The sequence below is a fragment of the Amblyomma mixtum genome, chromosome 7 (assembly GCF_055824585.1).
Source record: "Amblyomma mixtum isolate Tamu chromosome 7, ASM5582458v1, whole genome shotgun sequence".
NCBI lineage: Eukaryota > Metazoa > Arthropoda > Arachnida > Ixodida > Ixodidae > Amblyomma > Amblyomma mixtum.
The window spans coordinates 94,173,336-94,245,424 of NC_143018.1; the positions used below are offsets into that span (position 1 = coordinate 94,173,336).

Below are 72,089 nucleotides of genomic sequence, written 5' to 3' on the forward strand. Positions count from 1 at the left end.
TTCTCAGGAGATATATAATGTTTCATGCGAATTTTTTTTTACAAAAGTTCTGTAATAACTGCAAAGAGCCCCTTTTAGGTCCTGTCCTTGTGCAACACAAACTGCTCATTGAAGCATATTGGCTAATATCACTTACTGACTCGTGTCTTCTGAGTCCACTTCCCACTTAATCGATTCTAATTCTTCTGTATTCATTACAATAACATGCCTTTCGTAGTAGTAGCCCAGATGAGTCAGCCAAAACGCTACCATTTATCTGGTACAGAAGATGAAAAAGTTGCCTGTTAATAGTGTTTCAGTCCAAGTACTTCAGCAATAACACATGATAAATCCTATGCTACATATTCTAACTCTCATTAGGTTCATGGAATAGCACCTGCATATTCACTGCTTTTTTCATAAGCGGAGATAAGCCCTGGTGGAAGTGATAAAGTAGAAAACGTGGACTGACTTCCTCCGCACAGAGGATGCGAGACGCGGAAAATGAACCGAAGTTCAAGGCGCTGTATGGAAAGAGGACTTCAGCGTTTCAGGCGGAAGGAGAACATAAAAGGGCGAGGACTGGTTAGATCAAATCGCTAAAGTTTTTTTCATGTTGCACGTGCTTAATTCGACCACCTCGTGTCACTTGGCTCTCCGCCGGCGGCAAGACAGCTCCTAGCCGTTACGGCAGGTTCTAGTGACTCGCAGAGTGCAGCGTTCTACGGCTGTTTCGTTCATTTTCCCTTCGATTGTTCCTGCGTAGTCAGCGCGAGAGCACGTCTCAAAAGTGCAGCACCAGCGAACACCTGCATACCGCCTAAGAACACCTTGCTTGATCTAAGAGTAACGTCACGCTATTCATGAGGAAGTAGACAAGAGTTTTTTTTTTCTGAGCTGGTTTTTGTTTCTTCTTTTTTTTTTACTCGTTCCAAGCCTCTGACCACAATGTGTTCATTTCTCCAGACGATAATACATTGCCTCCGCTTCCCTTTAGCCTCAATGTCCGTGCTTGTGGTCTTGTACCTGATTGTCCCAGTCGTCTCCGCTCAACGGCCCACGGCAGAGAATGCAACAGCGGCCAGCTTCAAAGGCGAGGATTCGGCCGGACCCGTCTCAACAGCAGCGGAAGCAGCTCCAGCGCAGGAAGGTGACACCGTGGACTTCGCTCAATCCCTGCGGGACGTAATAGCGTGTGGCGTGGCCAGCATACCAGCGTCGATACGGAACAAGCTACTGAGCGCCGAGATCCGCCCCGAGTGCAGCATCGCCCTGCTTCGTACCATGCGCGCAATCCAGAATCTGGAGCCATGGGCGCTAAGGCGTGAGTGAAGGATTCATTCTTATTTTCAGTGTTGTCCTATTCGCGGATGCCAGCGTGGGCTTAAGGAAAAGGTGGACGAGTTTATGTAAAGGTTGTTGTTGCGACTGAGAGAAGAATGAAAAGGTTCATGCACATTTTTTTTATATCCTGCCAGTATATGTATATGGCACTGATTGTGACCTGGTATATTATTGTGATGTAACCCCCCTCCCCCCTTATGTAACGCCCCATCACCCAGGGGTCTTGCAGGGTCAGTAAATGATGATTATGATGATGATTATGATGATGGTGATGAAATTGCACGGGCCTGCAAACTGGCTCAAGCCGAGCCACCACCGCTGCCACGTGCAGATGACCATCTTCACGAAGGGCTAAATTGAAATATTACTGTCGCAGGTTTAGCTCTAGGTCTAATCTGGCCAGTCAGCGGGTTATTAAGTTGTACTGTGTCACATGAAAACATGACGTGTTGCGTGTTTGTATGAAGGAAAAATAACTGTACTTGGCGAGGAAAACAATCATGTTTTAAGCTCTGTTTCGATGCGGAGTCTCACATTTGAACCTTCGGTGGGGTATTGGCGCACCTGGCTAAGATAATACTATTTTTCTACTTTCACTCTGGTTTTTTTTTTGTTTCACCAGACGCATAATCACACGCAGCCGATCAGACGCGGAGCTGGCATAAGAAGGGTACCCACGAGTATTATGCAGGCTGCTGGATCCCAGCCAGAACTATGGTGGTCACTGAGTTTTCCATTCGATGTTTTATTCATTATGGTGTCTACATTTTGCAAACCATCCGAATGGGTTCCTTACAGCCCGAAAGCGTCATGATGAAGTAAATATTTTTTTTTGTTGCGTGTACGTGTAAAAAGGTTCTTCCTGTGCAATTGTTGTATACATCATCATACGTTAAACAGGGATATGAGGTCTTATAATCATCAGCATCATTTTCCTTTAAGTACCTCTGATGAGTTTAGTGTAGGCGAAACTTTGATATGAGATTTTTCCAAACCCGTGTTATAAAAAAGAGAGTGGTGGCCTAATGAAGCCAACTGATTTACATACGTTTGCGGAAAGTTACGTGAGGCGTTCTCACCAGTTCTGAAAATTCTTGGTTTCGATGCCAAGGTATTTATGTGATCGACATGAGATAGTGCAAGTGCGTTTAACGAGTACGGATAGTGCGTGGCATACCGTTTAGACGACACGTGCACGAATTTGCGTTTTGATGCAATATCTTCATGAGCCAAGTAGAGCGCCAATTTTAAATGAAGTCTGTGCCGAGCTGAACCTATTCTAAATAGTGAACAATTTTTAAATGCCCAACAATTTTCAATTTTTATGTCGTGCTGATCTTTATTTGGAGTATATGCTACAAACGATGCAATCGTATGCGAAAAAAACGAATGTACTACGAAATGGCAGCAGGAAATTCATTACAGATCAGAAAAAGAAACGGGACTCTTGAGGTAACCTTAGCAGCAACCGAAAGGATACTGTGGATGACGGTGTACTAGGAACGAGCAGTTAAAAGCAGTGAATCCGTGACCATAACTGCGGGTCCGGGGAAAGGCAAGAGAGCTTGGTGAAAAAGTGCTGATCAGGAACGCAATCAAAACTGTTTGAGAAATAGAGGGAGATAAGGTCCGTTTAACGGAAGAGAGTTTAGGCTCAGGTGGAGGTAAGTCCTGAATTCAAAATGTATTATTCGCTGTAATAGCCAATACGAAAGCAATGTAGGTGAGTGGCGAAAAGTAGAATTAATACTGCTATATAGGAGTACAGCACATGTTTAGAAGTTTGCATGCTATAAACGATCACGAAAATTAGTTGAATGGACCATTGCGGTTGCATGCCTTAAATGCGGGTACAATCCTGCTGTTTTTGTACTCAGACGGTATTGAGCTGCTTGAAATGCACTGCTTGAGAGTTATTTGCAGGCTAGAGCTGGACATTTCTTTAGTACTTAAAAGAATTCTAGCGCCTATATTGTCAGACCCACGAGCATTGAGAGCTACAGGTTGACAAAGATTTTACAAATTTCTCTGACGGACGCAACAAGTGCTATTTGAGAGAAGTGTAAGGTCTGCAATACGGAAAGACTTGCGACGCGTTCCTGAGTGAACAGACTCTCCAATGCACAGTCATTGCGTAAAGAACATGAAAGAAAAATTATCTAAGCTGTTCAGAATGGAAGTTAACTAATTCTTAACTATTTTAGGTTTATTACGAAGGATGTCAGTTAGGTTATCGTCAGAATTTGTTTGTACTCATAAGCAAATTATTTGGTTAACACAAAGTTCTTTTCCAATTTACCAGCTCCTCTTAGCTTCCACGAGTAAACTTTTTTCTTGAATTATTTCGAGAAGCAGTTATAAACCACGACTCTCCTACGCCACCACAAATATAAACTTGGAGTATACAAGATTCGATAATAGAGATAATTTTCTCCTTACACTAAGACCTGTTCTTACTGGTGAATCTTTTGAAGGCGGTCTGTTTAAAGTAGTGGGAAAAATTTAGCCCGCTCAATACGCTGTAAACGTTTCACTACGTGCAAAGATTCTTTGATATCCTTTTCAACATTCCTCTGAAAAGCAAAGTGGGAAGATGAAATATTCAAAGGAAAATAAAATATAAGGACTTGGCACAAGGATCATTCCTCCAAATTTTTAACCATCACCAGAATGAGCAAATATTATTCTTCAGCGCGTGGCGAGACGCGAGCGCCGAGAGAGAAGCCAATGTGCTAATTTTGGACTGCGTATTATGCGAGGTTTAGTGCTCCGGGGTACGTGAGCGGCAAGCAGATCTGCTTGTACTAATGTCTCTAGCTCGCTACCGCTAGTGTGGAAGTATTGGCCGGATAAGCTTGCTTCCTTGCGATATCTGAAACCCAGCAAACCTGTACACCCTGGGGCCGCAAATGGGTTGCTCATTTATTTATTTATTTATTTATTTATTTATTTATTTATTTATTTAGTACATACTGCTAGCCTCCTGCCGAGGCTGTAGCAGGATTGGGGCATGTTATACAAGGGGAGAAAACGACAGTAAGAAAAATACTCTTAGATTATTGTTATACAGTTCTAGTTGGCACAGTGTAACAAAGGACACAAAACTACAGTTAGAGATCATAAGCCACAAAAAAAATTGCAGGAGGGCAAAAGTAACAAATCAAGAGCATCCTGCAGTCAGGGTACAGTTGATAGCTGGGAAAGAAAGCTTTCCAGGAACGGGCACTTGACCACGTCATCAGGTAAGGCATTCCATTCACGGACTGCTTGGGGGGGGAAATGAATAGTTAAATGTGTTGCTGTGTGCCCGGTATTCGATTAAATGCTTAGTGTGTTGTGGTCTAGTGTTGCGGTGAGTTGAGCGGAAGATGTAACTCTCACTGTTGATTTTAAGGGTTCCAGACAAGAGAAGATAAATATATTTGAGGCGTGTATGCTTGGCGCGACTAATAATAGTGCTAAGACCAGCCTGGGTAAGAAGTTCGGATAGTGACTCTTGGCGGCAATACTTGTTATAGTTGAACATAATTACCTTGCGTTGTAGGCCTCTTGACGTTGTAGAGCTGCAAAAATGATTACATTCCAACGCAAGGGAGTAGTCGCATAGCTAACAAATCATACTCGCTTAAGGAACACAAAAAAGAACCACTGAAGCTCTCGCCTTTCTTAAAGGCAAAGAACGACCCACATAGGTAGAACGAAGCTGCAATACATTTCCTACTGCCGAACCATCACTGATTCGTAGATTTCGGGAGGCTAGATAATATAAAAGGCAGCGGAAACTTTTACTTTTAATGCCCAGACATTTACAAGGTGGGTTAAGTGTTCACAATTCATTCAGTAATAGCGACTTTATTCCAGAAATGCAAAAAATTGGGAGATTTGCTAGGAGAAATATTATTCAAGCCCAAAGAAGTTTAAGCAATTATGATGATGTCCGAATAGGTAAGCTTGATAGAAATGCCCGAGAATACGAAGTCGGATACAGTAAACGAAGAAAAATTTTTAAATCACCTTTATGACTTGCCATTTTGTGTTGTGTGAAAATTCCTGGTTATTTTTCTGTGCATTCATTAACAATTCAGTACGTCTCTTCCAAATCTGGCAGCGGGTGCTTTGACCTTGTTTTCGTAAACATAATGGAAAATTACTGTTTTGCAAAAAAGCTTGCCATGCATGAAGTTCTGCGAGCGGGAATTAAAATATCGATTATCTCAAATATTTTCCCATAGGTGATACTCCAGGAATCGCAATATTAGTTTCAGATCGGTATGCGCTAAATATTGACAATATCAGGAATACCCGCATAGAGAACAGTACAGGTCACTCAAACATGCATGAAAATTCAGTGTAGGAAGGTAAAAACAAGCGCTTGAAATAGCCACATGGAGAAACGGAGCAACAGCAGTAAAATAATTTAGAGTAAAGAAACATTTATGGTTATGGTGTTCGGCTGCTGCCCCGAAAAACACCACATCAATCCTGGCTGTGGCAGTCGCAATTCAATGGAAGTGGAATTCTAGAGGCCCGTGCACTGTCGGACATCAGTGCACGTTAAATAACCCCAGGTGGTCGAAATTATCCCGAGCCGTCCACTGCGGCGTCTCTGATAGCCTGAGTTTCCTTGGGACGTTAAACCTCATAAACCAACTAAACCAAGTTGTTAGGTTTGGTTTGGTTTATGAGGTTTAACGTCCCAAAGCGACTAAGGCTATGAGAGACGCCGTAGTGGAGGGCTCCGGAAATTTCGAACACCTGGGGTTCTTAACGTGCACTGGCATCGCACAGTACACGGGCCTCTAGAATTTCTCCTCCAAAGAAATTCTAGCCACCGCGGCCAGGATCGAACCCGCGTCTTTTGGGTCAGCAGCCGAGCACCATACCCACTGAGCCACCACGGCGGCCAAGTTGTTAGGGTGGAAGGGGTATGCGGTACCAAATCTCACACAGGTGAAGTCAACCAGAAAGGCACTCCTAGAAATGACACTTCCGGTTATAGAGACACTGCAGTTTTAGCGGCAGAAAAGATAGAAATACCGAGAAAATAACGAAAAGCGTAAAATGACAGATAAGAATCCAGTGTGTGCATCCTGTGAATGGAAGCGAAGGCACACTGGTCGAAAAGCCTGCACCCTTGACTATGAAGTGTCATGTCTTGTGTCTCTAACGGCTTCGTTTTTGCTGCGCTTGCAGTGCTGGATGCGACGGGAAAGACCCCGACGGGGCTGCTTCAAGGAACACGTGCGGATGTGGGTGCCTTCGACGAGTGCATCGAGACCATCGTTAAGGATAGCTACGGAAACGAGGTGTCACGTGGCCAGTACTGTAGCCTCGTAGTCTCCATTAAGAACGCTACAGCCATTGAGAAGATGATCGAGTCCTCCATGGACATCATGCATCCGACGGTGAGACTGCATGTTGCCAGCAGATGATGCGTAACGACAGACTTGGATTAATGCGGCCAGCTTAGAGCTATAAACGTTGGCAGAACTGTTAAACGAAGCATTCAGTGAGATTATAAGGAAACCAGTCCAGGCTGCATTTTGAGGGCGCTTGGCAACTGTGCGACTTGTTCGTATCGTCATATCAGGCCAGAGTCGAGCAGAAAGACCTCACCTGGAGGGCGGTGAGATGTGGGTTCTGTCACGGAAAAGCTGTAGTAGCCCAGGGACTCGAGAGAAGTGCGGATTAGAGACAAATTTTAATCCCTCGCCGTATAGAATTGGGGCCTTGATAAAGAAGATGCGCCATGGCCTCAAAAACTTCGCACCGCTTTTTCTTAACTCTTTATTTATCTGTTAACGGCAAGAAACAAACGTTTCGCAGCTACGGAAGCCCACATATGTGCTGAGCACGTTGGACACCATGAGCTGGGAATTCTAGCCAAACACCCATGCTGCGGAAAGCAGTGACAAAAGCAGAAGTGGTTGCAGTGAACAAACTGACTTTTGTAGGGGCTGGCTCAGACGCTGAACACATCAGTATCCCCATCGCCGCTGACAGTCACAATGCGCCCACTGAGAACATAGGCCACTCCCATATGTCTTCAATTATTTATATCCTGTGCCAGCCGCGGCCACCTTAACCTAGCAAACTTCTTTACCTCATCCGCCCGTCTAACTTTCTGCCGCCATCGGCCGTTGCTTGCACTCCATTAGAATTCAGAACGTTACCCTTAAGGAGCAGCGGTTATCTTGCCTTCGCATTACATGCCCTGCCCAAGCCCACTTCTTCGTCTTGATTTCGACTAGGATGTCATTAACCCACATTTCTTCCCTGGTCCACTTTGCTTCCTTCCTGTCTCTTAGATAGGCAAGCCTATTAGGCACCTATCATTTTTTTTCCATACCTCCATCCGTTGTCTTTAACGTAAGCTTATCCCTCTTTGTTAGTTTCCACGTTTCTGCCCCATAAGTGAGTACCGGTAAGATGCAGCTGTTGTAGACTTTTCTCTTCAGTGATATTGTCAAACTGCCTGTCATGATCTGAGAAAACTGGCCATTTGCGCTCCACCCTATTCTTATTCATATTGTAATTTCCCTCTCATGATCCGGATCAGCGGCCACCACCTGCCCTAAGTAGACGGATTTCCTTACCACGTCTAACGCCCTGGTACCAATCATAAACCGCAATTACTTTCCGAAACTGTTGAACATTATTTAGTTTTCAGGATTTTAATTTTTTAAACCCACTGTTCTGTTTGCCTATCAAAAAAATTCATCATGCTTTACGATTCAGCCCCTGGGTGACTTAGCAAGGCAAAGTCATCAGTGAATTGCAGATTACTTAGGTATTCTCCATTAAGACACTTTCCGGTAACTTTGATCCTGAACTGCTATAAATCCACGTCTCTGAATACCCCCTGTAAAGAGGCGGTGAACTGCTTTGTACAGATCTGTATCCCGGCCTGACGCCCTCCTTATCGGAATTTCATTGCTCTCTTTATGGAGCACCTTGGTGGCTGTGCATCCGTAGGTATCTTGTAGTATTTTTTCATATGGCACTTCTATACCCTCACGCCGTAACGTCTGTATGACTGATGAGTGAAATGCTTTCTCGTAATTTGTGAACGGTATATATAGTGGTTCTTTTATTTTACGCATTTCTTCATTACCTGATTGATAGTTTGAATATGGTACATGGTCGAGTAGTCTTACGAAACCTGCGTGGTCATTACTTTGATCGAAGTTTAAGTTCCCCTGTTCCTAGCCGTGTGAATGAAGGGGCTTAGATTCCTTGCACTTATGAGCCTTTTAAGTAACAGACTACAAAATGAGGGCAGCGCTGTGCCGCCTTCTGTTCCAATCACCGTTAAGCAACGGCTCTCGGTTACTACTGGAGGCGGCCATAGCTGGAAATAGGACTCTGTCAGCGATATGGTTATGAAGTTTTCCGACGGAGTCGTTGCATTACCACTGTCTGCAAATTTGAGCCATAGAAAAAACACTTCACTACGGCGGTCGCAAGCTGCGCGTCCACTAGCGGCGATTGGATTGGTAGAATAAACATAAAGACTCAAAATAAGTGCTGTTCCAGCAAAAGTGAACCGTAATTTTTAGAAGTAGGTTTTTTTTTTGTTATGCCGGTGTTTGTAATCACCCGTGTCGAAGTGGCATATCAATATTCGACATCTCCACCGCTTGAGGAGCGGATCGTACTGTCGTGCGCGTTTTATATGGTATTTTCTTTTTGTCTTTCTTATCCTTTACTTCCTTGCTCAAGCCGAAAGACCTTAATATCACGTGAAATGAACTTTTACGCTAATCGACCTAAAGACGTTAACCTTAGAGCTTAAGCTTCATCTTTTATGCTAATCATACTTGCTGGCCTACCAGCTGCGAAGTAACAAGCTGTGCTGCCCCTTAACACTCCGCCAATTTGAAGCTATAGAAAAGAGCTATTGCTGGCATGTGGTTTTGCTAAGCTCTCCAGAAATCGTATTTACACTTGATGAGCTCTAATTCTGATCAGCAGATGATGAGGCTGTTTATTGCTGAGTACCCAGCTGGTATTCTGGTCTCTCTAGCCGAGAAGATGATGATGAAGAAGAAATCGAAAAAATTGGAGTAGACACTTTAGCTCCGCCTTAAGGGTATGACCAGATGGGTTAGTGGGTTTATGCACATATAAGCGGAATTGGCTATTCTCGGCTTTACTTTCATAGATCGCAGGGACCCCTCATACCACGCTTGGCGCCGTGGTGCCGCGATTAAGCGATGCTCCACTGACCTGCGATGGTAGGTTTAGCCACCGGTTGGGTTTGTGAGACCAAAGCTGTTCTTCCCGAGCAGCCTCTCGTGACCAATCGTTAACTGCCCCTGCCACGGTGGCCAGTTTGCTCACAATCTGGTGGGCAGGTTGTGACTACGTCACAAGGTCACGTCATCTAGGTGGCCAACCTGGGTTGATAGAGCACCCGGTTGCTATGGTCTCTCCGGCTACGAGGCTTCAAACGGTTAGTACAAAGGAGTACTAACACTCTCTCGTTAAAATTAAAATAATCCGTATGAGTTACCCGGTGAACCGAACCTTTGAATTGTACATTAAGATACATCCACAAGGTTTCCCACAATCTCACAAAAATTCTGGAGCGGTCGCATGCAACCATCGTGCTTGCCGGCGCAGAAGGAACTTGCTCCGTTGTGAAAGTAGGAAAAACTTATAATAAAATAGCACCTGGATGGCCTTTAAAATGGTAGAAACTGTATGTCGCTTGCGATGAGGTGTCGTCATGCCTAAACTAGTATGTCGGCCAGACTAGAAGATGTTAAAATGATCGAATTAATGGCGCAAGCGCGCAACGTTAGGAACAGGCAAGGAGGATCGGTTATTAATAACATCATTTCATGTGAGTTCCGGTATCGTAAGCCTTTCCTTGATAAATGTGCTGTAATAGGAAGAAGAAAAAGAAGAACATCAAGATCAGTGCTTGAATTTGAAAAGAGGAATAGATCAAGACGCACATGTGTTGGGACTCCGTCCATATTTCGACGTGATAAAGTGCTCGCGTTTCTCAGATATTGATCCTGTTCGAACATAAGATAACATACGGCATGATCAGGTGTACAAATTTGCCGCTCGTTCCTTTCGCCTCCGTTACGCTGTCTTTCCTCCTCTGCGCTACCATTTTTTTTTTTCATGAACTATGGACCGACATTCCACGCTTGCCTGATTTTGTCAGTTTTTTTGTTTTGTTGCTCTCTAGATCCAAGACTACAAAGCGCACTTCTCGTTCACGGAAGTTCGAATGCTTCGGTTGGGAATCTGCTTTTTAGATGACTGTAGTCAGCAAGACCTACAAAACATCGTTGCTTCAGGTATGTTCTGTGCATCATTGGAGCCCTAGCATATGGCAACAACAATTCTGTGCAGTATACATAAAAAACCCACCGTTTTTTTTAGAGCGAAAGCTGTACTACTCGGGGTAAACCTTCCGATTTCGATGTGGATAAGACAATGACCTTCCATGCCTCACAGGGTCAAACCGAACTTAGTTGCGCTGTGGTACGGCCCAAGCTATTGTAGTACGACCACGTGATCATACGACTGTGATCACTGGGCACCTAACCTTGACCCAGTGATCACAGTTTGGTCTATTCGCTATAAAGGAGCAGATTCCGAATAATGTACACCGCTAGCGCCGGGTAAGTGTGGGGTGGAATGCTTGGAAAATGAGCCTCTGACTGCACCTTGTCTACACGAAAACCACTTTACGCTGTGTCGCTTTTTGTCCAAGCTTCCCTCGCACCATCAAAATTCATGGCCACCGTAAAAACGGTAGTGGCGCGCTATTTGTGTCACGTAGTTGTTTTCTTAGATCAGCTATCTTTGCACAGTACTCATTCCGTCTAAACGAAGCCGGAAGTTTGGGACTATTCATCGCGAGCTAGTTGTCCCCTTTCAACTGAGCACGCTGTATGTGTGCACTACGCGTGACTTAAATGCGGCTGAAGTTGCATGTGACTGGGAGAATTAAAGCGCATGCCAAGATGCATAGCTGCTGCGCTTGATGGCATGTCCTGGGTGGTAGAGACTGAGGCTGAATACATACCCGTTGATCTCGTGCATTAAAGTTATGCGCACGTGTCTCTTGTGCACAGCGTCTATCTGAATCTAAACATAAGCTGCAGATGAAGCTGCTTGCGCCAGAATTGCACACGTGAACGGGCTAATCAAAAAGTGACCGAAATTTGCCAGAATGGGTCTAATTCGAAAGTCACGTAAATCACACTGCTGGCAACATTAGTTACTTGAGTGCTAAGTAAATTTGAGGAGGGGTCACAACCCATCCAGAGATCTGAAAAGATGTTAGCTTTAGACGGTCATGATCAAAATCGCGAAGTATGCAAGCCATATATTTAATGCCTAAGCATTGGTATTTCACATATTTCCTGGTGTTCGTGCTTAACATAAAGGTGAGGTCTAAGGGAGCATTTGTTAGGCGCAAGAAAAATACTTAAAATAAAGGGAAAATGTCTTTGGTACAGCGGCTCGCCACAGTACCTTCTCTCATATAGGGGAGCTGTAACATGTTTAAGATTATGTACTACCAGCTGCTTGCGGATATCTAGCAGCTACCGGAAACACAATGTGGCATCAGAGATAGCGTGTCTCAGATATGATTATCTAGCTTATTTTACTATGATCTTCTGGGAGTGCGGAAATATTAATGCTGTCACGTGATAAAATCTCTTCTTATGATTCATTTTAGGCTCGCGAAAAATAAGGCTGTAAAGGATACTTGCTGCTAACACTGTTGTCTGCTATTTCTGAGGATGATCGAGCACATCCCACACGATATTTCGTTCCCAAGACCAAACTTTCTATAGTTAGCTAATTTTCCTTAAAGGGATACTGAAGCAAAATCTCAAAATTGAACAAAAACGCTGAAAATAGGTTCTCGGAATGTGATTACACCGAAATCTTGTCGTCATTGCGCGTATTTTTCAGCGGATGGTTTTATTTTTGATGTTTCATGAGCGCGCGCCAAGCCCTCCCATCGGCGCGAGGTGAGGGGCGTGACGTCATGGCACCCTCCCGTGGCGACAAATATGGCGGCGCCCTTCGATGCATGAAGCCTCGCTTCGGACTGGTTTCGTCGTTGTTACTGCCTTCTTCAACGCGTTCGTTTTATGGCTATAAATAGGCCACCGGTCTTTCGCTTCGTCTCCTGTCTCACATAAGAAAGCGTACGAGTAATATATTTGCTTTATTTTTTGTTTAGAGTGACGATTGTGCCCCCTTTAGGCTAAGAGGGGCGTCGGTTTGTTGACAACAATGGTTCCCCTCCTAACCACCAGATGGCGCCACAAGTCTAAATATCGTCGTGCCTCTGTTTTAAAAGTAAGAATGTTAGAAATGGCGTAAAGTCCGTGAAAATAGCTGCATTTAGCGTACGTAAGCGTGCATACGGTTATGGTGTGTAGACAGCATCGATTAACAAATTGACATATCTGTGTGCGCCGTGAGCAGACGACAACCGCGAGTAGCGATGGCAATCGTGCTCCTGCGGGAACGGTTGGGACCACTGATCTCTACTAGGGGAGCTGGATGCCGCATCAGGCACTCGAAAGTGAAGCCACCGGAAGTAAGCGGCCTTGTCCCGGAAGTCAGCCTTTGGCAGAGCATGAAATCGGACCTCAGCATGGTTTTTCATCTCCAGTTTTGTTTTCCTACTTAGCATTTCGTCTTTTCGTCGTTCTCGTCTTTTTACATGACAATGCCTACCTGTTGCGCCGTCAACTGAGCGAGGAGACCCGCGAAGTCTTCGGGAAAGACGTTTCAAAAATAAGGGTCCATTGCATCGCAATGGGACGACACTAGCAGACGACTGCAGGACGTCGCTACACGCAGCAAGTATGGAGCCTCGTCTACTCGGCTCCGTGTCGTCTCGTTTGCCTAGCTTCGCCAACTCTGCTCTTTACTGTGATGCTTGTTCCCACGATCAAGCCCAAGTTATGCTATCAATGGGGGATAAATATAAGAAAGACTAGGTTGAAACATTCACCAGGCAGCTTACTTTGCAGCGATCATTTTACCGATTTATGTTTAGACCGAACCGGAGCGAGGGCTAGACTACATCTTGTGAGGTGTCGACGGTATTCGGTTGGTTCGCACTAGCGCCTCCAAAAGGTATGGTACTGCTTTTTCGACGGAGCGTGTCATTTGCTGTTTCGTATTGGAGCAAGTTAAGCCTGAATGGGATTTAATTCGTGGTGCTTGGTGCAGTTGACTTCTAACAGCGCTTCTCACACGCACTGCAGCATTCGTCTTTCTTGTCAATAGTTCCTCTCGCGCTGTGCCTTTTCTTTTCTGCATGAAAATTCTGTTTTAAGGTGACCTAGCCTCATCGTCATTCCACTACTTCTCCTTCACGCTCGGAAGACAAGAACCAAACAAGAACATAGTGTTTAATGCACGTACTCCTTTGCCGCGGCAGGGTGAGTCCTGCATGCCTGTTTTCTTCAGTTTCTCTGAAATTACTGGGTTCTGCACACAATGCTCTCATTTCTCGCGTTCAGCTTGCTTGTTCCTTTCATATAACACCAAACATTATACGAGACCAACGCAAAAAACTGGGAACGAAAGGGCGAAATAGGCGACTTTTTGCATTGAAATACACAGCAGACACCCGACTTCCGGGACAAGCCGTCCAACTTCCGGTGGCTTCACTCGCGCTCGTCTCGGAACGCGGGAATGCGGCATCCAGCCACCTAGTGGAGATCAGTGGTTGGCGCGCGGGTGTAATGACGTCTAGTCGTAGCTTCCACACGCAGCCGCCAGGTGCAATGATACGGCAATAAATCGCGAAAAAAAAAACGTGTTATCCGCCTATTTCGCTAAAATGTTTGTCGCATTTATCAATTTTAGCAGTCAAGCTCTTGTTCACATGTAAAAGAGCAGCTCCAAAAGTTTGGTTCAATATCCCCTTAACTCATAAGTTAGTTAGCTGCGCAGCGTAAAAACACAGTAAATCTACGCCACGTGACTGCAAACAGGAGTTAGGTGGTTTCACTTGGTCGCACACTCGGTGTTTTTTAACCACCAAGAATTCACTGCGCATTGCGTAGAGGTAACCAAACTTGGAACAGGTATAGGGTACGCAAAAGACGTGGTATTCCGCTTGAACACGAATATTGAGGCTATTTAAAAGAACGGCGTTTAGGACTTCTGCCACAATCAGCCCTTTAAAATCCAAGGGCTCAAAATGTCGCTTCCGTTTACAAAAATATTTTCCCGAAATATGCCACTGCGAACGCTCTTATTATTCTTTCCAGTGACACCTTCGATAGTAAAAACTGAAGTGACAAACTGCGTCACGGCGGAACCAGAACCATGGAGCAACACTCAGCTAGGGATTGTGTAAGTTATTTTTTCAGTTATATAAACTCAAAGGGTCGACATGTAGCCTTAGTCGACATGTAGCCTATGGTACTTGTCGTTTACCTCTTGCACCTTTGTTGGTCAATCTAATCGTCCCTTTTAGCATATTATTACTTCAAATTTAAATGACTCCATTTGCTAATTACGTAGTTGTGATGAAATTAAACAATAAAATCCGCGTCGTTTTTTCTTTTGCAGCTCATAAAAAAATAGATTTCTTAACTCGGTCATGAACGCAATGAAGCATTCTATATAGAGTACCAGCTGCATCTTGATATTAAGCTCTCTCAAGCTGCCGTAAAAGGTTTCAGTGCAGCCTACAACCACTATTTCCAACCATCATTTATTTCCCATGTACGCTGCATCTCAGATTATTATGGCAAAAGAATCTATGCCCGCAACAATTCGGAAAACTCATTTTGACAGCTAATATAGAATGCCATTCAGAAAGCGATGTGGTGAATGATGTCACCCATTTTAAAAAAAAAAACTAATGAGAGTGCATTCATGACGACTGTTACACTTTTTTTTCGCATCGTTTATAGCTTAAAGAAAGTGGCGCTGCTCGGTTTGTGCGTATAAAATATATTTATAGCACACCCAACCCTTCAAACCTGTATACATTCTCTTCTTAATTTGAAATATTTGGTGAGCACTAGGCCAGCTTAATTTTTCAGTTGTCAGCAGCGAGTGATTCCACTGTTTCTGTTGAAACTCAATTAAGTGAAACTCTGTAGTCTCGAATACGTCGAAATGCCTTCACTTTAGGTTGTGCAGAGAAAACTGCATACCAGATACATTTGTCTTCCTTTTTGACTGACAACGGCATAAATGTTTTAGGCCTTTCAGGAAGTGGTTCTTTTCCAGCAACCGCTTAAGAGGCCATTGAAGGTCTAATGAAATACACTTACATTTTCTCAAAATAAAGGTAAACAACTTGTTTTTCAAATGCGTGTCTTTTCTCTTGCAGGATATTTTTAGGCCTTCTAGCGGTAGCCATCGGAGCTGCTACCGCGATCGACGTCTTCCTTCGATTCCAACCAAAAGTTGGAAAGGAAAAGAGTAAGTGCATGAACATTTAACTTTATTCCTGGATGAAATTGTTGAGTTCGTGCCACTGAATGATCGTTTCCTTGCGAGCCTGCTGCGTGTAGTCGAAAGCCTCGACATGTCTTTTGTGCGATAATGAGCGTGATGGGCATTAAGTCGCCAGAAATCAGCACAAAGCCTGGCCAGTTCATCATATTGGCTCATAGCGAAACACGCAGCGCGTTCAATTTCACATGGCATAATCCCACAAACATCGCAACCTACAAACATCGCAAGATATTGCACAGGGCTTCCCCATCTGACTAGTGCTTTGTCGTTAAGTTATGGCGTGATTCCTCAAAAGCTAGTCCACGGGTGCAAGATGTGCAAGGTGGCTCATTATTAAAGGGAACAGGCGAGCGCGTGACCGCCGAGCTTCGTGAGGCGCTGCCGTCGAAAGCCGGCAAGAACGTGCGGCACGAGGCACCATGTCCAACTTTTTTGGTCAAAAATTTTTAACGTTGGAAAACTGCACGTACTGATGTAGAAATACTGAAGCTAATGATCCGTTCTTCACAAATGTAGCAAAATATTTATTTTGTAGTGTTTCCATCTCTCGCATCCAGCTCTTAACACTGTCATAGAAAACCATTGGGGAAGGCTTTTGACGATAGCAGAAACGTTAATAGCAATACAGTTCTAGCCTGCCGAGGAAAGAACTGCGGATATGTAATAAGGGAGTAATTACTCATTGGCATCCACCAAAGCGCAGCCATACGGCTACAAAGGAAAGCTATACAGCTTTCTCAGAAACTTCGTAGTTAAAGAAAAATTCGTCCTGGTCCGGCGTTCGAACCCGGGACCACCGCTTCACCGGAGCAGTCGCTCTACCAATTGAGCTAACCTGGACTGCAAGCTTATGGTAGGGCGAGAGCGAATTGATCAGTAACTCGCAGTGGGAACTCTGTTGGTCAAATGTATAGGGGAATCCCCCAATGTGGAGTAGATTTGTAATAAGGGAGTAATTACTCATTGGCATCCACCCAAGCGCAGCCATACGGCTACAAAGGAAAGCTATACAGCTTTCTCAGAAACTTCATAGTTAAAGAAAAATTCGTCCTGGTCCGGGGTTCGAACCCGGGACCACCGCTTCACCGGAGCAGTCGCTCTACCAATTGAGCTAACCTGGACGGCAAACTTATGGTAGGGCGAGAGCGAATTGATCAATAACTCGAAGTGGGAACTGTGTTGGTCAAATGTTTAGGGGAATCCCCCAAGGTGGAGTAGATTTGTAATAAGGGAGTAATTACTCATTGGCATCCACCCAAGCGCAGCAATACGGCTACAAAGGAAAGCTATACACCTTTCTCAGAAACTTCGTAATTAAAGAAAAATTCGTCCTGGTCCGGGGTTCGAACCCGGGACCACCGCTTCACCGGAGCAGTCGCTCTACCAGTTGAGCTAACCGGGACGGCAAGCTTATGGTAGGGCGAGAGCGAATTGATCAATAACTCGAAGTGATCAATAACTCGAGGGTGGATGCCAATGTGTAATTACTCCCTTATTACAAATCTACTCCACCTTGGGGGATTCCCCTAAAGATTTGACCAACTGCGGATATATTGATCGGTGTAGTGAAATCTTACATTATAGGAAAAAATTGCGCTCATAAATTCTTTCCCGTTGAAAAATGCTTTTGTTCAGAATTGTTAGTCATGTTTACTGCTCGTGCGCTTTTTCTCCCGATTCTCGACAGCTTTAGGCGACAGCGCTTTGCAAAGCATGTACTTGCGTGTTCCCCCCCTTCCGTATTGAGCCACCCTGTACAGTATATCGAGATATGATCGCCAGCCAGACTTCAGTCTCTGCAGTACTCGCTAGCACTTTTCATTGAGTGCCTAGTATATGGTCTACCTCCTCTCGAAAATAACCTCAGTAAAGCACTGCGAAAAATGAGAGTTGATAGTCCATTCTTTGCCACTCAGCGTCATTTCTATGCTGATTTGTGCCTGTGCTACCGGCCCCAGAGAGGCGCATTGCGTAACTTAATTATATCAACGGTTTCTTCAGCTAAAACCCTGCAATCACCTTCAAGGATAAGACAGTGACTAACTCTTTGTTAGTCCGCGCAGTTTCGGAATATCAATGCTAATGTGGAGAGAAGGCTAGATTTAAAATATAACTGAACACGAAATCTCTGGAAGCGTCCAAAGTTCCCTCTTAAGATGCAGAGTCAAAGCTGTCATTTCTCGCTTCGAATGATAGCTACTAATCTGCAAACAAATTTCTACACCACTCTCTTTTCCTGACCAAAAATTCCTAGCCTTTCTTTCCCACGAATTATAGTTTACTCGTTTGCTTGGAGAAAGCCGCAGGAAGCACAAAGAACGCAGCCAAAACAGGAAATCAGTTTTTATATTCATAGATATACGTCTATGGCGTGCAAAGCCCATCAGCTTTATTACTTGCCCAACTCGCCATGATAAACAAGTGGCGATGTGATTAATGGACAGTAATATTTTGCCTCCCTCGATCGGAAATAGCATCGCGTCTAATCGTGCTAACACACCTTTGTATTTCGTTTCCAGGTGAGCGGTTTCAGAATGTAAGGGGGTTTTCTGTCGTGTCAAACACGTGCCACCTCGTCAGGGCTGCCGACAGAGCCGACGCTGACCGCTATGCTTTCCAGTTTCTTCACGGCGTGCGATTCTTCAGCTTAGGCCATATCGTTTTCGCCCATTGCCATATGACCTTCTCGGACACCATGTGTAAGCCCATCAAGCATGTTTTCTTTCTTTTGCATCAGTGCATTTTATTTTGATGGCAGTGCTAAGTGTTATGTTTCCCGAGGAAATTTCACATTTCAGTGTTGCGCGCGAAGCTAAATAACGAGGAAGTCCCACTGTTTTCCCCATAGTGTCAAGAGAATCATTAATACTGACTACTGCACCGCGAAAGCGATTTCGACGACGAAAATTCTTCTTCTGGAGAAGCACATTAGAACAATTTTTTTTCGTATTAAGTGAAATATACTGTTGAGAAAAAAGCTGATGCTATTGTTTACACTATCCTTCTCTGCCGCATCGCGAAAATCTAAGAGTTCTCGAGCCTCTCCGAACCAATCAGTGCCTTCCGAGAGAGAGAGAAAGACTTTATTCATTAAAGTCTCTCTCTCTCCATATCTCGGGGAGCAAGGTGAAATTCATAGCGTACATAATAACTTCAAGCGCTTTAGAGAGAAATCACTTAGAGAAAAGCGACAGGACGGTTACGATTCTGTAACGTGAGACACATCGACAGCTGTTAAGGTATTCGCACTTTACGATACTTTGGGGCAGACAGTATAAGAGCGAGTTCTGAGTTATATTCTAAATTCTCTTCACATGCCCATTTTCTGGACAGCTCTCCTCTCCAGTTTGGCGCGCTAGTTCCGCGGCATCACTGCGGTTCCTCTCGTCGGGCGGTCTACCATGGATGTACCGTCTCTACCGTAGAGTTTCTTACTATTACCTAGAGGGAAAGCTGGCAACCCGTCTATGGGAGTTTGCATGGGGGCCCCTCGAGACCATTTCAGCCACCATGGGCGCTCAAAGCATCATGGGGCGGTGAGCTACTTGTTGCGGAACTACAACTTTGGGCCAAAAAATAATAGAAAAATAAAGCTGTTCGATAACTACAAATGTCTTAACATTCAATATCTTGTTTAAAAATTGCAACAAACGAGCAGAAAAGCATTTAAGTGCAAAGTTTGCCCAAAATATTGGCCAGAGATGGACAGCTTTCCTATTGGCCAAGTAATGAACACTACAAAAACTAATATTTCGTAATTAACAGGCGCATTTTTAAAAGTAAATATGTTTTAAAAAAAAATTGTGGCTTCGATACTTCAAGAGGTTTTTTAATGGTATTTCGGAAAAGTGAAATCTTTTATTGGCGTCGTGTGTCGTTGCGGTTTCACTACTATGGCTTTTGCACACTGCGTTCGCGCGAAAGTCGTCTGCGGACACACGAACAGCGTTTTCGGAATGAAACATCTCAGTAGGGCCACTCCGTGTTCCCAAAAAATTACAACTGTCTCGCAACAAGTAGCTCACCGCCCCATGATGCTTTGGGCGTCCATGGTGGCTGAAGTGCAGCGCCGTCAGCTTTCCCTCTAGGTAATAGTAAGAAAATCTATGATATTTACCAAAAGTAACCGAGAAGCCACGCCGGCGGCCGGCGCTGGCTTGCAGGCGAGTGATGGCGCTGCTTTCTTTGGCGCTAGCCACTGCTCCTAGGCTGCGGGTGTAAACTGGGTGAGGTAGGCCTGCATCCTCGCTCAGTATGGCAGCACTCCGAAGGCTTTAAGTTGTTCGTCAAACATGCCTGCTTACTTGTTATCATCCAAGGAAGCAGGTCTAGAGCGCGGGCTAACGTCCGCCAGTTTACTACACCCGCAGGGAGGGGGCAGGGGCCAGCGCCGGAGACCACAGCGCCGCCGCTCGGCTGAGAGCCAGCTCCTGCAACCGCCGCGACTGCTCGGCTACTTATGGCAAAGACGGTACTTTCCTACATTCCTCCGGCCTTGCCATCTTCTTCCTTCAAATTCTACGTTAACCACCCCTCTGAATAGTACCCTTGACAGCCACCCTTTGGGTGCGTATTCCTACCCTCTCGTCATACCCTAGTCCTTCCACGACAACCTCTCTCCTTTCATGGTAACTGCCCTCTTGATGGTTACCGTGGAAACCAATACCCATGAGCGCCTTACGCTTTCGCTGTACCCTCCTCCCTCCACGGCAACTACCCTCCAGGGGAAAGAGGGAGGGGATTCAACCGCTTTCGCCCCACCTTGTCCCTTCCATGACAACCGCCCTTTCGATAATTCTGGTGGTAACCACCCACCAGTTGCGAGGGTTGTACCCCTCTCCTTCTGCGGCAGCCACCTGCCGTGGAAGGAGAAAGGTACACAACGGAAGGAGAGCGGTACCTGCCTAACCACCCGCCTAACACAACTACCACCTACCGAGATTGTTTTGGGTGGTCAGCAGGGCAAAATACAAAAGGTCAAAAGTTGACAACACACCTACCTATTTATATGCCTACCTACCGACCTAACTACTTACCTGCCTACCTGCCTGTTTATAAACCTACTTTTCATCTACCAATTTATTTATTTACCTATACACCTACCTACCTACCTAATAGCTACCTGCCTCCCTGCACGTACTCAAGTGCTGTCATGAACAATTCAAAACTTTTTTCGTGCCAAAATATCTGAATAAAAATGCAGCAATGTCTTCCGACGAGTTTGCTGAACCTGCGAAACAGCGGCGCTGCCTGCCTAGTTTCTTGGCAAAAAGTTGTTCGTCATTCGTTGCAAGTTTTCTTTCGTCTCTACATCTATTTTAGTGCAACCTTGTGTGTTAAATGTGAGCTTCGCAAATGGCTCGGTGGAAAGGTAATGTAATCTCTAAGGTTTGGATAAACCTATGCAGCTTTTTTCGAATGCTAGGTGAACTCCTATATTTGCTGAATGACGTTGGTGCCTAGAAAGCCATTAAGCTCTTTTTTTTTCGCTCCCGACGCTACTCAGGCATCAATTGATTCTCACACGCAGCAATTTTTAAAAAATCGCTTCTTTGCTTCCAGCACGCTTCCTGAACTTCCTCATCTACTCCAAAGAGTGGCCAAGCATGATTGTACCAGCAGCCTTAAACACCGTTGACACATTCTTTTTTCTAAGGCAAGTAAGGTGACTAAGTATGTATATATTAAAATAGAGCATCGAAGCCCTTTTAAAGTGTTGTAGAAGATCTAGAGTGGCGTCAAACCCCTCAGAAGACTTTTAGCTTCGACAAATAATAATGGAACCCTAACAACCGTATAGTTGAAGCTAAACTAGCTTACTGGGATAATAGCCTCTAAAATTTGGTTTTCTTGTTTCATTCTATTATATCCAAAGCTAGTTTGTTGATATGACATGCGTGAGTAAGCGAGCTAACGGGGTAGTGGTTGCCACAAAAGGTTAAGTGAGATCTTGTATTTTTTCAGGCTCCAGTAAGCATTGCGAGTAGTTAGGACTGTCTGTTAAAGAGAGAGGTACTTATGACAAAGTGCGGCGAAAAGCAACTACCTTGCTTGTGGATACTATTTTCAAGTGTGGACAAATACATTGTCTGATTTCTTGATGAATTTACACTGGTCCTCTGGCCATCTTACAGCGGATTCTTGCTTTGCCTAATTGTCACGAACCAGAACAAGAATGGCTACCTCGTTTTCGTCATTGGTCTAGTTCGGAGGCTGATTAGGTAAGAAAAATTATTACGCATTACAAGCTTTTACTGAGCATTAACTAGTACTACAGGGTGGCTCTTGATAAGACTATCCAAAGGGTCGATGGTAGACCTCTTAAGTTTTCTTGATATTTTTATTTGTTATTGTCTGATGACTACATTGAAGAGTTCTTCATTTGGCTTTTGGCCTCAAATTACTTTAAAAGCAGAGAAATGTTATGATCCCCCAAAAAGTTGGAATGCCACGCTTACGCGCTCGCCTGTTTTGCCCAAATTTCAATATGTATGTATATTCTTTCATGAGTGAATATTTCGTTATGTTCTTTTTTTCTGCCTGAAGGGCTTAGTCTTTTTTCTGAAATATGTCAGACTCCCCCAAATAACTTTTCTAATTATTTTGAAGTCTTCCTCTTACAAAACGAGACTACCAGAGCTGCCATAATGATACATTTTGTTCTACAAAGACATGTGTATTAAACTGAAGAAGTTCATAACTATAACATTTATGGACAGCGACGTATTTTCGCTCAAACTTAAAAAAAATGCACAGAACAACGCAAACATCTGACGGCGAAAAATAACCCATCTTAGCAATGCTCCGCAGTCTGAGAGCGAAACCAGAAGGCTCAGTGTGGGCACATGGTAGCTTTGATCGGATAAATTCAAAGGTGCCACTATATTATCTCGAATAAATGTTGTTGACTTCCACAAGTTTAAAAAGGAAGAATGAATGACAGTACGCGCCTTCCATGGCATTCAATCTTGGAATACATTACAGCTCTCCGCGTCGTCAACAGAATCCCTTTCAGAATTGTGCGTAGCGCGCACAGCCGGGCATTGTTGATTCTAAAATTAGTTAAAGAAACTTTATGGGCGTAAAAATAAATTATTTTCACTCTTTCCGTATCTCGCCCATTGTCCACAGTGCCCTCTAGCGATGTATGCGAACGACTATTCTTAATACTTCCGAAACGTTTTGAACATGATGAGCGATTTATCTTGAAGCTAGGAGACTAGATTGAGTTAAAACTTTTGTAGGATCGAAATGCATCAACTCGCTCAAAAAGAAGTTTTAAAGAAGAAAGCTGCAGTTTAGTTTGCATGGTTTATTGGTTTATTGGGGTTTAACTTCCCAAAAGCGATTCAGGCTATTGGGACGCCGTAGTGAAGGGCTCCGGAAATTTCGACCACCCGGGGCTCTTTAACGTGCACTGACATCGCACGATACACAGGCATCTTGAACTTCGCCTCCAAAGAAACTCGACCACTGTGGCCGAGTTTAGTTCGCATTTAGGTTTGTCTGCTTTCCGCGTGGTGCCGGTTTTTGAACCGCTGGTTAAAACAACTTAATTAGAACCTAAAAAGACCACATACGCCAGCGTGGCAAGTGCCTTGAAAAGCGAAAAATGTAGTGATTCAACTGTGTTGATGGTTGATTTTGTCGACGATCTAGATAGCAATGACTCTGAGATCATCCTGCCTCATCATACAACTTTATTTCCTACGTCGAAGAAGGCCTGTGGAACCAGCCGAGAAAACTGGCGGTAGCTAATTGGTTATATTCTAATTTGGGCCGGATTTCCCGCTCCACCTACCATTTTTAAATACATATTTACGCTACCTACATTATTTTCTAATCTGTAGGATTTCCACATCATTTCTTGCGGAATTTGAGGCCGCCTGGGCTGCTACAGATTCGCCCGACTGTATCGCCCGATTTCGTGGACGGCTATAGGGCTTCACGTTATCTTTTTCTAGGTGCAAAACTGTAAGAGACCCGCCGCGGTGGCTTAGTAGTAAGGCGCTCGTCTACCGAGCTGGAGTACCCGGGTTCGAACCCGACTGCGGCGGCCGCGTTTCGGTGGGGGCGAAACGCAAGAGGCGCCCGTGGGCTGTGCGATGCCAGTGCACGTTGAAGATTCCCAGGTGGCCGAAATTATTCCGGAGACCTCCACTGCGGCACCTCTTTCTTCTTCCACTCTTACCTCCCTCCCTTCCCTTACGGCGCGGTTCAGGTGTCCACCGATATATGTGAGACAGATACTGCCCCATTTCCTTTCCTCAAAAACCAATTTACCAAGAACTTCGATTTTTTTCAGAAGTATTTGCTATTACATAGAGAGACATGTTGTATACTTGAAGTTTTATTCAACGTTTTTACTTTTTATTTCGAGCGCATCTTTGAAACTTGTCATATTTTTTCTAAAAAGATTTAGCAAAATTTGATGAATTTCCCACTTCAGCAAAACTTTGATTACTTAAAGAGTGTTAAATTTGTTTTCTGTTGATGCATTTCATTCAAGTCTAAAACGTGATACTTCTTCGACCAAAGTTATTTAATGAGAACCCACAAAATACGGGTGTTTTTCCAAAGCTTTGGCAATAGTTAATGAAGACTTTTCCACGGGTTTTTTGAATAATTCTATTTCGTCCGAAATTGATTGCAATTTTCTGTTTCTTTATTTAAATTTAACCTCACATTCTGCAATAAAAGTCAGGGGATTGAAGCCTGGTCTCATTTCGCTAGAGTCGAAATGTGAAAGACCCCCATGTGTTGTGAAATCTCAGTTCACGAAAATGAACCCTAGGTGGTTTAAATTGTCGATAAAATTGTCGAGTTGCGTGCACTGGAAAGTTTGCTTTGCCGGCATAATTTTTTAAAATTCATATATTTATGCACGATGTAGGCAAACTTTGTCCAGCCGCAGGGCCGAGTGTAATCGCGTTTTGAAATTCAAAGAACTGATATGGCTATTGCTAACTACCGGCTTGAAATCTCTAAATGCCACTAGGGGCCTAGCTGTAATAGTTGAAAAATTAATTATTAAAATAAGTTAGCCAGCTTATTACTTGAACCGATTCACCGGTCTTGAGGTGTACGCCAACACTGGTAATACTACACCCCAAAAGCCTATTTTTTAAAATTACTTAAAGTCTTCCCTGAAACACCAGGTAGATATAATTGGACCGGAAATGCAGATATCAGCGGTGAGATGTTTGATTCATTTCGATCACGATTAATTTTCTGGTTCACTGTATATAATCGAGGTTCTTGTAAAAGCTGTTTTCGCCAGTGCAAAACTATCAGGAATGCCTGTGTCACAGGCATAAATTTCAGCAAAAAGCAGCGTCTCCTACCATGTGAAAACCATTGCTAGCGGGAAAAGAACTGGTACAAAGCATCACTGTGCACTGTAAATCGAGACGAGAGCTGTTCATTTACTGTATTTACCCTCATTGCACTGCCGCAGGACGTGTGTTCCCCTGTTCTTCATCCTCATGTGCTTCTACATCGTCCCCCTGTTCATCAACGGGCCAGAAACGAAGACGTTCTTCCTGAGATTTCACCAGGAGTTCCTCGATCACTGGTCACACTTGCTCCTTCAGACAAAAAATTTCTACGACATTGAGCCACAGGTAACCTTAACACGCAGCGTTTACTTACACGAACTTATCGCACCAGTATTAAAAGGGAGCTATTTATTACCTCCGCATGACGAAAATAACCCGACGTGTGTGAAAGACAAGCGCACTCCCTGCTAATTTTTCTAACTTGTTTTTCTCTGGAGATATGGACACGGCTATAAAAGCCCCTATACCTCCCGTTGACCACGCACTACCGATGCTAGCGCCAATTCCTCCTTTAGTTACGGTCACAGTGGGCGGTGGACGTCACAGCGGCGTTCTAATCTCCATGAGAACAAACGAAGGAAACGCGCGGCCCTTACAAAAATGGTCTATAGACAGTCTATAGACTTCTTATCGACTCTGTTGACTTCTTATAGATATTGCTTTTTGTCGAGTCATAGTGTATAGACTGTCTATGGACAAAAGTCTGCTATAAGTGTATGGTCATATATCTATAGATTGTCTATAACCTGTATATGGCATTTGTATTGCCTGTAGACTGTTGTCTAAGTGTTGTCTGTAGACAATCTATAGACTTTATAGACAGAAGTCTATAGAGACTCTATAGACTGTCTAAAACTTTTTTTGTAAGGGGGCGCGAGGAATGTCCGCGTGGCGTCCACTTTGCGCGTGGTCTCGCCCAAAAGCGTATCCGGTAGGGCAGGTGCGCGGATAGACCCATCCGCTATGTGCGTAACCGCGCTCCGCTTTGCTTGTTTTTTCGTAATCTCCTTCTTTGCTGCTGTGGCAAGTTAAAATTGGTCGCGCCGCTGGTCAAGAACGGTAACTACATCATTAGGCCAATGTATGGAGGATAGAAGGCACGTTCTGCATGGTTTAATGCCGAATTTTTGTTTCCTTCTGCCGAAAAGAGATATTATTTCTCAGAATAAACTACACTTATATGTTAGATCATTCGTTACAATACAAATATAAACGTGTGTCTCGACAGCGAAGGTGTTTTATCTCAAATGGCGCAGCTGAAATTTCCGGAATAACATTTCGTGCATTGTGAGTGCACGCAGTTTAATGCACGCACGATCAATCATGAAATCGTAGTTGACTGCAAAAATTGTTTAGTCTTTATCTAAAGACGAGAAAATAGGCCACTAATACACAAGGCCCTCACTGTCCATGCTAATATATACGACACCAATAGAATTCAGCTAACGTACAGCTGCGTAATCGGTTCCCGCGGTTTGCTCATTCTTCTGGGCAGCAAACAGGATGACTGCTTCGTCAGCAGTAGTGGCTAAATCATAGTTCGTTATCTACTGCGCCGAAATGGGCGATGGCTCCCGAAAGAGCACACGGAAGTAGTGGTGCTCACTCCATTCATTCGGGTCTCGCTGCATCCTCCACCATTCCTAAGGTCAGGAGCGTAAAGGCAAACACTACCATAGCTGTCGCTGCACCAAAATCACTACCACATGAAGAACATGCTGCCAAACTAAGCGGCTCCGCTAAGTTCACGATCGCGCCCGAATTAACGCGAATGACGGAGCTCACGAATCACGCTAAGGATGCGCGCCGGTTTTAAAGAACGCGCGGATCGAAAATTCAGAACGGATCAAGCGAGAGAGTGACCTCTCATTCTTTCAGAGCATTTAATAGTGGGATACTACTCAAGAACGAATGGGCTTCTCCTTGGTAAATGTTCCCCTTCCAGCCAGTTTCGTCGGCCGATCCTCATGAACCTGCTAGCCTGACAATGCACGGAAGGGACATTCCTCGTCCATGGAGGGATGCCACAATCCCCTTGCATCTGCCGCTCCCTGCATCGTCTAGTTAGCAGGCTCACGAAAATCGCTCGACGCCATTCGCTGGAAGGGAAAAATCCCGCTTCTTTCTTCAGTTGTATCCGACTATATATAGTTCGTTACCCATCCACTGAGCTTGAGGAGGCGGTAGTGGCTCCCGCTTACCTTCCCTGGTGTGGTGCTTTTCAAGAGGAACTTTGGTCCTTGAGGACGACCTAAGTGTTCTATTTCTGATTTCTTGAGCCTTGAATTGCAGGGAAGGTAGTTGAATCTATAACAGCGGTTATGGAACCAGAGTAGTAGGTAACAGATGTAGCATAGCGCGATCCGCGATTGCTACCGCATTCTTCTTCCGCGGCGATCCAGTACGCATGCGCAGATCACCCTGAGAGCAGCAGATGGCGCCAGGTGCCGGCCAGTGGTAGGATTAATGAAATGGAAAAGATGCAGACTGTGGTACTATATTAAAATTGGAAAAGGCAGATCAGAAAGAAATTGTTCTATGATAACCCAGTCTGCATCAAGTCTCAAAACATTAAACTGCAAAATAAATTTTACCAAGAAGATGAAACTTACGCAGTGTGTGGTAAATCTGCAGAAATAATCGGACATCTTATACTCGCATATGGTGGTAGCCATCGTGATGTCGATGCAAGCATCATTACACTCCCTGGGGCCCTAGGGTGTAGAGATAATGTTATGTAAATAAATCGGTGGTGGAAGTAGGCAAAAAAAAATTGGAAGATCAGTGGTTCAAAATGAGAAAGGTGACATGAGGCTAGAATTGTGGGAAGAAAGATTGCATTTAAAAAAAGTGGCCAATTTCATCGATCGTTAAAGAACAATACCACCATTCAAGAGGTAAAAGTAAAAAAAAAACGAGCATAGTGTAAAATGCCACCACCCCGTCTCAAAGGGGACGCTCATATATTCCATCCATACTGCAATCGGCTTGCACGCCTGCCGCATCGAGACTAATCAACGTATGCGCACTGGCGTTGCGCGGAAGCGGATCTCGAGAACGTGAGCGGATCGCCCTATACGGTGTCTTACTGGTCATTCAAGAGAACTTGCGCTTGTAGTCAGGGTGATACCGCCCTGACCACACTCTTGCAATCGCTTTTTGATGACTTCCACCACCGATTCCTTCACATAACATTATCCCTAAACCCCATTGCTGACACCACTGTTTGCGCCTGATATCGCGATATTGCTGGGCAAGCTAACGCGAGTGATGCCTGATAACTACGCGTCTTTGAATGAGCACTGCGCATTGTGAGTTGCCTTTTCGGGGTGCTTTATGCTATATGTTCAGCAGTGTCAGACGGTGTATTTCATGCCCACATGGATTCCTTCAAGAGCGCGCACATGAAACACAAGGGGCCTACTGTGCCGACGCGATTATAGCATTAAAAAAGTACTTGCGTGACCCTTCCACTAGTGTCGCTCAACATGCAAAAATTACGAGGAACTTTAGCGGCTAAAGTGGTGAAAGGCGAAAGCCTGAGTGCTGCATTCTGCTACGCGATTGTTCACTGCACATTTTGTTGGTGCATTAATTAACTGCCAATTAAAGACGCTTAAGCTTCGCCTTTAGAAGCGGAACGTGACAGCGTGTTGTAGCGCTGCCACGGAGTCCAAGGAACGCCACCACCCGTTCGGCGCGATGCGTTGCCCTTTGAACGCAACGCTTTTTGAGGAAAGGAAATGGGGCTGTAATTCTGTCATCTCGGTGGACCCCTGAGCCGCACGGTAGAGGAAGGGAGGAAGAGAGGAAGTATGAGTGAAAGAAGAAAGAGGGGCCGTAATGAAGAAAATGAAAATTGTATTTGAGGAAAGGAAATTACGCAGTAACTGTCTCACATATTTCGGTGGAAACCCGTCAAAATTCGCGTGCGGTGACGTCACGACAATTTGGACCAATCTGAAACGCGGACAAATACGCCTTGCTCGTCGGTAAATTGGGTTTTTGAGGAAAGGAAATGTCTTTCATATCTCGGTGGACACCTAAACCTCGCGGTGACGGGAAGGGAGGAAGATGGGAGTGAACGAAGACACCGTATTCACTAGACGCACCTATGTTCATTCGAAACTATCGAGCTGGCATGGCGCAGTGGTAGCGTGCTCGACTCGCACTCCAGAGACCGGGGTTCGATTCCCAAGCTCGGTCAATTTTCTACTCGGTTTTATTTATTTGTCTGGTCTTACTAGAAAGGTTAATTAAACTAATTGGTTAAGTAAGCAATTAACTAAACTCAAACTTACTTGGAGCATCACTATACGATTCCTATAATTGGTTGCATGGTTAGTGGCAAAAGTACAATTGGCCCCGTTTGAAATTCGCGCACTGTGACGTCACGGCGTTTCGACCAATTGAAAAGCGTGACATTTCTGTCGACAGCTCCTGCTTACAACGATGAAGCCAAATCAGAGCTTCTACACGTCAGGACAAACCACAAGGACAACACGTCTCTACACATATCTCTGTCAGGCGGTCCCATCAGAGAAGTGGCGGAGCTCCGGATCCTGTGTCTGTTCATCAATAACAAACTTAGGCCGGACTCTACTATAGCAAAACTCAAGAGCATAGGTGAACAGGTAGGGCGCATGATCCGCCGTGTTTCCAACAAGCGGGGTGGTCTGCGGGGCAGGGACGCGCTACGGCTCGCCTATGCCTTCGTGACCAGCCGGATCCTCTACGCCGTGCCGTACCTACGCACCACCAAACAACAAGACGAGCGCATTGACGCCATCATCAGGAAGGCAACAAAGCGAGCACTGGACCTTCCGGTGGCTACTTCCAACGCCAAACTGAAGGCGTTGGGTGTGGTAAACTCCTATCAGGAGTTGCGGGAGGCCCACCTCGTGAACCAATATACGCGGCTATCGCAGACGGTGCCTGGGCGCCGCCTGCTAAACCGCTTACACATCCAACACACATGCATACCAGAGGGGACGGAGAACATCCCGGTGCTGTGGCGCCACATGCTCTTGGTCGCTCCGCTCCCGCGTAACATGGACATGGCTTCACATGAAAGCAGACGACAAGCGCGGGTTCGCACGCTTGAGAGGCAATATGGGTATAAAGAGGGCGTCTATTACGTGGGCATCACAGGGCCGTCGCCCGCGGCATTCTTCACGGCTGCCGTAGTCCACCGGGGAATGAATGTCGATGGGCTATCTTTTCGGGCCCCAAATTCAACACGAGCGGAGGAAGTCGCTATAGCTCTCGCTGCCGCCGATCCAAAATCGAAAACGGTTATCACAGACTCTCGCCGGGCCTGTGAACATTATCTTGCAGGCGAAATATCACCTCTGGCCTCTCAAATTCTAAGACGCGCTCTCGCCGATCCAACTCGCACAAAAGTGATCTGGGCTCCTGGCCACCAGGGTCTACGAGGCAATGAGGCCGCTGATGCGGCCGCCCGAGCGCTCACACACCGGGCTCCTCATCCTAGCTCTCATGGCTCAGAAGCTCATAAACCGCTTCTGCGATTCCGCGAAATCCTAATTTATTATTGCGACAGCCACCGTCTCTACCCGGCACCTGCCAAGGGGCTGAGTAAGGCGGAGGAGCGAACTCTGCGGCGCCTGCAGACAGGAACCCTTCTCTGTCCTGCAATAGCAAAACACTTCGATCCGAACACAGATGGGCGCTGCCCGCACTGTGGAGAGATCTGCGATATCTTTCACATGGTGTGGGCATGTACTCAGAATCCTCACCTTCCCCCCTCCCCCACCCCCACCCGAGAGGCATGGGAGACTGCCCTCCTCAACTGCTCCACACTGGAGTCCCAAAGGGCTCTGGTCAAGCGGGCGCGAGACGGGGCCTCGTCATGCGGTGTCCCGGACTAAGGATACCGACCATGCAGCAGGGTTATTTTTTTTTTTTAACCCTCAAGCTCTCTTTGATTAAAGTTTTTCACCACCACCACCACCACCACCACATGCCCTAGCTGTCGAGGCCAACTTGTGCCGTTTTCGAAATTGCAGAAACCTTTACCAGCGAATAAGGTGGGCAAGTTGGTGGGTTCCATATCTGAGAACAACAAATTACCGCCCATACAAATACGGGACAGCGGCGAGCAACGAAGGACCACCGTAAGCTTTAAACAGACGGTTTCTTGTCACATCAAAGCCATGTACTCACACATCTGGGGCCGTATACTATAAGCCGTCCACTTTCGGTTGCCCATTTCGCGTCCAGTCGGTCTCCTGTCAGTGGTCGGCCAGATCCACCCGTGGCTTTCAAGCTCTCTGGCAAGCGTCCCAGCCAATGGCTAGTTGGTGATCGGAACTTCCCATTGGCTGAAACTGGATGCAATATGCAGCCAATTGTGCCATGTATCGCACGATACCATGCAACGTTTACGTGAGGTTCTTAATTCAGACCATCGATTAAGTGGGCGAATGGTCGCAGATGAAATTGGCGTTAATAAGATGACAGTGCACAGCCGTATCACTAAAATTTTGGCGATACGAAAAATCTGCGCTGAACTCGTCCCATAGGTTTTGACGGATGAGCGAAAGCAGAGGCGACTGTCTGCTTGCGACGTATTTCTGGAACTCTTTAAAGGAGACCCTGGCCTTTTGGAGGGCGTAATCACGGGAGGCGAAACTTGGATATTTTAATACGATCCTGAAACAAAGCGGCAATTTTCGTCCAATAAAACCTAGAATGAGCAAATCCGGAGTGAAAGCCCTGCTAACCGTTTTCTTCGACGCAAAGGGGGTGGTCCACTACGAGTTTGTATCTGAGGGATAGACAGTAAATGGGGCTTTTTACCTAGAAGTCCTAAGAAGACCGAAGATATGGGTCAACCGGGTAAAGTCAACCATCGCCAGACATGTAAATTAAAAATTTCATCACGACACTGCCACCAGCCACACCTGTACCAACGTCAGCGACTACCTGACGATAAACGGCATCGCGATGATTCCCCAACCCCCTTACAGTCCCGACGTGGCGCCAGCAGGCTATTTCCTATTTCCCCAAAGTGATATCGTCCCTCAAAGGACACCACAATGGGACCCTAAGTACCTTCAAAGAAGTTTGCACGACTACCCTTAAGGATGTTCCGGAATCCGCCTACCGGAGAGCCTTTCAGTCGTGGAAAAGCCGTTGGCAAAAGTTTGTCGATATTCAAGGCATGTACTTAGAAAGGCTTTTGAGGCATTGCACCAATATGTCTAATAAATCAATTTTTCCGAAGCTGTTCCCGGTGCTTTTTATACAAACCGTGTATATTAACACAGGCGAATGTGCAATTTATCCGCTCTCTCCCTTTATATCTTTTTTGTTACCTTATCCAAATTGTAGCCACAAGAGGAAACTACAAGCGCAAGAATTATTTTCCCTGTAACATGTTTAATAGAGTGCGATATTACAATGTTACAATGTCCATGGTAGAGAGAGGGTGTGGTAGATGGTCCTTGGCGATCACAAAATGAACAAGGGAGGGGAAAACCTCAGGTTGCTTGAGCCAACGTTTCGACAAGAGGACTGTCTTCGTCTGGGCAAAGCGTTCATCATTGGCAGGGATTAAATAGGGCCTTCGCTCCGAGGAGGAAGGCCCCAGGGGTGGGGAAGGAAAGTGTTGTGAGAGGGGATGCGTGTCAGGAAGGGGAGGGAGGTGAATCTTGATTCGTTAAGCTGCAATAGTGGAAAAAACTTATGTCCGGGGGGTGTGTAATGAACAAAGGCTTTGAAGGGGCTGCGACGGGGGGGAGGGGGGGGGGGGGAGGCGCTGGGTGGACCTGGAAAACTCCGATAAGAGGATTAGTCAGCGTGTTCTTGCGCCCAGAGGTAGGTCGGTGTCAGAGACTCAAGGTTTGGCCAATATTCAGGCTAGTGTATCTGCAAGAAATGTGGTTTTCAAAAACACTTTCAGTAGGGGATAGTTCAGAAGCACTCCCTCACGAGCAATATGTGCGTCAGCATCCAGCGAGGGTTTTGTTGTATTATGTTTTGTGCCAAGGAAAGGCTTGTTGTTTAAGGTACACGTAGTTGCGCTGGAAATTTCTGCTATTTGTATCGTGTTCAGGCAGCACATATGAGTAGAAGAAGAATGGTGGGCTGTCAAGTAAGCATCTTTTTCCTTTTTTTTTCAACCACAGACCCTTCTCGCCCACACGTGGTTCCTCTCTGCGGATTTCCAGCTCTTCATTGTCGCACTTCCAACTCTTCTGCTACTGAAAAGGTGAAGTACTGATAAAAAGAATCCTGTCGGTTGTGCATTGCTATCCACGAAATATTGTGCTGAAGCAGATACTGTGCGATGTCAGTGCACGTTAAAGAACCTCAGGTGGTCGTAAATTTCCGGAGGCCTTCACTACGGCGTCCCTCATAGCCTGAGATGCTTTGGGACGTTAAACCTCATAAACCATAAACCAGCAGATTTTTGCTGGTGGACAGAAAAGACAAGTACCTGAAAGCGCGATTGAAAGCGCGTTTTCTTTCCTTCAATTACTTGCTCACAGATGTAAGCTGATGAAGACGACGACGTTGTATGCGCAGCGCAAGAATGTGTTGCAGTTTAACACAAGGCATGTTCAGCTGCGATTGTATCGGCAGCCTTATCTGGGGTATTTGGACATCACTGTTCTAAAGCGTGTTAGGCGGACGTGCATTCAGGCAGCCGCTAAAACGTTCTTTTTCGAACTACACACAGCGACGCGGCCTGTCAAGACATTTCTTAATGACAAGGAGGTGTTTGTACCCTGGAATGTGAATTTGCCGTCTGTGTAACGTGCCTGAGACAATTGATCATTGCTTCATCCTGTGCCTTGATGCCATGTTCTTTTGGCACATACTACAATGAACTCTTAAGAAGGACATTGAAATTACACTATACACTATTAGATTTCTGCCTGTTGGCAAAAACTCTGTTGTGCCTTATGATCTGTTTGTGTTGATGGGACTATTCAGTCTTTGGAAAAGCCCTATGATGGACAGACATGCCGAGCCACCAAGATCGTCCAAATCTGTGTTTCGTGAACAGTGTGCTTTGGTGAGGAGTGTATATGCTGCACGCGAAGAACCGCCAAGCTGGCTGCCGTGCCTAGATGCATGTGTGTGCCTCTCTGAATTTTGATGTTTTGATGGGGATGCAGTGTCGAGTTAGGGCTATGGCGGACTCGTATTAAGCAGCCCGGTAACCTGAGACGCGAACCAGTTTGATTGAAGTTTTCCCCCTTTTTACGGAAGTTCTTGCATGCAATAAAGAAAAAAAACTGCGGCGATAGCGTAGTGCTCTCGTGCAGTGGCCAGTGAAGCCGATCTGTTTGTGCCGGCGCGGGTTTGAAACACAGTCGCGGCAATGTTTACTTTTATTTCTCCAGGTTGGCGACGGTCACCCTCATTCAAAGTGTTGTGTACTTCTGGCCATATCCCGCAACACGTGACTAACATCAGGAGCTTCGCAATACACTGGCATTTTGCAGGTTATGATGCCAATAGTGGTTTCGCACAAAAAATGCAGTAATTAAGCAGAAAGACTGATACGGCTTGGAGATTTTCATTTAGCGCTTTTTTGTTGCCTCGGAGTAGTGATAAATATTCAGTACGTAAACTCAAACGTTCACTACGTATTCGATTAGCGAAATTCGTAAATACGAGCCTTTAGTTTCGTATATTTAAGTGACTGCATGTCACCTACAACAAGCAGTAATGGCGTTCGATTAAAAATAAATGCCGATGCACCTTCGTTCTGGAATTCCTCGCCTGCAGCATCAGGGAACTGCCTGATATTCAGAGAATTTTATTTAGACCTGAGTGCTTTTGTGCATGCCCTGTGCGTGTTTTATGCTTTGTATTCAAAGCATAGTTAAGTGCAATTCGAAGTAATGCGAGAGAAGACGATTTCTGAATGGAAATGGAATATTCGCTGTACTAAGCCAACCTCTTTGTAGATCAAGCAAAGCATTGACCTAGCCCGTCCTCGTGTATTAAAACACTGCTTATTTCTTTCTGCTCAGCCGGAAAACGCTGGCTTTGGTAGCATTCATCGTGCTTGCGCTGGTGAGCTATGCCCTCTCGGCGTGGATTATGGCCAGTGATGATGACATTCTACCGTTCGTGATTCTTCCTGCGCCTACACCACAGTGAGTGCCTGCTTGCACACCTGCCTGCCTGCCTCTCAGGCAGGCAGGTGAAGCGATAGCTTCACCTGCCTGTAAAGCGAGGTCGCCAAGCTTTCAGTTTTGACCTTGAAGCGAGCGATATATGACCTTATCGCATGCATGATATAATGTGATTCGCGTTACTGATGACGTCATAACTTGTGAATATAAAGAGCGCGTAGCGCTCGCAGGCCATATGCAGCGGGACACCCCGCCGTAGCAGCTCGTCGAGCTGCGAAGATACAACGACAGTATGAAGTATGCTGAATAAAAAGATTTACCATGCTTAACATGTGAAGCTATCGTATCTTACTAGGTTTAACCGGAGCGAAACCACCCGCAATTTTGTGAGACGCATCTGACAGCATGAGCTTCAGGAAAGACACATCAAACAGTTGACGTGTCCGTCACCGATCTCTGCAAGTCACGTGGGCCGCTTTGGCTTCCATGTGCACACATTTATGTGGCAAAAACTACTGCCACTGTTATGTCCTTCTCGCTGCCAACGGCACTCTTGCACTGAATTAGAGGGAAGCTTTGTGATCACTAAAAGTAGGAAAGATCAATGGTGCAGAAACACCCACCCAATGGTAAACTGTAAGCAGGGTGGCCTTCCTGCGTGCCTGCCCTTCTGCGTGCTTGCGTGTCTACCGGCTTGCCTCTGCGTGTATGCGTGTGTGGGCCGTCCCTACCAGTGGCCTTTGCTTGCTTTTTATTTATCTCAAATCTACGTCGTAATGCTATGGCAGAACTTCGTGCGCTTCTACAGATGTCCGCAAAGTAGCACTAGCTTTTACCACGGAAAGCCGCATAGACGGTGGAGAATATAGCCAACATTTGCAGAGGTCTGGCGCTAAGGCATCACAATGAATTTATCGAAAGTTCCTACGGCCTATTCTCCATGATGCGTCTACAATAGTCTTTGAAACCGCGGCCACGCATGCCGAAGATTTGATGAAGGTCCTCGGTTTATTTCCCCGCACTTTTGGAAGAAATTTTCTTTGCTGATTACTTCATAGGGGGTTTTGTATACCATTTTTGGTGGACGCTGACAACGACGCCGTGTTTCGTTCTTTATGGGCCATATAAGGCTATCGCTTTAATAATGTGATGTAGCATCGTCGCCTGCCTTTTACACTCATAACAATGCGACGGCCTCAGGCCACGGCATTCTACTGCTTTGTTGCGGCAGATAAAGCCATTAGTCTCGAGTTAAAATCAGTAGATAGTATACTGGAGAAGATAACAGTTCAGATGGCTGTTAATGAGCGGAAATCGCCCTTAGAAAAATGGGCTATAGACAGTCTCTAGACATCTTATAGACTCTTTTGCCTTCCTATAGATATTCGTAGTCTATAGACTGTCTGTAGCCAAAAGCGTACTAAAAGTGTATGGCCATAAAACTATAGAATGTCTATAGACTGTCTGTAGCATTAGTATTGCCTTTAGTCTCTTCTCTAGGATAGCTCTATAGAGAGTCTATAGACTTTATAGACAGGAATTCATGGACAGTCTACAGACCATATAAAAAAATTTTCTCACGGCTGCTTTTGTTTTCTTTAGAAATTTGCACCCATTGCACTCTACCTCGGCGGTTTCTCACGCGACATTCGTTTTATCTTTACTCGTAGGAATGCAAAGGCTGCATTCTCTATCGTACTTCAATGAATTCAGACTTCAGCCATTCCTTTTTGTCAGCCCCTGCTTTAGTGTCTAATCCGATGTATGGCATTGGTAGCCAGCTATAAGCTAAAACGTCAATGGCATCCGCCGTCAGTGGTAAAGAGAGAAAACAGCGGACGGGGTAGGAAATTTTTGCAGAAAAAAGCCCCAGTTTTCTTCAAAAACCAAATAGGTGGTATTTTAATTTTTCATTGATTGATATTTTCCAAAATTTCTGCGAGAGCGCCATTCATAGCACATTATTTTCGGGTTTCTCTAGTGCCCTAACCTTCATGTGTATGGTATTTGGCTTTTGGCTCGTTGAGTAGTAATGATTTGACACTAGAGCCTGAGCATCGCTCAAGCAAGGCGCTTCCTTATGGTTTATGGTTTATGGGGTTTAACGTCCCAAAGCGACTAAGGCTATGAGAGACGCCGTAGTGAAGGGCTCCGGAAATTTCGACCACCTGGGGTTCTTTAACGTGCACTGACATCGCACAGTACACGGGCCTCTAGAATTTCTCCTCCAAAGAAATTCTAGCCGCCGCGGCCGGGAAAGGCGCTTCCTTATGTAACGGAAACTGAGTTATTGTGGCCGCTGAAGCTAAAATACTCAGGCGCGCCTGCTGCCAAAAAGGGCTAGCACAGTGAAAATCGAGAAATTTCTCGCAGCATTAACAAAACTACCAGTTCTAATCAGTGTTTTCAGCGTGTTTTATTTCCTGCATAAGCACCAAAATATTTACAGCCGAGCGTTTAGACCCATAGCCCGGAGCTTACTGTGGGTCCGACAAGTAGATGTTCCTTGTTACACTCAGTCGACATAAGAGTTATGACGCTAGAAAATACAGTATTAACAGATAAAAAGTAGTATTTACAACCTCCGCGGTGGCACAGTGATTATGGTGGTCGGTTGATAACCCTACAAACGCGGCTTCGATCCCAGCCGCGGCAGTCACATTTCGATGGAGGGGAAGTACTACAGGCCCCTCTCCTGTGCGATGTCAGTGCACGTTAAAGAACCCCCGGTGGTCGAAATTATCGGGAGCCCTCAACTACGACGTCGATCAGAGCCTGAGCCACTTTGAAACGTTAAACACCATAAACCGGAACCGCATTTACCCAGAGGGAAATGGCGTACAAGCTTAGAAAAATGGAGTGAAATATTGCGGTTTTCATAAATTAACACACACGTTGTTAAGTCGGAAATCAAAAATATAAGCACTTTTAATACGGAGCTAATTCTTGGATATTAAAAAGCAGGTAGTGCTTTCTGAGCTTTTCACTTATATCTGCGCATTAATTTGCTGTTTTTCAGAGGGACACTAACGACCTTAAATAAATATTATCAACGGCCTTACATTCATGGCCTGTGCTATTTCGGTGGCTGCATCACGTGCCTCGTTATGGAGAACTTCAAGGAGCGCAAATTGACCAAGGTGAGCTTCGATTAAGAAAAAGGCAATACACATCGCACGCAATAAACAAGCGGTAAGGTTTTAACGTAGTTAAATCGAATAATCGCGCGAATGCATCCGCTTAGCATTGTTTCATTTCATTTTATTACCTTAAAGGCCCCTTAAAAGGGGTGTTACATTAGGGGTGGCAAGAGTAAAAGCACAAATTCACAATGACAGGAAAGTTTCTACATTATCAGTGAAAAGACTTGGGCAAGTGATGATGGCAACGTTGTTTGGAAGGCCGTTCCAGTCTGCGGCTGCACGAGGAAAGAAGGAATTATAAAAAGTGACGGTGCGTGATCGTGGACGGGCAACTTGTAGGCGATGGCTGGTGCGGTGAGATATGCGTGCGGGTGGAAGAATATAAGGTGCAATGTGCATAGGGCTGTGGAAGAATTTGTGAAATAAAGACATGCTGGCAATGCGACGGCGGAGCGATAAGAGTGATAATCCGGATGCTGTTTTTAAGGACGAAACACTGATGTCATAAGAGTAGGAAGAATGAATGAAACGAGCAGCGCGATTCTGAACAGATTCGAGGGCATTGATGAGATATGATTGATGAGGATTCCAGATGGGCGACGCAAATTCTAGTTTGGACCTGACTAATGACTTGTAAGCTAATAACTTGACATGATGGGGAGCATGATGAAGATGGCGCTTTAGGAAACCTAATGTCTTGTTTGCTGACGATATTATATTAGTAACATGCAGGCTCCAAGAAAGATCGCTAGAAATAGTTACGCCTAGATACTTGTATGATTGAACGGGATAATTGGGTGATAATTTTGCTTTGATGGGTCGTAGGCGTGTCTGGCGACAATATTATACTCAGGCTAAGCTCTGATCGAGGTTAAAGGGGCCCAGAAACACAATCTTAGTTAACTGTTTTGCCTGTTGATTGCATACAGTGAGTTATAATGGTGCTATTAGCGTCGGTAATACCGCGTACATTCCGTTTTTTAATATTTTAATGTCCTCCCAAAAACAACTTCATGGCTCTGATGGTGTCGCCACACAGTGGCGGGTTTTTAGCAGCGGATATGACATCACCTGGCGCGAGCTTGATGACCGGACAAACAGTAAATATACTCCAAATGGTGTGAATAAATAGAGACACATTTTGTCACCTGTCTGCGTTTTATATTAGATCAACAAAAACAATTAGTTTGTCTTAGATAAAAGCCCTGCAAAGCAAGTAAAATAAAAATACACCACCAGGGGCGCTCTGGCATGGAAACAACGCTGCCAGTCTCACAGAGAGCAGGCAAACATGGAGTACAAACTTCCGCGACGTGCTCTGGCTGGCTGTTTTGATTGGTTGCGCCAGGTGCCGTCATTGGGAGAGCGAAATTGGAGTGGGAAGCCCCGCCAAAATCGAGTTGAGGGCAGCGTTTTGTTTGCTTGTATTTTGACATTTCTCCACTGAATAACTCCCGTTCCTGTGCATCGATTCCTGTAATTCTTTTTAAGTCAGCATCTGTGTGACATAAAGAACCCACCTGAAGTATAGCCGGTATTACCCCAGGCAGTGTTTCGCAGCCCCTTTAAGCTTATCTGATCTGTTCGCGCCGCAGATGGAAGTTGATGAAGACGACGATGTGCAATGCACAGCGTGAGAGTGTTTAACAGTTTAATACCAGGCGTGATGGGCTGCGGCGATAGCACAGTGCTCTCGCGCAGTGCCCAGCGAAGCAGATCTCTCCGCACAGCCGCGGGTTCGAAACCCAGTCGCCGCGTTATTTGTTTCTGCATGGATTGTCGCTATTGTAGGTTTGGCCAAGGTCTGCCTGGAGGTCACCCTCCCATTGACTACAGCTGGCGCAACACTCCTCTGAACAACACTCCTGAGGCCCTTGGGTTTAGAGATAACAATGGTCATGTAAATAGATCTGCAGTGGAAGTTAGCAAAAAGCGATTGGAGGGTTGGTGGCTGAAAAGCAGAGATGTGGCATAAGGTTAGAATTGCAGTAAACCGTAGGTAAAGATGATGGCCAATCTTAATGAGAATTGCCAACACAGTAAACAAAAAAAATAGTAAAGAAAGAAAAGCTGAGCATGGTGGCCATTGCCACCACCCCGTTTCAAAGGAGGCGCTCCTATCCATCCATCCATCCATACATACCCGAGCTTCCTCCCATTGGCTGCAGCTGGTGGGACGCTCCTCCGAACTTCCCCGAGCTTACCCGAGTTACTCCGAGGCTTCACACTAGGTTCATGGTTGGGACCATGTTAAGTAGTGTTTGTGCACTACAAAAAATACAAACGAATACGATCCTTGGTAGCTTGAATCGATAGAGCACCCTGTAATAACGATATTGCTCGTCGACTGGTGCGGTTCGTAGCATTATACGCCCGCCGACAGCTAGTACTAATACACAGGCACCACTTTAAGGTGGAGCACCACTTTCAGCGCTTCTCAGTGGTCGTATGAGTTTATTCACTGTCCTTGTCTAAGTGTTGCGCCCACTTCATTTATATCATGCAAACCCAACTTTACGGACAGCACGCTCTTCTGGACTTTCAGGTGCGGTGCGTGAAGTTCAAAATAAGCCACATCTCCTCGCGCCTCATTAATCCTCCTCTCCCCACCTCTGCTCCCTCTCTCGTTTCCTCCTCTTCCCCTTTGAGGCTTCAACGTTGGCCGCCACTCAGTCCGTGAAAAGGGCCATAAACATTTGCTAAGAAATGCACACGGCAGTCAGGTTCGAGCGGAGCTAACGGCCGGCCTCTTCAGATTCGTCTGAATATCCTTCTCCAGTGCCGGTCTTCTGCTTTCGGCGCTGCACTTTTTACAAATCTTAAGACCTGTGTAACTACCGTGCAGAAATATAACTGCCGTGCATCATTGTCCAGCAAGATCTGATAGTCCTGATTTTTGTTTTAGTTAGGCCTTGGTAACATCGTAGGTGCGTACAAACTAATGACAATGTAAGCAGGTCCCAACGGCGTCTACGCTTCCAGCCTGCCACGCGGGCCACTTCAGGGTGACAGGCTCATCTAGCGAGTGAGCGGAAAGGGAAGGTGGTGGTGAAAAACTTTTTTTTAATACTCAGAGAGAGTTTGGGGCTCAGAAAACCCCGCTACATGGTCGGTATCCTTAGTCCGGGACACCGCACGACGAGGCCCCGTCTTGCGACCGCTTTACTAGAGCCCTTTGGGACTCCAGTGTGGAGCAATTGAGGAGGGCAGTCTCCCATGCCTCTCGGGTGGGGGAAAGGGGAAGGTGAGGATTCTGAGTACATGCCCACACCATGTGAAATATATCGCAGATCTCTCCACAGTGCGTCCAGCGCCCATCTGTGTTCGGGTTGAAGTGTTTGGCGATGGCAGGACAGAGAAGAGTTCCTGTCTGCAGGCGCCGCAGAGTTCGCTCCTCCGCCTTACTCAGCCCCTTGGCAGGTGCCGGGTAGAAGCGGTGGCTATCGCAGTAATGCATTAAGATTTCGCGGAACCGCAGAGGCGGTTTATGAGCTTCTGAGCCAGGAGACCAGGAGCCGTCTGCGAGAGCCGCGTGTATTGGTTCACGAGGTGAGCGGCTCCCAACTTTACCCGCCGCATTCATTCCGCTGTCCACCTCACGCTGTTGCGATTTTGACATCGTCACCAACGCCCAGCCCAGGAACGGGATATATAGAGATACGAGACTTAGAGATACTCTGTAAATCTACACGTGGAGGTACAGGCAGTAAATGGGAGGAAGGCTCTCATTCCCGTGTTCTATGGAAGCTTTTGATTTTAGAGCGCCAATTAAACTAGCTATCTTAAATTGGAACCACTTTCTAGACAATCTTTTAAAACTAGCTTAGCTGAACTTCGCTTCTCAGCAAAAACCCTGGCTTTTTTACAAAACCATGTTTTTTGATTAGCTTCTTAACAAAAGCATGAAGAGCCTCTACAAGTTTTCAAGGCATACAAATCATAAGTCTTCATGTGTTATTATTGGCAGCATCAACTGAATTTCCATTAGGCTTAAGATAACCATGCTATACGGCTCGCCGACTGCCCTATATCTGTGCTCAGGACCGCTTCCCCTTTGCATGTCAGGTGGAGGCGCTTGGGGTTTGTAAGGATTATTGTAGCATTATGGAAAACTTTGGAATTTGGATAATATCGGGATGCTACGCAGACGCATTTATAATGCCATAGTTGAGGGGGGCCGCCGCGGTGGCTCAGCGGTTATGGTGCTCGGCTGCTGACCCGAAAGACGCGGGTTCGATCCCGGCCGCGGCGGCTAGAATTTCTTTGGAGGAGAAATTCTAGAGGTCCGTGTACTGTGCGATGGCAGTGCACGTTAAAGAACCCCAGGTGGTCGAAATTTCCGGAGCCCTCCACTACGGCGTCTCTCATAGCCTTAGTCGCTTTGGGACGTTAAACCCCATAAACCAAACCAGTTGAGGGAATAAAATGGTCGAGTTTAATAACAGTTGTCGTAGCTGTTTATTATATCTGGCTGCACGTTGTTAACCCACTTCCAACAGTTTACAGCGTGCAACCGTCACCATATATCACAAAACACGAATATGAAAAAGAACTCTTGATGAATGGACGTTTGGCACTTGAATCAATTGCAAGATAACATTCAAGAAAACTTTGCGCAGAATAACACAAGACAGAGGGAGAAACACGTACACACACACATTGCGCTCGTGTGTGTGTACGCGTTTCTCCCTATATTTGTGTACGTATTCTCCCTATTCACACACGTACGTATACGTACGCATTCACACACGTATTACGTGTGCGTACGTATTCTCCCTATACACGTATCCCTATACGCGTTTCTCTATAGCGACATATTCAAGAAAACTTTGCGCATAATAACACAAGACGGATCTTGTGTTATTCTGCGCAAAGTTTTCTTGAATATGTCGCTACATGAACTGGTCCAACGTCCTGCTCTAGCAAGATAACAACCCGCCGTTGATCAAACTAATCAAAGTAACCTGGTTGAACGCAAGAATAAGAGCAAACAAATTCAGTGTTCATCAGGGCATGTCCTTCGCGTTCGGATATTGTACAGTTCCTGTGTTACTCTCAGCTCGTGCGGTTATTATGCGCCGTTTTCAATTCTAATTTTCAGGTCATAAAGATTGCGGGCTGGACCGTGGCTGCCAGTGGTATGGTGTGCTCCATCTTCATGAAGTACGCCTGGTACAGGAACCCGGCCCTCTCCTCGTTGACCGGCAATCTGCTGGCGGCGTTTATCAACCGCTTTCTCTGGTCCCTTTCCCTAGCCTGGATCACGCTGGTCTGTGCAACGGGCCAAGGCGGTGAGCCTGCTCGGTTCTCGACTTAAGTAGGAACGGGCGAAAAAGGATTCGGAAAGCTTCCGGAAGTACAATTTTAACGCGACAGTGTTAAAGGCCCCTTCCCCAGAAAATTCGGTGTCTGCGTTGTCGGCGTCGACAATGCGAGCGAATAACCACGGGCACGGCTCTGGCAGGTGGTCCCCATAGAGCAACCCGGGAGGCAGGCGGGCTTCTTAGGTCACGTGACCTTGTGGCGTCATCGCAGCCTAACAAGCGGATAGAGAGCAAACTGCCCTTTTTGGCAAACGGCAGTTAAATCACTGGCACGAGAAGAGCAGCCTGGGCCACTATGTCCTCGCTGGGAGCACCTGCCATCGTACGGCTGTGGCGTATCACTTAAATAGAAACTGCATACCTTTTAGAAATCAACAAGCTTAAGTGGGTCGAATGTGTGAAACTTGCCGGTAAAGCATGTGATTAAAATGGTCTAGCGCAGGAAATAGTGAAATAATCACCGATTAAAATCCGGATGCCCTTCAAGCTTCTCCGCACCGCACAACGCCCAGTGGGGGGGGGGGGGGCGCATGATGACGTCATCGAAGGTATCGGTACATTTCCAACGCACAAACGCCTGCTGTGAAGGAAAAAAAACCAACGCCACCGAAGGCGAAGCCTGCCGAGAGTTGTTTGGCAGCGTCTAACGAGTCAGGGCAGGGTGTGGCCGACGACAGCGGCAATTTGAAATCATACCTTCCGTGACGTCACGCTGAGTTTCTCCGCACTCCTCTGGTGCATTGAGAAGAAGAGCAAAATTCAATCGTCGATTACGTCACTATTTTGAATGCTAGTGCAAAAACACTTGGCATGCTTTACCTACAGTTTATACAGATTTGAATCCTTGAATATCGCGAAATTCTCGAAAAAGTGGTGGAGTTGCCCTTTAACCACTGCACCACTGCGTAAGGAAGGGTATGAGGTACTACTCCCAGGTATCTATGAATGTAATACAGGGAATGACTTTTTGCTGCCACGTCATAGCCTTAGGAGGAGTTCAAATGTCTCTTCAAATTTTTATCGGCCAATTTGAAAGAAGGGCTCGCACTTTACAATAGTTAGCTGCTGGGCTAGATGAAGCCCAGCAGCTCTTAACCAAAACCAATGTTTTTCTACAAAGGTTTCTTCTAATAAAGGCCTTATTCTGTTTCTTTTTCTTTTTTGCAGGCCTTTGTAGCAGATTTCTCTCCTGCCAATGTTTTGTACCGTTGAGCAAGCTTTCGTTTGGCGTCTACATCATTCATATGCCATTCATTGAGCTCATAATGTTCGCATCTAGAGAGCGATTCTACTGGTCACTCTTCAATCAGGTAAGTTCTAAGGGTTTTCTCTGCTTCTACTCGATCACGACAACTTGTGAAACGCCAGATGAATGCTACATTGTGCGAATTTACGCTGGCTGCCTGGATTTAACGACAACTCTCACTAGACAGCACAGCCATATTATAAGTTCTGCTCTACACATATTGCACATCTGATAACTTAGAAATAACCAAAGCGCTCTCAAGTCGGAACACTTATATTACTCCTCGCATACGCAGGAGTATTATATAGAGTGATCTGTAAGTAAAGACCGGACTGAAGCATCCCCTAGTCCTCCACGTCGACCACCCTGTGAAAGTGCATGAGTGACTCATGCCGCTACTTTCGTTCTTGTAGCGACAGAAGTTTTCTTAATCTTTTCTTCCTCACCGCTCAATTTCCCGCATTAAATGTCCATGTGCAACTTTACTGGCCAAAAATTTTTAAAATTGAGAAAAAGTGAGATACTCGTAGAGTTCTTTTTTGCGCACACAAAGACGACACAATAAGACAAGGGAGACAGTACGGAGCGCAAAGCCAATCCTTCAACAGACGAATCTGTCTCCCATAACTCGACCTCAAGATCCGGCACATTCTCTTCACGTGGCCCCACAACGCATATTACTTATATACTGGTAGTGAAATGTTGAAAACAACAGTCCATTCTTCCAATATTTAGCAAAATCTTCCTATTATGGTGCTTCTATTCCTTGCGTCGAGCAGCTGAATGCCTTAGAGAAACCAATGGGAAACGCTTTTGACGATAGCAAGAGCGTTAATAGCAAAAAAATGCAAGCCAGCCGACAGGAGATCTGCAGATATATTGATTGTTGTGTTGATATTGTCACCGGACGCCAGTGGAGCGTTCTCCCTGGCAGAACAGTACTTGGCAAGAGTACTGGGGCCGAATCCACGAAAGAGTTCGCTTTGGAACGCGTTCGCTTTGCCGTGACGTCATTTTGACGTTCACATCGGCGGGAGAAAGGTGGGAGGAACACTGTGGGAGGACAAGGGGGCAGGCAACAGCCAATCGGCTTTGTTGGGCGGTCCCATCTCGGTTGCTTGTATTTTTAAGGTGCCATATGCTAACTTCTTTGCGTTTTTAACCTCTAAGTGAATGCGTTTGGCTACAATACTGCAAATTTATTACTCAGAGCCTATAAAATAAGCATAGATTTTATTTTGAGACGGTTTAAATGCTTCTTCATTGGTTTGTTTTCTTTTGCGTTCCCGAGAGGGCGCTCTCAACTGTGTTGTTTTATTTTGTGTTCACGAGAGGGACGATAGGCATTCTGAACTTGCGCGGGAGACTTTTCACGTGTCAGCACTTGTCAGCTTGACATTTTCACTAGTCGTCATGTCAACGCACAAAGGTTGTCGCCTGGGCCCGCACGTCTCGATGCGCCAGCGTGAAGTGCTCGTTGAGTTCATGGAGGAACATACCTACATGGTGAAGCCTTCGTGTGAGCTCGACGCACCCGACGACGCCGGGGAAGAGACCACGCTCCAAAAACTCTGCCTTGGCGCGGGACTTCTCCTCGGGAGTCGAAGGAAACAACACCAGTTTTTCTCCGTGCCGACACGCACGATCACCTGAGCGACGGCCAAAATCGTACGGCTCACAGACGACTGCGGGAGCCGTATAGTTGCCTCGCTGCCGACTGCCGCCTGGAAGCCCCCGGTAGCGAAGAACCGTAGGGCGCAGAGTACTTTGCGCTCTGTTGTGAGCGCACTTTTCCTCGTTGGTCCAAGGTGGGGTTTGAGCTCTTCGCATAGCTGGCGTACAAGTAGCTTCGGCAGCCTGAAGTGCCTTCGGAAAGCATCGTCAGGCATGTCGAAAGGATTGTCATGCACGCGCGACCGCCGGGGCCGCCGATCACATTCGCTGAGCACCGCGAACAACAGCGGGGCGGCGGGAGGTACCGGCATGTCTCTCCTCGCGCTGAAGCGAACGCCACTTTCAGAGTTCCGCACACAGCGACCGAACGCGTTCCCTTTCACTTGATTGACATGTCTCGTGACGTCAACAAAATCCGTGTTCCCGCCTCCCTGAAGTGACGTCACCGCCAGCGGTGACGTCACGAAGACAGACCGCATGGGGGTGCCAGCAGAGTGTCTAAATTAAGTGCGGCAATATTTTACAGCCTATGAAAAATATCACTCATAAACATTTTTCCCGGTAAAAATTGTTTTTCTCTGGAATTGTTGGGTATGGCGACCTAATGTCTTATTTTATGTCCGGAGCTCACACCTAACGCTATCACAAAGTATTTTGCATGTGCGTTCCCGAGGCTCCTTGTCGTTCAGCGATTTCGTCAGGTCTACTAACCCTCACTCGGTAGTGGCCGCCGGGCTTTCCCAGTTTTCTGGGCTTACCGGTCTCCAGAGTGGGCTACTAACTCTGTCACTTTTCCTGTTTTCGGGCCTAAGGGCGAATTCCCCAAACCCCAGGCTTGGTTCGCCCAGCCGCATCCCCCCGCGGGCACCGAGCTCTTCGAAATCGGAAAGCAATGCATCCGCGGCTAGATGTTACACCCCTCGTACCAAGAGGGCTTAATTGTTTCGTATTCAATTTCAGGCTGCCGTTCTGCTTTTGAGTACGATTCCGCGTGCCCAGTCCGTAATCGTCCGGACCTTCCCCTGCACAGGGGCAATGGATATCTTGGGCTGCGACAGGCTGACAATGTCACGTAGACGCCGCTGTGCCCTCTCCTAGGGCTTTGCAACCCCACAGATTAAGGTCCGGCGATACACCTCTGATCGCTGGGATTGCACGAACAAAAATCCTAGTAACCGAAACTACAGCGGCCCGAATCCCGTGGCGGGGGGGGGGGGCACGGCAGGAGTCAGATTTGCCCCAGACAGACAGACAAACGAGCGGGCGGGCGGACAGGCGCGCGGGCGCGCGGGTGATTAGGTAGAAGAGCAAGTTGCTGGGCTAGTTGGTACGGTTGCATAGTGATGGAGCAGCGCAAAGGACGGCACACAAGAAACAAGAAAGGACGAACACTGCGCCTGTGTTCGTCCTTCCTTGTTTCTTGTGTTCCGTCCTTTGATGATTAGGTAGGTCGATAGTTAAAAATCAGAAGAGGATAATAATAACTAAAATTAACATTCCACGGCCCTTATCGCCAGAGGCTCAGCGGACTAGATTTATCGACGAGCTGGAAAAGATAGCTCAGAAAAACTGGGCATGTTAGGTCAGGACACGTGATGGGCTGCAAATAATATAGAGGAAGAGGACGAGAAGGAAAGGCAGCGAAGGTAACCGCAAGAAGAAATCGGCTTGCTACCCTGCACGGGGGCAAAAGGATGGGGGATATATAATAAGGAAGATAGTAAAATGGCCAATAAGGCAACATTGATGTTTTCAGATTTTTTTCTAAAAAGAAGCTCGAAAGCGTACAAGCATGAATCTGGGACGACGACACAAGCGGTTTTAGCAGCTGAGTAATTCGTTTGGAAAGCACGCACTTTTACTAGCCCTTAGAAAAAATAAACAAGGCAATGAAAAAGGAACAAGAGCACTACACACAAAACCGATAAGTACAGCAATCTGGTCGAACCAAAACAGTGTTTCGATCGATTGGAGGGGGCTTTCCTGATTCTTTCATTCCTTCTAAAGATAAATCGTAGTCGCAACCCATGCCTCTCCAGAAGCAGTGTTTCCAGCGGTCCTGGGACAGCTTGTCTGCTGAGCTGGGCCGGCCACCATAGCGGCCACTTTACATGAAAATAATCAAAAAATTTTCTAGGCTCTCATTCATGTTTGTTTCATAGCCCATGGTTGTCGACTTTTATGTACTAGGCGGCCCGCACCAAGTAACACAGCTCTAAATATATTGCGCTTTAAACAATGAGAGTTCCAAGTGAATTGTTACGTAGTACAGTTGGGAGCAACACTTTCCTTTTCGTGTTTTTCTTCTGGGGCCTAAATTAGTCTGTCTTGATGTTCTCTTATACTTTCGAGATACACTTCGTGCTCACGTTAACTAAACTAACGTAACTTTAAATGTGGTGTAATTAGTTCTCAATAAATAACCAGACATGAACTGCACACACATTCAGCTGACAAACATTCTCAAATGCTCTTCTCATTGAGTATCAGCTTGAACTTTCTTGGCGGGCGTTATCAGCTGACTTGCTAGTACACAATATGTTCAATGTGGAACGCCATCGAGAAGTTGTCTTCGACTGGTCGCGTGCTTTTGTGGGTCCTTTGTACGGTACAATCTTACTGTCGGCGTCCCAGATGCGGAACTATCGATTTTCAACAGTAGTTTTGCTACAACCTTATTTGTTTCCCGCTTTGTGCATTTCTTTTCAGGTCTCCCTGTTCTTCTCGGTGCTTGTTTGGAGCTTGATACTGTCGTACTTCGCGTATGTGGCGTGCGAGGCGCCGACCGGCTGGCTCGACAGGCTCGCCTTCAGCAGGCTCCGAGGCACCGAAAGCAAGAAGAAGCCAGACCAGCATATCTTGCAGAACGGCGTGGAGACTGCGGTTAATAAGAAGGCAGAAGAAACTACGTTTTCCCGCCTATAACGACAAGTAGGACACAGGCGATACCTAATATGTTAAGTGAGCTTAAACGTAGGAAATGCTCTGCAAGCATCTGTGAGAGCGAGAATAAACTTTGTTGAACTTTTGGCCACCTGTGCAAGGCATTCCAGCAGTGTGGCCGTCTACCGGGTCTCGTCTAGCCCGTACCGGACTCGCTAGTTGGCGGAGTGAAGAATGGTGATGCAGGGTCGGGATTGGGCAAGGAGCCAGTATTGAGACAGATAAGATGATGGGTTGGATGTATTGAGCTGATCGTTTTTGGGCGGAATTCTTAGGCTGTGGGGCGTTCCCACAGCCTTTGTGTGCATGATGATGATGATAGCGAATTTTATGGCGAAATGGCACAAGGTATTTTTGTTTGCTCAAGGGGGGGGGGGGGGGGGGGGAGGGTCAAAGACCTATTTCCCAAGCATTTTACCCTGATTAAGCAGAGCAGCAAACCAGCGGAAAGCTTGTGCCTGTTGCATCACCGGTGGGAATTCGGCGGAACTGGCGAAGGCTGTGAATGAATGGAAGGAAGTCCCCACTGTGGGGACAGGAATAGTGATCTGAGGTCCCGGTGAAGTGGTAGATTGCAAGTGGGGCTAGAAGGTACTGGGTCTTTGCTCTCATAACTATACAGGTTTCTTCGCGGGTTATATCCCGTGATGATGCGACCTCAGCTGAGGGCATGCAACTTTTGCGCTTCAAACGAGTGATGGTTGTTGCCTGCCTTAGCAGCGACTCTAGCGAACATTCCAGCTTTTTAATCCTAGTTTGCGAAAGAGCTGCGTACGAAGATTGCAGCTTGTCCAGATGCAATAATTGGCTGTGGTCCTAGTCGGTTGCGAATTTATTGCTTCTTATTGCGAAAGCAATACTACTTGCACTTTCACTCCTTTGCCGTGCCGCGACGGTGACCACCATCCTTTGCCGGGCCGCGGCGGTGACCACCATTGACCTTCATTTGACCTTGATTGGATTATATTAGATTGGATTGAACAGGATTGGACTGGATTGGATTGGATTGGATTAGATTAGATTGGATTGGATTGGATAACCGATGCATCACCACAAGTCTAACCACAAGCACCACCACCATGCCAGCGGAACCATGGCGTAGGTACGGATATTGCTTTCGCAATTACCGGGCTTGACCAAGCTAAGCCACAGCGAATTTTTTTACGGGTCATTACATCTACAGAGAAGATTTTCCAAGGCGGAAAGGCAGTGTTTTCTCGATATGACATGGAAAGATTGAAATGACTACTAGCATCTGAATGGCGCAACATGTATGCAACTCAATACGTTCGCTAATCAAGTAACTTTAATTTCAGGCGCTGCTTATCTTGGATTCATATATTACACAGTGGTCTCCAAAGCGTCTTTTATTAGGGGCGCAGTATTTTACCAAGCTCAGCTCAGCCTAGCTCAGCTAGGCCAGTATATACGCAGCGAAAGTAGTTTCGTTTACTTACATTTCGGTAGCGAAGCGCCATCGTTGTCGTTCAGAAGCTTGGTGGCGTCTCGTCGCGAGAGGTTCCCTCGTTCTTCGGGCGTCGCGGCCCCCCGCTTAGCTTTTCTCGCCTCGTTTTCACGCTGTCGGCCGGCATTGTACCATGCCACGACTTCTGGATCGGAAGATTCAATTTCACCCATGGCCTGTACCGCTGTAGTGACGAGCACGACCGCTCTCCTTCTTCCATGGTGCGCGTCTAAGGTGCGAGTGAATCGCTTCCGGTTTGTATCCCAGCTGCGCGGCGCTACTCTGGCAGGCGCAGTGCGGGGCAGCGACTGCGGCGCCATGGTTGCCATGGTACTGGCTGCCTTGGTAACGGCGCATGCGCAGTAGTGGCCTTTGGCAGGCACTGCGCAATGTGCTGCTGCTATCCTAGTGTAGCTTTCGCTACAAAATGTCGGCAGAGACACTTAATATTGCTTTTGTGAGAGAGCATATGCCAGCCCGCTCACTTTGTGAACGCAGTCACCTGATGCTGCGGCTTGATGTAATCCGGTGCCACGCAGCTGGCAATTCTATCTCTGCATAGCTTTACGTATCCACCGCGACGCTCGGTTGCTGACCCGAAAGACGCGGGGTTCGATCCCAGCCGCGGCGGTTGAATTTCTTTTAAGGAGAAATTCTAGAGGCCCGGAGGCCCGTGTACTGTGCGATGTCAGTGCACGTTAAAGAACCCCAGGTGGTCGAAATTTCCGGAGCCCTTCACTACGGCGTCTCTCATAGCCTTGGTCGCTTCGGGACGTTAAACCCCATAAAACAAACCAAATCAAACCTTCTGGTCTGCGCGTTAACTTCGTAGAGGCAGTCGCCGCCTTAAGAGTATGACGCGACATCGAATGGGTTAATGTCCATATGTGTAGAATTTGTCTTCTCTCCATAGCATTCATAGATCTCTGGGAGTCCTCACATCACTCCTGGCGCCGTGATATAGGTGTTAAGCGCTGCGCCACCGCCTTGGGATGACAGGGGCTGCCATTGGTGGGACATGTGCCAACCAGGTTGCTCTTCGCGAGGAACCTAATGTGATCAATCATCAATTTAATCGCCACCTGCCAAGTGCGTGCGTGCCAAGTGCGCACGCACGCACGCACGCACGCACACACACACACACACACACACACACACACACACACACACACACACACACACACACACACACACACACACGCACGCACGCACGCACACGCACACAGAAGGGTTTTCGCTCAATGGGCAACCACTGCTTATGCCTTAAAACATCAAATAAAACAACAAAGTCGGGAGAATAAGTTGTATGTTAGCGTACTGCGCTTGAAAATAACGCTTTCCTTTTCACACCAACATTGCCTGCGTTCGGAAGGGCAATACACAGAACTGTGCGTATTGATTTTCTGAAGGAATTAGTTAATCACCTCATTAGTTCAGGGCCCGTATTACGGAACTTCGTCAAAAATGTGTCAAAAGTTATTGACAGTGACGTCAAAATGACGAAACGATGTGACGTCGACGCCTGACGCAAAATTGACGCAACGAGGAATCAGCCAATTACAGCAGAGCGGCGCCCCGAAGCATTTGCCTGCACGACGAGGGACCGTCTGCTAAATTTTTGCTAAAAGAGTAAAGAAATGCACAGCGATAAAAATAATTATTATTTTATTTTGCCAAAAAATGATGTTTAAAACTAAACAATATTAAGAAAAACAAGAAGCGCAAGAAGTTAGGCTATTAAATTTGCTAGTGGGTAACTTTTGCTGCCGCGGGGGTGCACAGACGGCGGTAAAACGTCAACAAGCCGCTTTGCACGGAAACAGCTGTTCCACGCCTTGATACTGTTTTCCTACGTGGCGTCGAAAATCAAGGTACTGTGCGGTTGATCTAAGTGCGGAAAAATCGACGAAGCCAACTTGTTAAGGTCTGTGTTGTTCGGCTTTTACGATCGATGACAACAGTGTCAAAGCGTGAAGCGTTGTATGTGATGTGTGGTCGTCTGTTTCTTTTTCCTCGACCGGTAAACAGAAGACGACCACGAAGTGCGATTTGCAGGGGAAAATAAAGTTCTTTGCCAGCATAAGCATGTTTTATTTGTATGTAGCTGTGGCACAGAGGTGTCGTCGGCTGACGAAGCTTGCATGAAAGCCGCCGGTCGCAAATAACCGCTGTGCACACAGCACCCGCCGCTGCACCGAGAGCGCACTCGCACGCAAACCTCCAAATTCATCGGCGAGTTCGTCGCACAGCCACACCGCAGTCTGCCTCTCCAGTCGAAAAAGGCGTCGGAACAGCTCGTCCGGCAAGTCAAACGCGTCTTCGTGCGCCCTCCTTCACCGTTGCTCGCGTCGCCACAGCCGCCTCAGCCACATACGACGCCGCTGCCGTCGCCGCCATTTTCTGTCAAAAACGGAACGGTGCAATTTTGACCGCCTCGAAGCCGTCAAAAAAAAAAAACGTCAAAATGCGCCTGCATAATTAGGTGTGCAACGTCACCACTTCTGTCATGTCCATGACGTAAACGCCAGTCACCCATGACTCAAGAAAGCAACATGGCCGCCGGCCACGGCCGACCAATAGGAGCGCGGCTACGGCGGGGATTTTTGACGAGTTTTTGACGCGTTTTTGACAAGTTTTTGATTTGACAGTTCCGTAATACGGCCCCAGTTGGTTTTTCGCGGCATAGAAGGCGCTTGGGGTTAAAAGAGATGGCTTCGGCGAATTCAAGAACCGATTTTGTCAGGTTTGCTTGCCAGTCTATATCTTGAAAAGTGTTTTATCATTTCATGTTTTTTTTTTGCAAGTAAGCCAGTAACCTATTCAACAAAGGTGCTGCGGTGCACCAACACGGTCGATACAAGACATTGCGAAGTTTTGAGAGCTGACGCCGGCGTCACTTTTCGGGCGCTGCTTCCGCTCCTGGAGCTCTCTTATATAACATCCTCTACTGCGGCAGGGATCATGTCCCAACCCTCGAGCACGGCCAGACTATATCTTCGAGCATTCTTCCTATGGTCTGCAGATGGCAGCACTACCCTAATAAAAATGAGGTATTTGAAGGAAGTCAACAGACGCCGAAGCCAAGGGACGCAAAAGGGAATATGCTTGTTTATTGAATTAGTGGTATTGGTTCATGAAAAATTAACAGTGTAGTCATTGCTTACATTATATGTAATTTATTATAAAGTTGACAAAAGAACAACCACGTGTCGCCAGTGGGTGGCGAGAGAGACTTGTGAACTCGCAAGGTTAGCTCACACACTGCACAAACAACTCCAAAGAACATGTCCACGGCAGAAAGAGGGCAGGTAGATGGATGGTTTCTTGATACAAAGCGAAGAAGCTGCCACGGTGGCTCAGTGGTTATGGTGCTCGGCTGCTGACCCGAAAGGCGCGGGTTCGATCCCGACCGCGGCGGTTGAATTTCTTTGGAGAAATTCTAGAGGCCCGTGTACTCTGCGATGTCAGTCCACGTTAAAGAACCCCGGGTGGTTGAAATTTCCGGAGCCCTCCACTACGGCGTCTCTCATAGCCTTAGTCGCTTTGGGACGTTAAACCCCATAAACCAAACCAAACCAAACCAAACAAAGCGAAGAAGGGAGATGGAAGCCTCAGGGTGTTTGCTTGTCTTCGTCTGGGCAAAGCGACCATCATTGGCGGGATTTAAAGAAGGCCTTCGCTCCAATGATGAAGGCCTGTTGAGAGGGAGGAGGGCAGGATGCCTAATTCCTTTATCCTAGTTTTTCAGGTCAACGCAGGAAATCATAAAATGGCAGTGGCTTAGCCCAGCTAGGCCAGGATATGCTGATCGAAAGCAGTTTCGTCTAATGACATTTCGGTAGCGACGTCGCATTTCGGCTGGCGAAGTGAGCGGAGGCGAGAGCAACGACGAGGCAAGCGGTGTGACGTCACACCAAACGGCGGCGGCGGCTCCGCGGCGAGGCGCGCGGTGTGACATCACGCCAAATGGCGCGGCGAGCGCGCGGCGTCTGCCAGCTCCGGCGGTTGCTAGGCAACGGCTCAAGGTCGGTCTCTGTGCCTCCTCGGAGCACCGCCACAGCGAAATCGCAAGTTCGGCGCCAATGTAGCTTTCGCTACAAAATGACGCCTGCGCAGCTGGTCGCACAGCCTTTCAAGCCCACGTTAGCTATCTCTCCACGCTCCGCACCCCCGGATTTCTTTCTGCTGAGCTCGCCCATTTCTTTTCACACTTGCAGGTTAACAAGTTAATCCCCTTTAGCGGGCATCATACCTGAACAAAATTTACGCTCCCCATCCTAACACCCTTTCCACTTCAGGCCCTCCTCCCAACACCAGACCTTCCTCCTCGGACTGGAGGCTCTATTTAAACCCCGCCAATGATAAACGCTCTGCCCAGACAAAGACAAGTCAAGTCCTCTTGTGGAAACGTTGGCAAGTACCCTGGGGTTTCCTCTTCCCCTGTTCACTTTGTGTCCAAAGAACAGTTGGACCGCCTTGGTCTTAGCTTACTTGTATAGAGCAGCGTACGCGCCATACGAAGGTAGTGGGTTGGCTTACCACTAGCGGCATGCGATTGTTTCTTATTCTACTGACTAATAAGCTATCTTTCAGGTCGGAAATTACTGCACTTAATAAATAAACAGAAATTACTACCACAAAAAAATTACCTTACGCACCCCTTCATTTCGAAGACTGTAGGTTTCCTTCAAATGTTTTTCAGAGAAGCGCTTCATGCCCTTACTTTTGCTAAAATCACGTCTGACATTTATAGAGCATCCCTTCGAAAAGGATTGTTGAGCACGACCTGTGCACCACTGATGTCTCTATATGATTCAGGACGGCCCATATTACTGGCCGGAAAAAACCACATATAAAATGGAAAAAAATTCAAAGCAGTGAAATAGCTAGCATGCGTTTCAGGAAGTAAATAAATGTAAAAACGGTAATAAAAGTGTAACTGCATCAGGGTTCGAACCAGCCGATAATAACGCTACCTAGAAACCAACGACAGATTTTTTTATAGATTTTTATTGCATGGAAAAAACGCGACCTACTCGGCCTTCCTCATGCCTAACTTAACCATGCCACATTCTGTGATCCCGCCATGCAATTTCACGTCAACATCACGTCATCACTATGCCAGGACATCAAAATTCCATGAAACGTGCAAGTACCTATGCCAAAAAAACTATGAGAGCACGTTGGCAGCTTAAAGTGCGCTAGGGGAAAGCCTTTGTCGTGCTACTTCGACTTCCTGGCTTTGTTACCAGGCGAAGCGGCTTCACGCTTCGTTCAGCCTCCCTGGCTTTGCTGCCCGGCGACGCGTTGAGCCGCCGCTGACGCATGCGTTCGTCGATCTTTCACCGTTCCGTGTTCGGAGAGTCGCCCTTCCTCCGCTGAGCCGAACCACCTGGCGCGGAATCGCTGCACCGCTTGGGAGCCGTCCTCCTCCACTAGCTGCCGCACACCGATTGACGACGGAGCAGCGCTCGACACCGCCGCGCCGACAGCTCCACCTGTCGACGAAGATGACGTCACCTTTTGGCAGCTGCGCTCGCCGATGAGTCACCCCAGGCACTGGATGTAACGCCGGACGGACGGACGGGAGAATGCGCCTGTAAAGGCTTCCGCCTTAAAAATGGCAACCAGACAAGAGGCTAATTAATCTTGCACAGCATGCACCCTTAAAGCGCATTCTCTGAAAAAGGCCCCTTTCAACGAGCTTTTTCTGCGAGTCCATCTATCGTGCAGTTTAGGCTAAAGAGTGCCAAGTGAACGAGAAGTTCGCACGGTATCCTAGATTCTTCCGTACAAGAAGAATTTTCACGGCATGAACAAGCCGGAGACTGAGATATTAAATGACATCCTCTCAGGCAGAACTCTAACAGTGTAGGGCATGATCTCAGTATCATTCTTAAAAGCACGCTGAAGCAAGATGGATTTTTTTTATCCAAGGCCACCTGCCTCCGATGCTATACTTGTCGACCCCGACACCTTGATAAAAAAAAAATACTTTTCTCTCCAAGGCCTCCTTGTGCAACGCGGCCACCCTAAGTTTTAAGCAGGTGTCACTTAGCAGAGAAAACGGGAAAGGAGCCACGGTATGCTTTCCGCCGGCTTCTGCCATGTCTCATGTTTCGCGTTTGTTTGTGCTGTGGCCGGAGAGCAAGAATTATCGCGTTGTACTATGCCTCGTGCCCTACGTGTGTATTGTAGCCGTCCTGCTATCGCTTTGGGATACATATGTGCGCACGGCTCCGAAGCGGCAGTCTGTGCTTCATCAATGACCTTCACGCGCTCGGACGACACACGGCCGATTATTCATTCCGACAGCGCGACGACGGCGAGTAAGCCAGTTCATGCGGTGATTAGCCATTAGATTTCGAAGTCACGGTTGAGGTCTTCACGTTTTCATAATTCTCGTTCCGGGGATCGTACTCGTGTTCATATTGCCGCCTATGCATGCTGGTCAATAATGGTGTTTGGAGATTGCGTTTGCTGAATATCTTTAAACACTCGCGTTTATATTGCCTCCAGAAAAACCCCAGCCATGGACTTTTACCGCTTTTCATGGAGCCTGTTTGCACGCCACTCAGAGGTTACGGAGGTTTTTACAAGCCACAATAATGCTGCGTAAGCAACCGGTTCATTCTTTTACATTTTGCTTTGTGCCGTGCAACCACTCTTACAGATCAGCGTCTGCGTGTCTGCTGAGTGCGTTGTACTATAGGGTTGCATGTTCCAGTGCGCAACTATAGAAGATCTATTTTACTGACTAGTGAACGTTTACGCTTTAACTGTATGCTAACCCACCACCTCTGGTTATTGCTTGTTTGCTAACACTCATGAGTTGAAACTATACTTATTTTAAAATATTGCGCATGCATTGTCACTTATGTAAACGTTGAGGTACAGTGAGTGTCTGTTTCGGGCGGTGGTAATTCGAGAGCGTGTCTGATCGGGCTAGTTGGCAATTCCTGACCGCAGTTAAAGGTGCACTGAAGAGGAATCTGAACTCGTATTTTTACCGCTGGAACTCGATCTACACGTTCCGAACGTACTTGGGAACTTCGATTTATTGCCCTGTGCGGCCGATTTGCCTAATTTAAATTGGATTAAAGTCCGGCTCCCGCCTTTTTTTCTTTTTAATTCCCCGCAAAAGGTGGGAGCAGTCGACCAACCTTTCCACTAGACCCGTGGCGGCTTGCCGCTCTGCCATCGGCGGAGTGATACGTAGTGAACGGCGAAAGCAAAGAGTCCGCGCGTGTTTTCATTTCCGTGGGTCTAATATGCAGCTACGTAATGTCTGAATAGGCCTATTTATTCAGGGAAACCTAAAAGAAGCAAAATAAAAGCGAAAGCAATGTCGCCACGCGACTGCCTGAAAGGCACTCCATACGTTGGTCGACTCCTCCCATCTTATGCGGGGAATTAAAAAAAAAAAGCAGGAGCCGATCATTAAGTCGATTTAATTATGGAAATCGGCCCCACAGGGCAATGAATCCAAGTTTCTAAGAATGCTGGGAACGAGTACATCGAGTTCCAGCGGCAAAAATACGAGTTCAAATTCTTCTTCAGTGCACCTTTAACAGAGCGCTGCTTTTACACAAGAACGATGAGAAGATGAGACATCAAGGAAGTTTGCAAAGGCTTGATTCTGGACAGGCTTGTTGCAAGCATGAATGCAGCTGTTAAGAATAACTTGGACATATTCTTCACAGCGAAGATGCATAAAGTTGACTGCCCGTTGCGGGTAATTCTCACCAAGAATGGAGAGCGGCAGAAACCTTTCTGGTTAATCCTACAAACAAAAACCCTAGGTTTTCACACTAGATGATTCGTTCTTTTTAAAGCATTCGAGTCCAGTGTTTGACTTTCTGAACTCTAACAGCGGTGCCTTCATGCCATTTTCGGTCCACATTAAAGACTTTTACAATTCGCCGCTACATGACGAGCCGTGTGCTGAAAGCTGCAGTGACGCGTTTGGCTCTGTCACGTTTCCGAATTACTGTGGCATCTCGATGGGGGGCTTCTTAGCATTTGTTGGCTATTTTCATTCCACTTATGTGTCGTGGGCTGAGAGAACTTTTATTCAAAAAAAAGCGGTGTTTGCATTTGCTCTTGCATAGCCCCAATACTAGTGATATCTACCTTGCTCGTCAAGAACGTCTGCTTACTAAACAACTTGACACGCCCGTTGCTAGAAGGTCTTTCATATTTGTCGGTAATTACCCCGTTCTCAGCGCCGGCGATGACTGTTCTTTTCGCGTCTTTTCTCGGTACTCTCGCCTCTCCTGTTGGCACATGAGAAACCTTAGAGTGGGTCCTTACGCTTTCTTGATTTATGGCTACTAACGGTAGAAAGCCACTTGTTTGGACGACATAAGCCGAGAGGGGGAATGTCCCTGTTATCTTACTGTTCTGCTCATTTCAAGATTCTTAAGGTCGGTACTGTGAACCTGTTATTTACGATAATGCGTTAGTGAAGTAGTGGGAATCCGCTCTTTCCTCGCATGCCGGAGGCGCCTAACGCTCTCTCTTTCGTTACACTCTCGCAAGCGACTGTGCTCACCTCCTCCCGGCTTACCTAGGAACGGCAGCAGATAATTAAGGGAGAGACGCCCGGGTCGTCTCGTGGGCCGCCCTGTCTTCCCCCACCACTCGTCTTCGGCGGCAGCGCTTCAGTGGCTTGAGAGAGGGATGACGGAGCGACGGCGATGCAGGCCGAAAGGTCAGGAACACGCTGGGCGCCGCATTTTCCAAGGTGACGGCACTCAATTTGCATTGCTCGCCTGCCTGCCACCAGCGCTACCGACGAGGCCATCGGGTAGGGAAATTCCTCAATAAACACCCTTGCCTGCTGGCTAATCCTCGGTTTGTTGCTCTTCGTGGTCACTGGTGTGCTCCATGCTAGCGGCGTGGTCCTGTCTCAGACCGCTGTACAGACCCCACAAAGTCTTTCGTGTATTCTATGGGGCGGAGCGAGCAGACTGCTCTGCTTGCTCAAGCAGGATTCCCTAAGCAGCTGCTTATCTCAGTAGCACGTTGCCTCATGAAGAAGAATAAAGAGGGAGGTGAAGGGGCTCCTTTGGACAAAGAAGAGAAAGTTGTCGTTGTACCCTATATGCCCACTATTTCTCACCAGCTCAAGTGGATTTGTTCGACAAACAAACAAACGAGTGGATAGGCCAACAGGCAAGTGTTGGTATATAGTGTTTTTGGCGTCCGACCAGCTGTCAAAAATATGTCACAGAGTCAACGCCCCTGCAACGCGAAAGCCAACCTGCACAGTCAAGCACTCATCAGTGACCATTTGTCGCACGTAGAATTGGCATGGTGTAGTACTTTTAAGCTGTGGCAATGCCTACGGCTGGCAAACCGGGCGATGTCTCAATAAAATACCAATGGAGCATGCGAACAACGTTTACCGAACTGTGAAAGGGCACCTTGGAGTGCACGGCTTAAAGTCTACCTCCCATATCCTGCAGGTCTTTGTTTCATCGATGTACTGTTCTAGCGAGAAATGTACTATGGTACACAAACGTAAATTCACCACCGCTGAAGACCGCGGCGCTGTTATCTCCCTCCGCTGGCTTGCAGCCAGAGTGCCCTGAATGACGACAAACTGCGCTTTCGCTCTAGTGCGCGTGCTCTTCACACTTGGCAAAATTTATAGTGTGGCATTCGGCTGCTCTACTGTTGACGGTCGCGACAAAAACAGTGTGTGCGTCAGCAGCGGTCGAGCACATCGCGCTGTGGCAGACCAATTGGACGGCAGCAGTCCATCAAACCGCTGAAGTGCGATGGAACGAGGTACAGTTTTGTCTGTTCTCTTTTTTATGTTGTTCTCGTGTTAAATTTTATTGCCTGTTGTATGCGACCACTACTGCCGGATTTTGGGCAACGTGGTCCTATAGGCAGCGGCTGCCTTGACGCGCTCTTTTTCACGCCGGTGCTACGAGAGAGACGGTACGGTTTGCTGCGGGGGCTGCTTCTATAACGATATTGTCTTTTCGGTATTTTCTCCGCAATGAGTTTAATATTGAATTTTTCAGTCTTCTGAAAACAGTTTTAATTGGATGCTACAATACCTAGAGTTTTCGAAAAAATTTTTACGAGACTGTCACGAAGATTTCAGGAAGACGGGTCACAAAAATTATTGCGATTAAAAATTTTATTAATGAAAGCAGATTAAAATCTCATTCGCTGTCACAAGAGTGTACTTAGTGCGACAGAAAGTTGCCGCCAACAGCGATCACTTGGCTTAATCGTCTTGGCATCGAACCGTCGAGCGCCGCCGCTAGCTCCGGACGTCCGAGCAGGGATTCCCACTCTTCCTTGACGGCATGCCACTGTCACACCGCAAAGGCGCCGTGAGGACACCTGATTCTTAAAGACTTCTAAGGTATTTTCGAAGGGGTTCAGGTCAGCCCCGTTCGGCAGCCATGGCAGCTGACGCATGGCCTAGTGCTCCAGTAGGTGACTCACAGCGCGCGCATTGTGCACGGTGCTGTGGTCGTGCTCGAGGATGTAGCAGCCATCTGGGAACGGCCCGTCCAGGGTGTAGAGAAGGGTGTAGGGAACAGTCCAGTGAGGATTTTTGCAGTATCTCGCACTGGTGAATGAGCCCTATACTCCGTCTCACAAGATGCGTGCAGCAATACGAAAGGTCGAGCTCTCCCGTCCAATCAGGATGGCGCGCACTACATTAGTGTGTTCCTACGCGCCTGTCGCACCGCCATTTATTGAAAGGTGGCTTCATCCATGTGAATGAAGGCGTACTAGTAGCTAGCTTCTTTCTATCTCTCGCAGGTGGCGCTTGATGTCTTTTTATCCTTTCATCTGTTTGTTTTTGTACAGGCAGACTTTCTTTTTTTGTAGCCACCTGTTCGTATCAGTTCCTCTGTTGTCAGGTCGAAGTTATTTTCAATGTTCTTGTCATGTGTATATGAATTTATTTACTCCAGCATGGTCACTACACTATTAAGCTGGGCCGAATGCAGCCCGGGGCAGCCCAATGTCGATGGGGGCGGAATGCAAAACAACCCCATGCGCTGCGCGAAAGTCGACGCACAAGCGGTCAAAATTAATCCGGAGCCGTCCACTACGGCGTCTTCCATATCTCATGAGACGCTATTTACTCTCACTGCGACAATACTGAATGGTTCCGAGTTTTGCGCGCGCGTTAGCACGTTAATGGAGCTCATCTCATCGTCCTCATCACAACTCCATTCAGCTCTGCTGGTTGTGTCGTCCTCCAGGTTGGCAACAATAGCCGATCCTTGGTCAACAACATCGTCGATGACGTGGTCCAATTTCCTCATCACATCTTCCTCACTAATAACATGCTGCACGTAATTCTTCCATTTCTCAGCAGTCACTTTCATGATCCCTTGCCAAACCAGAGACCCCACGTCTTGGAGCTTAAACTTCTTGTTTTGACTGGCAACGAAACCCTTGACATCGCTCCAAACAAGCTCTATCGGGTTCAGTTGGCAGTGTTAAGGCAGCAGGCGCACGACGAGACGCCCAGCAGCTTCGGCGATGTAGTCCACACGGTATCGTTTCCAACCTGTGTTCACGTTGCTGACAAGCTTCATGAGCTCAGCCCTCACCATGTCGCTACTCCACGCGACACATTTTCCGGACTGCCAAATCTGTATGTCCTTTTTTGAGGCTACTCATCCGCCGCACTTTACACTGCTTCACAGAATGATATGGCGCGTTGTCCATCACTGTAACGCTGCCGGCTTCATCGGGGACAACAATCGGCCCGCCATCAACGTCTGCGTTATTCACTGGTAAAGCGTTCGCTCGCTTACGTGGGTGAATTTTGCCGTCCTCTTGATCAGCGCATTCGTACTTGAACTGTCCCCGTTCTCGACGCGAAGCACTTCAAGAAGTCAATTGCGATGGCCTGCTTGGAAAAACAGCGCACTCTCGGTGTAGGGCACTTTTTTCTTATTTCTTTTTTAAGCCCAAACTAATGTCTGTCGGTGTAGGGCACACAGGCGACACAACCGACCCGGCCGGCGCCATGTTGGAAAATGGCGACGCATCACTACCTCGCAGCAAGCCTCCGCAGAGCTGTGTTCGTACGGGCTTTGTCTGTTTATTTCACCAGTGATGGAAGCACTCTATACAATCTAAATCTACCATTCCAAACTATGTATTCAATTGCTGTGCTTTTGTTTCATTAACAGTCCTACACTGCTCAAATATTCGAGAGACTATTATTTGTGTTCCTGCAGTCCTTATTGAACGAGAGAGCTCTGTCTTCCGTAGCGCTGTACACATCTTATGAGACGAAGTATAGATTCGCACGAGTGGGCTGAGGCCATCCCTACATATGGTGCCTCAGACACTGACCGAGCCACCGCCACTGCTGACCACGCTGTGAATGTACTCAGGGAGATGCCTGGGCATAAGAAAGAGCAAACATGCTCCAACAAACATTAAAGTAAGTTCTAGCTCATCCCACTGTATAAAAAAAAAAATTACCGACGATTACGTTACTTCCTAATGCGAAATTTGAGCGCAGCAAATAAGCTGTTTCACCTTTTCGATAGTGAGTCAACCCCAGCTGCGGAGTTGGTTTCAGGGACAACGCCGCCGATGCCGACAGAAACAATATGATACCCTCGCTTCCGCAGCGCTAAGAACCAGGTCTAGCCGTGGGAAGGTGGTCACGTATTCGTCGACGTGCCGGGGCCTACGTGAAATAACCGGCGCGTCGGCAACTGAAGAGCACCCTATCCGCCACACAAGAACAGGGGGGGGGGGACCCTTTCCTCCTCTTTCTGCACGGCGGCGACGGTGTTCTATGCAGTCACGTTATCTTGACTCTCTAGCGGCGTCAGCGGCATCCAGCGGTATCAGTCGGTCGTTATCAGTCGGTCGCTGCTAGCGCTGGGGGGATGAAAGGGGGCGGAGCTGGTTACGAGGCCGACGACAACGCCGACGACGACGCGAAACCCAGGAACGGACGCCAAAGAGCTGCGCTCTAAAAAGCTGAAGGCTAAGAACATAACAAATTCAGCATTCTCCTGATGCTTGTGTGCTGCATGAGTGAATTATTCACTGCGTATTCGATAGGGCAGAAGCGACGCTGCAGTAAATTCTTTAGATTACGATGTGTTGCAAACCATACCTCGTTGTTTAGCACTGACAAATCAGTTGAATTTTACCCCCATTTTTCGTTATCTGTAAGAATGATAGGTCGTACCTGCTGTTTAGCGGACGCCAGACACGCTGCTATTGGTCCCAGCGTATGCAGATCATAGACTCATCCTTGAAAATCACCTCCCGCCAGTCTTCTCTAGACCAATGCTCGAAGGCTTGGGCGAGGCTCAGTCGCTCTCTCCTCTGGTTTGCTGTGAAGTGTTTCTTTTGTGCGGCAACGCAGTTCATTAGACCTGCCTCTTGCAACCAGTGCCTGATGGTGTCGCAGGAGCACCTAAGACCAAGTGCGTCGCTAACCTACGTGTCATTTTGAAAGGGGCCTACAAATAGGACAGCAACAATTAAATCATCCTCTTCAATCGTTGTGTCCCATGGTCGCTCACTGCGCTCATCATCGGGAACTTTGCCCACTTCGTCTCTATATGCTCTAATAATACGGCTCTTCACTCTTGCGGCGCGGCGACAGATTTCACGCCGAGGGACAATTTCTATGCAGAGTTGTACGATGCGCATTCTCTCCTCGATTGGAATCCTAGGTAGCATCCTTGCGAAGTATCGAAGGTAATGGGACCTTTCTCGTTTTCATACGTTCCGTTTTACATGCGTTGAAAACTGTTCGGGGACTGCCGGCGACACTACGCGTCCCGCCGTAAGAGGACACAGTGTAGCACAAATGTGTACAAAACAAATCAGAATGAAAGACAAACGCCACAAAAACACGACACGATGTAGGTAATAAAAACATGCCTTGAAATTTGTGTCATGAGCAGGAGGCGTAAACGAAACCCTGATTTGTAGCCGGGCCTATGGGTTCCATGAGTGTTTCGCAACTGGTTTTTCGTTTCGAATTGTCGCATCTAACTTATTGAGTTTTAAGTTTTAAATGCAATGCCTGAGAAGTATACATATTCAGATTATCACCATAGCGTTACGACCTGGTTCCTCATTGTATAACAAAGCACTTAAAACATCGTCTAACAAAAAGAAACGATTATTTCATGTACCTATAGCTTATATCGCTCACGCCTAGAACAAATATTACACTACTGCGGCTAATTATGATGCTTAGGTAGCCCATAATAAGAATAAATTCTTGTCTACTACTTTGCCTAATAAGCTGCATGATAATCCGAAGGGCTTCGGCAAAACTATCAGCCCCTCTACTCCTAGCATAATTTCTGGGATCATTCTGAGTTTCTCTTTCTGAATCTGATGTTCCAGAGGCCCAGGGGCTGTGAGAAGGCTGGATGACGCCGCGCTGAAGCATGTCGTCCACTTCTTTGGTAATGACGGTGCGTTCAGGGGCCGAAACGCGATAAGGACGCTGGCGCGAAGGGGCATGCGTTCCGGTGTCAATGCTGTGTGTGACGACGGATGTGCGGCCAAGAGAGCTGTGCGGGAAGTCGAAGGACGGACGGAAACGTTGAAGTAATGCGACGAGCTGATCACGTTGGTGCGGCGAAAGGCTGGCATCGATAGATCGGGAAAAAACAGAAACAGTGTCTTGGTTTTTCGCAGCAGGAGGCGAACCAATGGCATCTATCTGGAGAGGGGCAGATTCTTCAGAGACGGAGTATAGAAGAGCGTGATCGACTGATTGGATATGTCCCAGGCATTCGCCGCGGAGAAGCGTTGACGGACAAGAAAAAGGGTTCGTGACATAGATTGCGCTGTGGCCATCGCAGACAGTCAGAAGAGCGAACGGAAGGAGGAAACAGTGGCGAAGGACAGCAGCTTCAGTCGCAGTAAAGAGAACAGTCGAATCAGGATCGCAGGCGCAAGAGAGGGGAACCAGGGCTGCAGAGAAGGCAGGGATGTCAGTATCTGCAGCGACCAGCATTTTACCGAGTCGGAGAGAGGTGTCGCACGGCAGAGTAGCGCAGAGCGGAGACAGTTCAATGCTGGCACGGGCACAGTCGATGATCGCATGATGAAGGGTTAGAAAGTCGCAGCCGAGATTGACGTCATGAGAACAGGAGGACAGCCCGAAAAACGCGGCGATATACACAACATCCCGGATAACAAGGCGAGCTGTACATGACGCTAGAGGCTGAATGCGGTGCGAGCTTGCAGTGCGGAGGCAAAAGTTCAAAACAGGCGTCGTCACTTTACGGAGTCTACGGCAAAGGGCTGCGCTAATAACGGATACAGCAGCGCCCGTGTCTACAAGGGCGAGAACGGCGACGCCATCAACAAATACTTCGATAACATTGGCTGTGAAGACGGAGGACTTGGGCAGTTCGATGAAATCGCAGTTCTTGCCTCCGGAACTGTGGCTGTTAGTTTTCCTCCGGACGAGAAGGTGATCGCCGGCGCATGGGAGAGAGAGATCGGCGACGGGGAGTAGGCAACCGGCGTGAAGAATATGAAGAGCGGTCATGATGGAAGGAGTTCGCAGTGGTGCCGGAGTAAACTGGTAGCGAAGGAGGCGCAGGGTGGTAGTGAATGGGCCTGTCCCATCCCGGAAACTCGGCGTGTGTTGGCGACAAAGCCGGGCGACGTGGCCCGGCAAGCCACAGGCGTAACATATGGGGCGGTTGTCGTAGGTGCGCCATTGGTCATGACGGCACGGCGAGGCGGCAGACGACGACGGATAGGTGCCGGCGGAGGTGGTTGCGGCGCGACAGATGGTTGGGAAACATAGGCGTCGTGGCGTCGGGGTCTGGCGGCAACCTCAACGTAGGTGAGGGGGCAGCCACAGGCGGAAGCCGAGAGCTAGAGGGCAAAACGTCGGCGACCTGCTCTTGGATGGTGCGTCGCAGTGCGGGATCGAGGGCTGGCGCGTGGTCGCCAGACACAGGCAGGAGGGACAGCTGGCGGGCCACCTCTTCCCGTATGAAGGCCTTGATCTGGGGAAGCAGTGAGGCCGAGTCAGAGACCAGACAGCAGACCGCCGGCGCAGGAAGGGAATTGTCGAGCACGCCGGGTCGGCGAGTAGAATTCCTGTGCTTCCTGTGGACGTTATAGCTCTGACAAAGCTGGATGACATCCACCACTGTTTGTGGATTCCTGGCGAGCAACATTTAGAACGCGTCGTCTGAGATGCCCTTCAAGATGTTACGAATTTTCTCGGCCTCCGGCATGGGTGGATTCATGCGTTTGCACAGGTCAAGAACATCTATGTAACTTGTGAAGGTTTCTGTGGCGTGCTGAGCGCGAGCGCGGAGGCGTTGTTCGGCGCGCAGTTTGCGCACAGCTGGGCGGCCAAATACCTCCGAGAAGCTGGTCTTAAAGGACGACCAGTTAGGCAAGTAGGCCTCGTGGTTACAGAACCACAAGTTGGCAACGTCGCTGAGATAGAATAGCACGTTACCAAGCTTGGTGGCATCGTCCCACTTGTGGGCGCTGACGCGCTCGTAAGTCGCCAACCAGTCGTCAACATCGTGGTCGTCGGCACCGCTGAAGACGCTGGGATCTCGCTGCCGGAGCCCGCCAGAACAGAGGATGGTAGGCGACGGGATGGGGCTTATCTGGCTGGTGACTTCAGGCATAACGGGCGGCAAAGGTAAGGTGCGGCTACGGAGCTCCAGGAGGAGGACGAGAGGGGGAACTTACAGCAGCCTCCACCAAATGTAGGAGGGGGTTGTGGCTGAGCAGAACCTAGGTCGCTCTGCAACGTTCAGCAAAGGTTCAGCCAAACGTTCGGGCTGCGAGCGAGCTTCACACCTAAGGATCGTCGTCGTCTTTCACTACCACAGTTCATCACAGTGAGAGAGCGCGGCTGCTACACTACACAGGTATCCTAAATTCACCCATGAACATCTGATCGCCTCCCTGAAGCTTCCGGCTTTAACAACCCACCTATAAGAAACATTATCTTTGATCCGCGCGGCATCGCTGAAATCATAGACTCACTTAAAATTCGTCATCCGCAGGTGTTGATGGCATCAACGCATCAACGCTGAAGTCCTCAAAAACACCAAAGACCTTTGTAGTTACAAGTCGTCCGTTATTTTTCGGCAGTCTTTTTCTTTTCGTGCTATCTGCCACGTGACTTGCGGAATGGGAAGGTCATTCTAGTCTTCAAAAAGGCCACCTGTCTTCATTACTTTACTATAGGCTAATATCATGAACCAGTGCTTGCTGTGGAATCATGGAAATGTAATACCGGGTGTTTCAGTGAACACTTTCAAAAATTTTCAGAAATAGGCTTTTTGGGGTTAAAATATGGGTTTTGCAACGTAGTATTAACACTAGTGGCGAACATAAAAAAAACCAGTGATTCGTCTTAGTTAGTAAGCTGGTTGATTAATTTTTCATAATTAACTTTTTAACCAGTAGAGTTAGGCGCCTAGTTGTAATTAGAGATTTGTAGCCGGTAGTTAGTAAAAGGCATATAAGATTTAAGAATTTCGAAAACGAAATTATCATCACCGCTGTGGCTCGACAAGTCATGGCTGCATCATGTGAAAATACATGTGCTCTTCAAAGTATGCGGGAAAAGCAACCCCTCCAGGGCAGGTAACTACTCGAAATAGCCAAATTTTGTCGAGCCACAGCGCCAAGGGTAATTGCGCTTCTGAAATTCTAAAAACTTATATCGCTATTAATAACGACCGGCTAGAGATATCTAATTCCAACCAAGCGCCTAACTCTAAAGGCTAAAAAGTTAATTAATAGAAATTAGTTAACCAGCTTACCAGTTAAGATGACTCACCGGTTTTCTGGTGTCCACCAGGCCTGGATATTCCATGCCGCGAAAGCCATAATTTTACCCGAAAACCATGTTGTTGAAAATTGTTAAAGTGTTCGTTGAAACACCCGGTATATACTCCTACTGCCCGATTTCTGTAATCACGTAATTTTTTCATCCTAACCAGTATGGCTTCCGCAAAAGGTAGTTCCTGTGACAGCCATCTTGTTCTATTCCTTCACATAAACATCCATTCCTCGATCGTTACGTTGCTACAGATGTCATATACCTAGATATCGAAAAAACATGCGCTACATGCTCTCCTGTGCGCCTATTTCTTAAACTGCCACACCTAAATGGGGGTCTCTCAGTTGTGGACTGGATTCGAATCCTCCTTACTAATCGCTCTTAATTCGTTCATGGAAAGAACTCTCATAATCACTATCTTCGGTCTTTTTGGTGTTCCTCACGATATCGTGTTAGGCCTGCATCTGTTTTATGTCTACGCAAAAGATTTCAATCTGACATCATATCTAATGTCCGACTTTAGGGGATAACCCTGTTATCTACCGCCAAGTATATAATCCATGTCACATCGCCATCCTTTCAGAAGATCCTTCACGTCTCGAAGAGCGGTGTAACACTTAGCTCATATCGGTAAGTAGTAATGAAACATCCCTTCTTTATTTCGATCACCCGTGCTACTACCAGGATAATACTTAGAAAATTGTCGATACTCCAGTTACATAAGTTGACTCCTAAAAGTAGCTTGGTATTCACCTAAGTAATGATTTAACCTGGTAAGACAGTATTGACCATGCCACAAATTCAACTAACCAAGTTCTAGGGCACCTACATCTTAACCATTGCTTAGCTCCTCATTCCAAAAAACTTCTTGCTTACCTAACATTTATCCGTCCAAAATTTGAGTTCGTATGCCCTGCATATAATCTATACTATCCTAACCTTATCTCCCATGCTAGAATCGGTTCATAACCGCACTGCGAGGTTCATTTGCCCCGACTATCGTACTAGTGTTTCGGCATTAAAATCTCAGCTCCATTTCCCAGAACTGGACGGTCGTTGCAAAATCCACCTTCTTTTCATCATAAATTTTGTTACACCTCGCCGCGGTCGCTGAGTGGTTACGGCGCTCGGCTACTGGCCCGAAAGACGCGGGTTCGATGCCGGCCGCGGCGGCTGAATTTCGATAGAGGCGAAATTTTAGAGGCCCGTGTGCTGTGCGATGTCAGTGCACGTTAAAGAACCCCAGGTGGTCGAATCTCCGGAGCCCTTTACTACGGCGTCCCTCATAGCCTGAATCGCTTGGGGACGTTAAACCCCATAAACCATAAATTTTGTTAAACTATCAACTAATACCGTCTACCCCGAAAAAGCACCCACAGACATATATTACCAGCCTTTTTTCCTCATAACAGCCAGCCACTAGAATAGCCTTCCTTCCGAAGTGGCAAGCATGATACCGCTCCATTCAAATACAATTTAAGACCATCTGCTATCATGATAATGCCTTTCTTTTTGTTAGCCCAGATATCATGTAATATCTGCTGTAGATCATTGAGGAAAAGTAAGCAATCAGTGAGCTATGTAAGTGACAGGCTCAATAAACATCGGTTGTTCCGAAGAAACAATCATAGTTCACACCTATCTGAGCACTTTAAGGGATGCAAACGATGCTCCCACTGCTCCATAAAATAGGTCATAGCCTGCACGCAGGAAAAGAGAGTCAGAACGGGATATTTGGGAGGTTGCCGAAATCAAGGAGTGCAGTCGAGATATGCGCATCAGTGTGGCTTCGTTTCATGAGTTTAAGGAAGGTTTTATGTTTATTCAGTAAGATTAGACAGCAGGCGAAGGAATTCGAGGAATTCTCTTCGTTTTTTACTTATTTGACTACGATTCGCCCCCTTCTGTACTGCTTCGTTGTCACTCGCTATACGTGTATTGCTTCTTACAACCAGCTCTTGTTGAGCCCCATACCATTGTGCCCTGTTGTGCGCTCTGTTGTGCCCGACTGCGCAAGCGTTGCTCGGCACGAAGCTTACGCACAGCTGGACGGCCGAAGACCTCCGTGAGGCTGGTTTTCAGATCCGCCCAGCTGGAGATGTCCGCTTCGTGGTTGCGGAACCACAGGTTGGCAACGTCGCTTAAATAAAATATAACGTTGGTAAGCTTGATGTTGTCGTCCCACTTGTTATACGCGCTTACGCGTTCATAGGAGGCCAACCAATCCTCCACATCGGTGTCATCCGTGCCGCTGAAGATCGTGGGGTCGCGCTGACGGACGGCACCAGAACAGATGACAGCAGGGCCAGTAGGCTGGGCAGGTTGGGCCGGGGGGTCGGGCACCGTGGTAGAGCCTGGAAGCCTGGGCATGGTGGCGTATCTCGATGGTGAGAACAGACAGCACCTCCACCAAGTGTAGTGTAGGACGTCTACGAAGGCGCTGCGTCGCGAACGGCTAGCGGTACGTCTCGGCTCAGTCCAGAGGCAGCGATCAGTCCCAGCGGCAGCGATCAGCGCACACGCTCGAGCATCGGCGCCGCTGTCTTCGTCCTCTTCTTCCTCACGCCAGCCGCCCAAGGTTCGGGAGCCGAAGGCCTGTCTTACACCATCCTTTGATAAAACGCCCGCACTTGGTTCAACGCTAGACCCTTTTTTTCTGCTGTGAACTGAGCGCAGTGCATACACGTTTTCTAGTCTGAGAGAAAGATCGAATAAATGTTCAGTTGCAAGCTAGCGCTCGTGTTATGTGCGTCATTGTTTGTCCGCAACTGTTTCCGCGCTAAGACCTTTTAGGAGCCTGTCAGAAGAAATAAAAATTTCTGTGCACCGCATGCATAATGAGCAAAGAAAGAAAACAAGTTCGTCATTAGTTGTAGCTCCTGTTGCAATAAAAATTAAGAAGGTGATTGTTTCGTCAAAACCCAAACTTTTGTAAAAAAAAATCCTAATTAACGTATAGTGATGACGTTATGGGTCAGCAACTTGGGCCAAGTGTCTGCGAAGGAATTTGGTTTTAGTTGCGCTTTTTCAACAACTTTTGAGCTTACAGCCTAGCGTAACTTGAAGGTTATAACATGCGTTTTGAGCTAAATCTAGCATCCATTTTTTTTCCTGGCGTAAAGGCCACTTAGACCACAAGAGACATGACGGTGCAAGATAAAGGAATTGTTCGGCTAGCTCAGATCATGTATTTGTTGGAGTTTTTTTGGG

The 72,089-nt window shown here is 47.0% G+C and overlaps 1 protein-coding gene across 1 annotated transcript; it reads left to right on the forward strand.

Annotated features, from left to right (window-relative positions):
* Window positions 1–547: 547 nt before the first annotated feature.
* Window positions 548–49,590, forward strand: LOC149336883 (nose resistant to fluoxetine protein 6-like). Its single transcript, XM_089553181.1, has 15 exons — window positions 548–1,303; window positions 6,517–6,728; window positions 10,529–10,640; window positions 14,601–14,685; window positions 15,677–15,768; window positions 18,324–18,503; window positions 21,367–21,460; window positions 21,939–22,025; window positions 25,262–25,427; window positions 33,296–33,378; window positions 35,156–35,281; window positions 38,280–38,400; window positions 43,505–43,694; window positions 44,895–45,037; window positions 49,357–49,590. Exons 1-15 carry the CDS (start codon window positions 928–930, stop codon window positions 49,570–49,572), a joined length of 2,283 nt encoding a protein of 760 aa, XP_089409307.1. The 5' UTR covers window positions 548–927; the 3' UTR covers window positions 49,573–49,590.
* The last annotated feature ends 22,499 nt before the right edge of the window (window positions 49,591–72,089 follow it).

What these genes read in the sequence shown, in the direction of transcription:
- LOC149336883 (XM_089553181.1), top strand. Translation starts at nt 928, where the DNA reads ATGTGTTCATTTCTCCAGACGATAATACATTGCCTCCGCTTCCCTTTA. An exon ending in AACACTCAGCTAGGGATTGT is followed by an intron (nt 14,686 to 15,676) that starts GTAAGTTATTTT and finishes TTTCTCTTGCAG; the next exon opens with GATATTTTTAGGCCTTCTAG. An exon ending in AGGAGCGCAAATTGACCAAG is followed by an intron (nt 38,401 to 43,504) that starts GTGAGCTTCGAT and finishes TCTAATTTTCAG; the next exon opens with GTCATAAAGATTGCGGGCTG.